The sequence below is a fragment of the Falco peregrinus genome, chromosome W, assembly GCF_023634155.1.
Source record: "Falco peregrinus isolate bFalPer1 chromosome W, bFalPer1.pri, whole genome shotgun sequence".
Taxonomy (NCBI): Eukaryota; Metazoa; Chordata; class Aves; order Falconiformes; family Falconidae; genus Falco; species Falco peregrinus.
This window is the reverse complement of record NC_073743.1, coordinates 23993879-24065967: the sequence shown is the minus strand read 5'-3', so window position 1 is coordinate 24065967 and position 72089 is coordinate 23993879. Positions and strand designations below refer to the sequence as shown.

General features: G+C 43.2%; 2 pseudogenes; one reads left to right on the top strand and one right to left on the bottom strand.

Moving 5' to 3' along the window:
- Positions 1–12606: 12606 nt before the first annotated feature.
- LOC129782553 (spindle and kinetochore-associated protein 1-like) lies at positions 12607–38037 on the bottom strand (annotated as a pseudogene).
- A 1736-nt stretch (positions 38038–39773) lies between these two features.
- LOC129783064 (cilia- and flagella-associated protein 53-like) lies at positions 39774–50888 on the top strand (annotated as a pseudogene).
- Positions 50889–72089: the final 21201 nt, after the last annotated feature.

Sequence of the window (72089 nt, the reverse complement as noted above, 5' to 3'; positions counted from 1 at the left end):
AGCTGAGGCATCATCCAGCCCTTTGTGTTTTAGATCTAACATCTTGGGAATATTTCAATGTGAGAAGTAACCAATACCAAGTGCACAGCAAGAGAATTATTATTTTTTCCCTCCAAGACTGGCCATTTCCCTGCATTGTTGTTCTAATTGTAAACAGCACTTTTAAGCTTGAAAAGGTGTTCTGGAAGTGCTGCAAACTGTCCAGCCTCTCAGATCCCATGACGTGCTGAAGCTGGGCAGTATTTAGCTGAGTTAGCCTTTTAATAGCTGGGTCAACTTGAATTTACAGCTCAACCCCAAACAACACTCCAAAGTTCACAATGCGAAGGAGTCAAGGAGCAGATGCTGACAACAACCTCCCTGCAGAGAAGGCTCCTGGCCCAACACAGTTTGGCTGGGAGCAGCGTATGAATGTTGCATGGGGACCACATTTGAGATAATGCCCAAGGTAGTTTGGGAAATCAGCTTTTAATTAATACTACCATGCCTTTTCTAGAGGCTCTTAGCTGGGAGTTCAGCAGGGCAAGGTTGACAGTGGTGCAGAGCTGTTGCCTTCCACGAAAAGCTGAGAAGATGCAAAATACCCCACACATCTGATGTGCTTCTGACAGCAGCACAGCTGTTTGGAGAAAAACAGCTTGTAAGATGCTCATTTAGCCCAATATTGCTTAAACATGCCCTCTGATGGCACCCACATCATCACACACCAGTTGCAATGCTCCAGGTTTCAGCATCGGCCCGCGGGCAGCCCAAAGACAGGATGTGGGAAGCAATGCTGCAGCTTGCTGGCATGTGGCAGCCGGCAGCACCGCGACCTGACAACACAGGCTCTGGGTCATTTTCCATGGGAAAATTTGGCTGCCAATGAGGTGCTAATGATGGCAGAACTGTGAGCTTGCTTGTCCCTGCCAGCTGGGTCTCCTCTGGCCATATGGTGCTGGACCAGTCTGGCAAGCCCTGGCTGTCACTGGAGGTGTCCAGACAGGGCTTGAGCCCCAAAACCAGGCACAGTACATGGGGCAGGGCAGGAGAGCCGGAGGTCCCCAGCTGTCCCCATTGCCTCCTTCCTCCCAGGTCCCTGCAGCTGGATTTTGCCAGAGTTTTTGTCCAAAAGGGACAGGGAGGCAGCTGCTCGCTCCCTCTGCACGTGTCTCCCTGCCGCCTTCTCCCAGTGGGCTCCAGCCACTGCTTTTGTGCCTGGAATTAGCCAGCAAGCCTTGTGTCCTCACTGACCAGGGGGCCATCCTGGGAATGCCACTGCTGTGTGGGACACTGGCAATTGCCACTGGGGACTGTTTCTCCCATCCTCTCCCTTCTTAGGTGGCTGCAGACAAAGATTGCACTGTTCCAGGGTGGAAAGCAGAGCTTAGGGCTCTACCCCTCAGCCTGCGGCTGCCATGTCCATGTTTTTCCTCTTGGTGGTCTCCAAGAAAAGGCAAGGACTATGTGGTTACACCGGAACATCTCTTTGTGACACACACTGTGGCTCATCACCAGGAAAGGGTCTGGATCAGCCAGGGCTGCTGGAGGAAGGAAGCATCAGCCCCAGCTCACATGGCCATGCAGAGCCCTGAAGGCTTTTCCAGTGCAGGCCTGACCTCCCTGGTCCTCCCAAGCCTGCAAGATGGAGAAGATGTTTCCAGCTGAAGAACAAAACCAGAATAACCAGCTGGGCCACCAGTGTCAACCGGTGCCTTCAGACTGAAGACTCCAGCTGCCAGACAGCTTCTATGGAAGCAAGTGGAGCCTGGGCAGGGTCGCAGCAGCAGACAATGCTCAACCTCTGCCAGGTCAGAGGCAAAAACTGCTCTGGGCTGAGTCACGGTGGCCCCAAGGAGGATTCATGTGGCTCCCTTGTACAGTAATTCCCTAACAGATGGCTGGGTAGAAAAAAACCCAACATCCTCCTCTATCAGTGCTGGGTGAAAAAACAACAGTATTACTTATTGTAAAAAATGAGACAATTTTCTAGGGTGATTTCTCTTCTGCAAGGCATGGGGCAAAGCACAGCGGCATGCATGCAGCTTCTCACACCCGGACTCTATCCCAGCTCCAGAAGCAACTCTGGAAGTCCCTCTTGCATTGACCAGCCCTGCTCCTCACACCCACCCAGAGGGCTTTATTCCCCCAGCTGCCTTTTTGCGATGGCTGGTGTGAGCTCAGAGGCCAGGAGTTGGTCTCACTCAAACCCAAGGAAGCTCTGGATCAGCTGCCCCATGCCTCATCTTGGGATGGTCAAGGTGGCCCCAGCTCCATCCACACATCCAGAGGTGCACCTCAGCGGGCTTCTGCAGCCCCACCAGCCCCTAAGCAAAGCACAGCCTTTTTTTGCACAGTATGGACTGAAAACTCCCATCTGAATGACATTCATTGCCGGCATGTGGAGTCAGGCAGCTCACCCTAACACCTGCCTTCCACCCAAGAGCCGGTTGGCATCACCAAGATGTTTTCTGGAAACCTGCTCTGTTGTGGCACAGACATGGGCTGGGGAGGGAGGGCAGGACAGCACAGAAACGGTGATGCTTAAGGTCATGCTACAACAGACTTTCAGACAGGACAACCTGCAGAAGACACAGAAGATGCTGAGCTTCAAACCAATGCTAAGCACTGACCACCAGTGTCAATGACAAGGCATGAGGAGGAGGAAAGTACTGCAAGATTTCAGGGGAGACCTCTAAGATACATGCAACAGATTAATCTGTAATTTGATATTTTCAGCCAGGGAAATTTCATCTCATCATCTGAGGAACTCCACGACCCATTTGTATATTGTTTGTGTGTTTGTGGGTTCTGTACTCCCACCTAACAGCCGAGACAAAAGCTTGGCCGTAGCAAAAGAGAAGAAAAGGCTACAAACACTCCCATGGCAAAGATGACTTGACCAGGCTGAGGAACCGTCATTAATCAGGCTAATTCAGGCTAGTGAGCTGTTCAAGTGATATTAGGCCTGGCAAGAACAGCCAGAGCAAAATAATGAAGGCTTTAGAAGAATGAAGAAATACAGGGCAGGTTTCTGATCGCTGATCGCTGCTGTACACACACATACAGAGCCAGAAAACCAGAGGGGCTGAGGGCCTGGAAGCCCAGGACATGCTTTGGAGTCAGAGCATGGAGGATGTGGAAGCCACACCAAGCAATCGTTAGAGATTTGCTTGCCTGCATCTGAGTTCAGAAAATAGGAATAAGTTACGATTCACCATCTCTGAAGCACCTTTGCAAGAAAACCCTCTGCAGCCCCACTGCCACCACCACCCGGGTCCCCTTCCAGGCATCATCCCCCAGACGGGGATGCAGAGAGGAACCAGTGTTTCAGCCTGTTCCCTTGCTGCTTCTGGGGTGAGAAAACGTTTGGTAGAGCTTTTGTATCACCTCAACCAGGGTTAGGTGACAGAGGGTAAAACCAAGAGAAAGCAAAGGATAACAGGTGCTGCTCAAGCCATCATATGGTCCCTCTGTCACCTCCCTCTGTGCTTTGTGCCTCGGAGGGATATTTTGTAGAGCTGGAAAAAATAGGAAATATCTTCCCCAGCCACCAAGGGAAGATAACTGTGTGGACTCCTCATCCTTCACGCAAGGCAGCCCGCCTCCTCCCCACGCTACTGAAAAGCCAGGACTTCAGCTTTCACTGAATGAAAATATCCCAACTGAAGGCAGATGAAGGGAAATATTGAAACCAGCATCAAAAAAGCTGCGCTACCCTCGCAGCAGTGGCAAGGTGAGCAAAGTCTTCAAAAACCTGTATTTTAAACTTGATCTGCTCCAAAAATTGGCTCTACAAAGCCGCACAGCTTTGCAATCCCCACCACCTCTGCACCATCTGCTTCCAGCTTTAAATAAAAGGATGTTTTGCTGTGCTTTCTGATGCTTCTGATACTGTTTAGAAGAGCATCTCTCCTACACTCTCTCTTTCCAGGTGAGCTTTCCAAGGTTAATAAATAATATGGTTACAGGGCTGAAAAAAACCACACAAGGGAGCAAATCTGAAGCATGGGTCAGAGAAACAGGGACACACAATGCTTCCTGTGGGGAAGGACTCCTGCAGCAGCATCTGCATGGGATTTGGAGGCAGGGAGACACAGAGATGGTGAAGTTTCCCATTTGTTCCCTGTTTTCCATTTCTTCCCGGCTTCTGGGCACAGTCACCTCAAAACTGCAGCCAACCATAACCAGAAGTGTCCAAATACAGAGAAAAACCCAGAATCACAGAAAATGCACATCCCATGTACTCAGACAAAGACCAAAATTAAAAGATGCCAACCACTGCTAACCAAACTATGCTGGTGGAAGTGCTACTTTCAGCCTGGTGTCCATCACTGTGAGTTGAGCCTGTAATGTTTGGCCCTACAAATAGTGTCACCAAATCCCATGGAGCAAAGGGGGAAGCGGAATCCTGCCAACATCTGGCAGCAGCATCCCTGGCTGAGGAGATGCAGGGACAGGGAAGGAGAGTGGGACTGGCTCAGAGAAGAGGGTGAAACATGAGGCCAGAGCTTGCACCAAGCAGCCTCCAAGTCCAGGTACAAGGACAAGAGGTTTTTCTCAGCTGTGGCTGGATTTAAGCTGGATATTGGGAGAGATTTCTTTCTGTTAAGTCAGAAAGATCCAGACTTCCCAAGTCAAATAAGCAAAGTGAAGCCAAGTGGGTTTAACATGGAGCTGGGCAAGTCAACAAGCAAAAAGCATTGCTCCTTGGAAAGGGATTTGCAAGGTGAAAGCTTGGGGGAGCACAGGGAAATGGCAGCCAGAAACGAAGCACTTTGTGCTGTGATCTTAACTGTCAGCTGGCAGTGTGGCCTTGGGAACTACTTTAACACCCTGGCAACTCATCTCCTTTTTGTACATAGGGATAATAATACTAACCCATGCTAAGGAACCACTCCAGACATTAACATTAAGACATAATCACACGAGAAGCCCTCCTGGTCTGCATTGCAGCACAAAATATTAATAACTTCAAGACATTTGTGACAGTGCTGAGTATCTCTGAGAGCTCAGCCCATCCCAAAGCAGGAAGAAACCCAGAAGCACATCACTGCAGGTGATGGAGCAGCCAAAGTACCTCAAAACTTCTAAAACCCCTCCAGGAGGGAGGGACAAGCAGCCGTGGGGCCAGGCAAGGGTGGAAGACCCCAAGCCAGGCACCCACCAGCACAGAGCCATCCCTTCAATACTCATACTTTATTAATAAAGCAGGGGTCCCACCACACAGGCTCGGTTGCTCCTCGCATTGTGAGGCTCTTTAAATTTTAATTGGTGAGCATATACATTCATACCCAACTAGCTCCTGCCTGAGAGATGTTGCCATGGCATTTCCCAGCCCCAAAGCACTGGCGTTCCGCTGCCAGATTATTCACACCCGGCACTGCCAAGGGAGAGTCAAGGGTTCATAGCTGGCATGCACCAGCACAGGGAAAAATGGACCGTTTTTACGTTCATTGGGTTTTAAAGAATTCATGAAATTGCTGCTGTTCTGCCTAATTACCTACTTCATTATCAGCAGGGGAAAGGAATGCTGAAACTCCAGCAATTTCCATATTTCCCCGTTGCTGGGAGGGGAGAAGCGAGGAGCTTGGTGGGGTTGGTTCACCAGGAGAGCCCCAGCACCAGGTTTGGGATGCACCCTGCAATGAGACCCTACAGCAACTCAGCTGCAGGATCAGCATTTCCGCAACTGCTCATATATATATATGCATATATTTCCTATACAGCTTCCTCCTGGGAGCCACCTGTGCACGGGGTCCTAGGGCTGTTTCCTGGCAGGGAGCAATCCTGAATCTTTCTCTCCTTAAGCAACCAAGTGACAACCAGAAGGAAATGCTGCAAAGAATAAAAACAAAAATCAACATATTTCCAGCTTTTAACAGTCAGCACATTATTTAATTAAAACTCTATTAAGATCAGCGTGATTTCTCAGAGGGAAAACATATTTAAATTACTTTGGTGGCTGATGCTCACTGCAGTTATTGTAAGGCAGGGAGATGGCTCTGCCCCAGACACCCACTGCACCCAAGAGTGATGAGAGGAGGAGGATTTTTTATGATAATTCCCCGTGCAGTTAGGTTACAGGGCCACCTTCACTTTTTTGGGTCTTCCCAGGAGGCAGCACAGGCAGATAATTTACAGCCTATTTATTCAGACATGCTTAAATGAGGAGCCTTTGCACCTCGTGGAAGCATTTTGGTGTTTTAAAAGCCTTCTGACTTCTAGGATATTGCAGGAATACATTACTGGGCATTGCTGAAGAGCTAGAAAATGTAATTTTGATTTAAGCTCATATGGAGGCAAATAACTGCATCATCTAGAAGAGCATTTTTCCTTACAAGGCACCTGGAGCTCTGACCAGATAGAGGACACTGTCCCAAATTATGGATTCATTTGAAGGTGAACCTGGTTTATGCACAGCAGGTGTCATCAGGTGTGGAATGTGGGCAAAGTATTATTTCAAAATCAGAAGCTCACATGGCAGCATCAGGGAACAAAGGGTCCCATTAGTATTTTAATTGGATTTATTTCCTTACTTTTCTGCAAGGGTGCAGAATCAGGCCGTCAGACCTTCGATCCGGGCTGCCAAGACGACTGACACAACCACGCTCTTTCCAGATGGAAGCAGACAAGAGACTAGCAATAAACCCACTCTTAATTAAACATTTGTCTTGCAATTACATACTTCTGAGTAATTATCACCATCAAGAAAAACACCAACTGGATTACACAAAGAGACAGACGGTAAAGGTTAACTGGTCATCTTCTCCCTTTGCAATTATTCCTGAGATCTTGCAGAGGGAAGGGCAGGACATCCGGAGAGCTGCTACCACTACAAGGGAGGATACGAGCTCATTCAAGGAAGAATTAACCTGAACTAGCAGATTTTTCAATTACAGGACTGAGAGGACTGATGATGATTTCTTCCAGGCCTTGGTCCAGGCTCAGTACAACAACATGGCCAACAGCCTCAGTGGTTGTGTGCCATCCCTCCGTAGCACCTTCCTATGTTTTATCGTCCTCGGGCTCCATGAGGGTAAACCCGAACCCACTGTTAAGGACCCACAGATCACTGCAAGGTTTGGGGCTCTGCAAACACCGAGGCTGGAAATCCCCAGGGGTGGCTTCAGGTTATTCTTCTCGTCCCTCCTCCCACCCCATCCCACCTATCCCCACAGCAGGGTCAGCAAAACAGCTTCTCCAAACACAACGTTGCCTTCCCTTGAATCATCTCTTTTTACATTAAGTGACCCCAATTCCTTTATCTTCCCTTACATCAATCCTTTTTAGCCATCCGCACTTCCATCTTTTGGCTTCTCTTTAATTTGTTCTAAGACGCAACCAGGACCTCGCAGAGAAAGGATTCAAGCTGGGTCCCCACCCGTAATTAGCAGGTTGACTAACTGCTTTCTGTTTCTAATGCAGAGTTCCCATTTGGTAAACCCAGATTTTATATATATTTATTGGCTTACTTGGCAATAGCCACACGAACTGATTCCTACTTTAATCTGTGCTCCACTGTGATTATCAGGTCTCCTATGACATACTGCTACTGGCCAGCTCCTTCCAGACTGCCCTGGTTTCTCCTCCCCATGGATCTCTCTGATTGGCATCATCCCAGGACATGGCACAAGAAAGTGAGGCAGCGTTAGATGCACGAGCTAGGGAAGCAGGGTTGTCTGCAACTTGGGTTTTAACAAAATTCACCAACCCAGCACACTTTGAACTCCTGGATAATTTATTGTATTCAGCTGTAACTAAGAAGGAAGATGCCCAGAGATGAGGCCTCTCCAGACAAGACCAAGGTGAGATCTAAGCAACGAGAAACTGGACAGAGATTTCACACCCGTATGCTCCCATAGCAAGTATCACACAATCGCAGTAACTCTGCAAGTCTTCCTGACATCCCTGCACAGCTCAGGGCAGAGGTGCTGTGTGTGAAAAATATAGGCATGATTCACGTCAAAATAGAATATGGCGTGATAAGTGTAATTGTTGTACCCTGTGTGAATCTAAAATAATTTGTGACCACTATAACCTGTATCACAATTGTAATGAATGGGCGCATGTAAACAATGTAACCACTTCTTAGAAACTCCGCCTAGAGCTGAGGCAATCGCTACTTAGAAAGTGCACCAAAGAAAGTGCACCAAAGAGACAAAGACCCTGAGATTCTCAAAAGTGCGCCAAAGAAGACCCAATAGGAGGAGAAGGTATACCCTACTAACACAGATGACCCAATGGAGGAAGAGCAGGACGATTATCCAGCGAGAAGAGATTGGTCAAGATGCTGGTATAAAAGACACTGTTTTCAGAACTCTGTGTGATTGTGGTGGAGCTAAGGGAGGCTTTCCGCTCACCCAGCGCTGTTTTTGCTTATTGTTTCTCAGCCTAAATTGATTGAACCCAAATAAAATTGTTTTCATTTATAACATGCGGCACCGCTAAAAGCATCACATAAAAAGCCAAACTATTAAAACAAATGGGAAAATGTGGATTATGAAAAGCAAACATTTGAATAAATCTCAGACACGACAACTGACTTTCAGTCACGCTTATTTGCGGCCGTCTCCCTCAAATGAACCATCCAGAAGCAAGTTGCAGGCCTCTTCCCTGCTCCGAAGGAATCATTTTTCTACTTTGAAAACAAAGGCTGCACAAAAAAGCAACCTGAGTTTGTTCCCAAAGGTTAATCTGATTTGCTGAGCCACAGCTGAATTATTAATGATTAGCGCTGTGGTTTCTATTGAGGTACAAGCAGACAGGTAGCAACCATTAAACCAACAAATCTTTTAAGCCAGCACAGCTCACATCTATGAAGAAGCTCGTCCAACTCCCAGCCTGCTTGGACCACAGGGAAATTTAATTATTTAGGTTTCTCAGCTGCCACATAAATATCAAACATAAAGCATTAGTTCATAATTGAAATGCCGCTGCTCAGCACATGGCAAGAGAAGCTGCATCAGCAGGCATGAGTGAGGTGAGGCTGGCCAGTGCCAAGAGATACGTGGGAACAGGGACTGAGCTTCTTCCCTGAACAAATTCCCACTGCAATCGGTGGGGGAAGAACAGAAAAAAAAAAAAAAAAAAAAGGCAAACTTCAGAATGGATCAATCCAGAAGGTTTTTACTGAGCATGACACGGCTTTAATATATTGCCAAGAGAGTCCAAACAGCTTGACTCCACAAAGTGATGTAAAGGCCTGGACTTATCATCACTTATTAATCTCACATTGATTAAATAAGAAACACTACTGAACTGGAATAGAAAGAATTTCAAAGCCATTGTGTTGCTGTTCACTGCTCTGATATTCCACTAGTTCATTCGCAATCAGAAAATCCATGAAGAATTGAGGAAATGGGAAAACCAGTTTTCCTAGTGCAATTCTCCTCACGAGGAAGCAGAGGCTACGACCTAACACATCGAAATACAAATACACTTAATTGGTTTCGATCAGGGCTTTCCAAAGTACTTGCTTTTCTTCAGCTTTGAAAGCAACACATGTAGGAATAAACTTGTTCCATGTTTCTGTCTGTACATGTAAAATGCATAGAGTGCTTCTGCCTGTAAACCCCAGCATATTTAAAGTAGTTCCATTTAAACAAGTTTTTCTGCATTTTAATTGCATCCCAATTCCCAGGAAATTCCGTGTGACACAAGTTAGATTAAAAAAATATAAACCAAACCATTTCATAAGAAAGCACCACTTAGTCTTTGTACTTCACCATGGAAGATGGTAAGCCTAATTATGAGGATATTAAGCTTTGTAGCTGCTTAAATACATATTCTCCTGGTTATCACATACATGGGTTCCAAATTTCATGCAACATGCTTTAAGGGGTTTCATTCAGTAAGAATCAAGCACTCAAGGGGAAAACCCACCAACCTATAAATGTAAAACTGGATTACAAATAATGATTTAAATCAAGGTTTCCTGCTTTTCCATGCTGATCCTCAGCACAGGAGTTCCCTTTAGATAGCTGTATGGTTTTATAGCTTGTTTGAAACACAAAACTGTTCCACTCCTCTGATGAGGGCAAGCTCATACACATGCTTGCTTGTATGGGGCAGGGGAAGGTGAGCAGACACTCTTCTGTCAAAGTCCTCAATATCAATTATCTTCTTTATCCAGCATTCCTTTACACAGTTATTTACTGTTCAGTATTAACTCCCTATAAGTGACGATCTAGCATGAATGACACAAATGACACAAAATGACACAAAATGCTCGTTTGTGGGCACGTGCTCTCACAGATGGAAATTGCTGCCTCCTGAAATAACACACAGCTAAACACTGAACTAAATACTCATGGGTAAAAGTGCTTTGAGCATTGATTTCAACAAATAATTATTTCCATTAGTGCCTCTTCAAAGAGGAGTTAAGGAGAACAAAAAATACTTTTCTTAACCAACAAAACAGCAAAGCAACAGGAACAAAGAGCATTTGAAAAAGCAACTTTGTTTTGTCTCAACTTTTTAGATCGTGTGTGTATTTCCTGTCCTCCAAACCCCACCGCCATGCACAGGGCAATAGGATTCAGCATCAAGGCCCAATTTAACAGACATTTCTTTCCGCCTCTGCCCAAGACATTTACCACATCATATCAGATTATCGCAAACATTAAGTCCTATGTTTTGTCTAGATGAGCCTGAGGAGGTAACTTTGCTCATCAAATACTATTCATCAACCGCTTCTCCTGTTCCTTACAGCTCCCGATACATGCAAGGGGTAGAGAGCAACGGGCATGAAAGCACAAACTGAGCCACGTCCTGAGAACAGATTAAGGCTGTGGGAAGACCACGATTCCTTTTTCTTATATCAGGTAATTAAATTGCGTTACCTCAGTTTTATTTCCTTGTTATCAGAGGCTGAACTATCAGAGAAGCTGACATTTGGAAGAGCACAAGTTAGCACTAGAAAGCTGCAAGTTATCTGTATTTTGGAGGAGTATTACATTAAACCATCTGGCAGGACTGTCAGAAGCACCGGTATCTGCTGCTATTGCCAACTGCAGGCTGATGAAAGATACAGGGAGCACTACCCAGAGAAAAATAAGTAAACATAGCGCAGGAGAGAGTAATCTTCTGAAGCAACTCTGGGAGATGGACATTTTGTTCCTGAAACACTCTGGAAACACCAAAAACTCATTCAAGAGAGGAGACAGGAACCCACTGAGCACCTGTGACACCAGGGCATTACGTTGCTTTGGCTTGCAAGTCAGTGGGAACTTTTTGAGGAAGAAAGGTGGAAGGGTACAGTAAGTGACCACAACCCATGGCAAAACATTCTCATGAGAAGTAAAAGAAAACCCATAATGTGAGGAGAGGAGATTAAAACACTGAGCGCATTTGTGAGAATCTGCCCGAGGGAAAATAGTTTCAAAAATTAAAAACTCCATAGTAACAGACTGAAAGCTGTTAACCAACATCTAATTTATCACAAACTTCAATCCCTACAACAAAACATTAAAAGGAATTACAGGCAGGAGGAAAAAAAAAATCCATGCAGCAGCCATGCTTACCCAGACCAAAACAAGTACTAAGAAAAACCACAACGAAACAAAGAAACCCCCACACCATAGTGATGATATCAGAAAAGAAAAAACTTTTTACAAAACTACCAGGACTTGGCTGTGAATAGCCAAAACCAAAGTTATGTTATACTCTATCAGGTTTTGGTTTTTAGTATTTTGTAGAAGACAATCTCTTGGATGCCAGCCTAACCTAAGTGTAAAACCCCCACCTTGCTGGCAACAAGCAGCCATTGGGTCATGGTGAACACAAGCATACTGCATGCTGGCACAAGCACTGCTTGGCCATTTTAGAAGCAGAGGTTAGGCTTTGGCTACAGTTTGCAATTACACCAGCTGTCAGAGGACATGGGTGCTGCGAGCTTGCCTGATTTCTGTTGCTCTTGCTCTACTCCAGCCTTCCAATCTGCTAGTGCAGGTTCTGTGCCCGGCCAGAAGGTCCCGCAGAGCTGCTGCAGCTGCGTGCTTGCTGTCCCTAGTGCTACGCAGCTAACCACAGGGCTTTGATAATCCAAAGACCTGCTCATTTGAACAGCGAGGAATCAAACATTTTGAGAACAGCAAATTTTAAACAATCATTAAGAAAGGGACTCTTCTCTTTCCCTGATTATAATAATAACTGAAACATTAAACACCTGCCCCTTGGTCTCATTTTCCCATCAGTAAGTTCCTTTTTAAGCCTGCCATAACTATCCTGTATACATAGACCTCTTCTTACAGCAAAGTGTTTACTTGGACATGGTTCTTCTGAGCCCATTTGAGGCTCTTTTTGCTTCTTCCCCACACTTTTAAAGCTAAAACCATGTAATCACAAAATAAATTGCAGAGGAAGAAAAGTCAACATGCTGCAAATACTGAAACAGCCCCATGTCCAACAGACGGACCTCCCTGTAGGGGCACGTATGCAACGGGAGCTCCTCCTGGTGCAGGCTGGAGACCTGACGAGTCAGATGATCTGGGAGAGCAGAAGGAAACAGAAGTTGGGCTGCCAGACAGTCTGGAACAAGCCACCTGGAACTGTCAAAACCAAAAATGAAATAAAAGGCAAGCCAGTGCAACTGCTTTATGAGATTTCTTTTTATTAAACAGAAGGTTGCAAGTCCTGAATCTTGAAAGACTCTTAAAGAGTACATGAAGCTGGGCAAAACAAAAGAAACCAAACCAACAACAAAAAAAAGGACCTGATGATCCATGGACCCAAACCTCTACACTTTATTTAATATAAAATAAGCTTTGCAAAAACCCAGATGGACTCGACTGCCACTTATAGAAACTGGTTTTGCACATCCTTCTGCGCTGTGTGTTTATCTGAACATGAAATATATTGCAATACGATGCAGAGTGGAGACCTCAACATCCCAGAGCAGAAGACCAAAAAAAAACCCCAAAAAACAACCACACACAAAAATGGGAATCTAGGATTGTATAGCACTCACCATGATCTCTTTGCTGAGAAAGTTCAAAGTTCATTCAGGGTCTTTTGCTCATTAAATTGTCATCTTAATACTGACAGGGTACAAGAGGAGTTATTTCAGATTAGAAATTAGGACAGCAGCAGATACAGGCTCATGGAGGAAAAAGACTGTAGCTTTTCTTATCAAAACAGTTTTGATTACTTGCAGAGTTGATATTTATCACAGTAATCCTACTCTGGAACTTACTACACTAATAGGTCATTTGAAAGCAACCTTCTATAATAAAAACTGTGGCAAGTTTGACCAGTATTTTCAAAGTGAAAGTAACAGCTTCACTTACAAAATCCCACTGCTCTACTGTCTCAGTCTCACGGGTTGGTCTGAGGGAAAAATCTGGCTTCATGATGAAGTATGAAAACCACATGGTGAACAGAACTACCAATCATCAGTCTGGAAACGTTTAAACCACTTCAGATCTTCCTGTTCAAGTGATGCAGGAAACACCAAAACATACAATTAGGATAAGAACAAAAAGATTAAGAAAAGAAAATCTGGAAATTGGTTTGAGGGATTAAAAGAAAACAATCAAATGCTTCCTTTGAGTAGCTACAGAGCCTTAAGCACAGTCTCCATAAACACAAAGGAACATTATTAACATGCAGAGAATTTAACTTTCAAGTGCTGACCTGAAAATGTGATTAAAACCGCCTGTGACCACAGGTGCACCAATTGCCTATCTGGTTTGCATTTGTAATTTTCCAAAAGACAGTAGTTCCTCTCAAGTTTTCAAAACAAAACTCAAATACTTCAAAGCCATTTGATATCACCACTCCTAATTTAGGATAGATGCCTGAAAATCCCTTCTTGGTCCTCACTCCTGCCTTTTAGAAAATAAGAGAGCTGGATAGAAACACCCACACATAGAATCTCTACAGACAACAAAATCTCTCTGCATCTCAAAATACTTCTGCCTTCTGTATCCTGGGTAAGCAGGGTACGGAAAGCTCCTTAGCAGATGATGTAGCGTACAAGTCTTGCACCACGAGCTTCTTTCACTCTCTGGCAGTGGTGCAGGATATTGAGGATCCTATGGAAGCACTTATCCACTTTCAGTTGAGTAAACTCTTTGATATCAGCCTCCACGATAAAAAATTAACCTGGAAAACAAATAATGACTTTGCTATAGAAATTATTATGTTGTAGGATACACTTAATATTTCACAAGTAACAATACGACCTCTTAACAATGCATACGCTGATGAAAAAAATACAATCAGCAGTAGGACAGCCTCACGCTACCTCAGGAACTTTGTTCTGCTTTCTAAATTTGTCATCAGAAAGAGGAATTACCAGCCTTCCCATTAAGTTCAACTACCCTGCATCATCCACAGGACCCATTCAGCGAGCTCCACCTGTTGTCAGCTGCGTCTACTAACATCTCTCAAACCATCCATGCTCCTCTATCCGGTTGTAAAGTCTGTAGTAGTCAAAAACGCCACCCAGGGCCAGGTACGAGATCTTCCACAGATGTGCAAGAAGATGTGCTTAGTAGAAAGTCAATTAAAGCACACCTTGAAGAGCCTTGATGCCTAACAGTAAAATTTTCTTTGAGGCCTTGCCCATAGGTGCTCTGCTCTTAGTGACCTCCAAAGCACTGATGTGAGCAAAACCGAACAGATGCTCAGGGTCTGCCTAAAGACCATAACACAGCTTTACAAAGAAAGGCACAATGTTTCAGTGTTTCTATCATGGAACACAGCTGAGCAGCAGCATAATTTGCATCCCAAGTAATTGCTTTGCAATATCTGAAATGAGCTGTTGCCTGATGATGTCCTTTCAGCAGGCACTCAAGTTCTGGAATTGGCCCTTTGCAAATAGAAGGACAGAGCCCTGCATACATCAGAGCTATGCAACCCACCATCCCCTTGACTTCCATCAGATTTAAAAAAAAATAATTCTTCATTAATTAAGGAAATACAAGAAAAAGACTAACCACTTGGAACGGCATCCTCCCTGTGTCTCTAAGAAAATGGCATAGGAAGGTTCTGCATCAGAGCTGGCAGCCCATCCCTTCTTGTAGTTGATTAACTACTTCTAACAGGCAATTCTCATTATCAAGTGCTTGTAAGAAACCAAGGCCTTGACTGGAGTTAAAGCATTTAAAATGCCTGCAACAGAACCCCAAGAGAAAGTCCCCACAAGCTAACAGTAGACATGAGGAAGGCAGGCAGGAATTATTCTAAATACTGCATAGCTACATTCACTGTGATTTCACATTCAGTCTTTATACACTGCTCAGATAGGAGATAATTATAGATCTAGTAAAAAGACTGTAGATTTAATGCTTCCTGTAACATGGCATAAGGTTTTAACTATTGAATGATGAATGCTCTGCCACTTATCTAAAGAATGATATACCTATGTTTATCTAAAAGTTGGGAAACATCCAAAGACCCTTATTGTTGACATAAAGGATGTACTAATTGCTAATCCCTTGGATTTTTGTTATCTTTAAGAAGGCCATCTGGTCCTAAGTTCTTGTTGTCTATGCAACATGGAAAAGACAAGGACTTTAAATCATGGTCACTAGTTTAGCAAGGAACAGAGTCTGTGCAGAGACAAAGAGGTAAAAAGTTCAATGGAGGAAGACTCCCGATCTTCATCCTGAAGACCCCCAGATGACCACTCCTCAAGGATATTGCGCAGGTGCGAGATATGTGAATGAGTTCCCGGAATTGTAATGAATATGTAAACGATTTCCCGGAAAATTAATGAATAGACATGAGTAGCCTGTATAAAGAAGGGACTGAAAAGTCCCCCTAGGTGTGCATGACTTTGGTGGAGCGATTCCCCATGCACCCAGCGCTGCCGAATAAAGATATCCTCAGCTCACATATTGGTGACTGATTTTTTAAATCACTATGCATCTGCACAAAACCATAAGAAAGAAAGGCAATTATCTTTAAGGGGAAGAAGTCGAAGGAAATAACATATTCTTCTGTAGTATCATGCTTCCAAGTCTTATGTGCAAGAAGTCACAAGACCAGGGGTGTTCTAGCTTGGAAAAAGAGGATAGCATTCTACGTCCTTTTACCCTTAAAGTAAGGCAGAGGCAGCATCATCAACCAAGTTATTGGAAAGTCCTTCCTGTTTAACTAAGGAGAAAGTAGCTGATGCTAGCTGGAAAGCCGCAGCTGCCAGGAAAGCTTTTATTCATTAAACAGATACAATGGAGCTTTACACAGGCAAATCTGTGGTTTTCTGTAAACATCTCATCTTTAAATTTCACCTTATGAGTGATTTAACAGGACACACACTCCACTATGAAGGAGCATCCAAGGACATAATGGCCATTAGAACTAAGGTCCCAGAGTGCCACTTATAAGTGTAGTCTTCCCCAAAATATTGCGTAGCCAGAGCTGAAGAATTAAGAGATCAGTTTCTCACAGACTGGGCTGTTCTGAGAGCTGGTGACACAGATTCTAGTAGAATCTTCCAGAGACAGCAACTGTCAAAAGCTGGAGGTCTTCCCCTAGATGGGAACTATGCTGGAATCTCAACAGAGCTTTCAACACTGCCAATTCACATACAGATGAGAAGTGGAAAGTTTGTTTACTAGGAAAAGAAAAAAACAGCCTAACTGCTTAAAAATATAACTACAGTTGGATAGAGACCATTTGCAATTTCCAGTAACAGGGCGATACACCTGAATGGTGTTAGGAACTCAGGGATAATCTGCAAACCGATTTCGGTCTGTTATACCTGGGGGAGCACCAGAATATCCTTAACCTGTGCAGAATACCATATCTTCTTATATTTGCCCAGAATTCAGGACAGCAACATTCAGCATAGCAGGATCTTTTTTATGAAAAAACAGCGCTGGAAAAAGGGCAGTGGTTTGGTTGGAAGGAGTAGGTGCAGGCACTAAATAACTAGCTAAACTGAATCACCTTACCACCTGGAAGGTTACCCTGATAAACCCGGCAGCATCTTTTCTCATCTTGAAATCAGAGGAAGAGTTCAGCTGGCAATCAGCCCAGGCTGAGAAACTGTGGGAATCCTAAGCAGACACACACTCACAGTAGAAATTTAAGCAAACAAATCAATGATTACACAACCTCATCCTGAAAAATGCAATGGATAAAGACATTTAATCACTTTGAGCAGGCTAGATAAGAACTGTCTGACAGCCTGCGGGACCTTTTCTTTACTTTCTAGATGATTAGTCACAACAAACAAAAAAAAACCCCTACCACACATACACACACACACTCTCTCTCTCTCAGATGCTGAATGTCCTAGTTTCCTAATCAAGCTTTCCAACATAAACAAGAAAATCAAGACTGTCTCTCAGGTACTTTAAGAAATTAAAAGCCTCAATTTTTCAGACTTTAAAAAAATAATACTTTCTGGTAGAAAATTATCTCTGACTAGTTGTAGCTTTCTCAAGCTGCTAGAATGGCTCCTTCATTGCAGCCAAGGCTGCCATGGATCACAGTGCAGTCTAAGCAGCATTCCAGGCCTAGGAGGGCCCTTACAGTGTTTAGTCTCTCCTCTGTAGCCACAGGTTCCAAGTCCTTACTATCATCCTGAGGACAGGAACAGCTAAACCAAAAAAGAAACTTTAAGTTAAAAATGAAGAAGCAAGTCTTTTAAGAAATCCTAGGTTAATATAAACCACTGTAAGACTGAAGCAAAACTTGTCTAGAGAAAAACCAAACTATCAGAGCTCAAATCAGAAGTCAGTTATGTGAAGTATTCTGGCTGCATGTCTTTAATATGCTAAAGTCCTTCACAACACTGACTTTCATATCACACGTTTACCCCACAGGTTTCAAAACAGTGCCAGACACGTCCATTGTATCAGAATTGCTTCCCTACAGAACAGCTGCGTTTAGAATCTAGAGTTAGTGATGTTATCACCGCAATATAATATTGAGAGAGTCTTGATCAGCAGCAACAAATCCAAAGGAAGGAAGAAAAAGTCATAATTTGTCATAAGGTGATTTCTGAGTACCCAGTGAATGCTCAGGACAGAACGTTCTTGCATTCTGTTCAGGGCAAAAATTGAGAGGCCAAGGTGTCAGAAAATGTCTCTTTCTGTGAGACAGAAGAAAGTTTGCTCCACATTTTACATCCGAACTTGGAAACATGTGGGTATTCTAAGGACATTGCCAAGCTTGACATGTGCAATACACCCCTCCAGGTATAATTACATACTTGTTCTCAAAAGGAAAGGAATGTCAAAAAGGAGATTTTAGTATTAGAGATTTACTGTGCCACATATCTTTGGAAAAATTAAGCTGTAAGTACAACTTGCTTTTAAATTGAGAGAAAGACATTTTGGTGCATTTTTGCTCCCTCTATGCTTTTAAGAGGAGAAAGCTTCTTAAATTATCAGACAGCCCTGTCTCTTCCACAAACCCACTGCAGCATGACCGATTACCCTAATTTCCCAACTTCAGAACAAATTTTTAATAGCTCATGTCCTTTCTAGCTTAAAAACTGAAACCACAATTTATAGTTTGGTTATCAAACTAGGAGTTTCCAGAACTTATGGCGATTCCAAATTAAATCTTTGTGCACTCACAAGTTTTTGGTACAACAGACCATGAAAGTGACATGTCTTCAGGGAAAACATAAAAAGTATCCAAATCAGTTATGAGAAAACTGTTCAGTCAAAACAATAACCCTTGTTGCTACACTGTATGACTTTATCCAGAAGAAGTGACTGGATCTTATACTGACTACGCAGTTATGTATAGTAAGAAAACATTAAGATATACATAAGATATATTCCTTAAGGCCTAGAATCTGATCTGGAAATTAATTTTATTTTATTTCTCTTCTCCTCCCCTTATATCAAAGGACAACCAGAACTTTCATTGCTCCAGACCGTCAAAATGTTGCTCATCCCCAATAGTGGATAGGAATTCTTTGGGGCCAAATGCAATTTAGACTGTGGCACCCTGTGCTGGGAAGGGAGGGAAAGCCCTGCTAAGTCTAAAGATTATTATTTTTTTTTCCTGTTCTCTGCCTGAGAATAAGCAATAGCAGGTTTTCTAAAATTTTTCAGGACTGACAGTTTTAAACACTCCCACAGGTTAGACCATTCCACCAACTACCAGAATGCCTGGATAGACTATTTTCTGAGAAAAAGATGCTGTAAGTTACACTACAACATGAAAAGCATGTTCTGTCATTAGTTCATCATTCAGTATTTTCTCCAGTATTTTTATACTTGTGCTGCAATATCCAAGTGTTATGAGCTTGGTACTAACAAAGGGGGGGGGGGGGGAAATACCTTTTGTATCCTTTGTTTCTTCTTCCAGGAACCTATGGTAGAGACTTCTGACTGCTGCATTCATAGATTTCAAAGGCTGATGCAAGATCTTGTACTTGCCCGCCACAGCCTTCTTCATCTCTTGAACAATTGCATTAATCTGATCATATGTTAAACGACCTTTCATATACCTACAAATAGAAATAAAAATCAGTAACCAGAAAGTCACAAAGTTCTGTGTTTATTTTTCTTTCATCAGCCTTAACTGAACATGCTATTCCTAGTTAGAGGCAGTTTCTTCTGCTTTGTGTTAATGAATAAGCGTTCTCGTTAATTTTGTTCATTTCCTTGACTGTATTAATAATCTTGAAGGTAAAAAAGCCATGATAAAACCTAAACCAGAAAGAAGAAACATTAGAAAGCTAAGTTAACAAGTAAAAAATATTCAGTGCTTAAGCTCTAAGGAGCCTTCCAAAATGGAATAAAGGTTGCTTTTATAGCATACCACTTAAACCACAAACACAGAAAAAACAAGCAACTTTGCAACAAACATAGCATGAGCCAAAACTGAAATTAAATGTTTCTGCTTAAGAGGGCAATTTGGTTCATGTGATAACCATAAATAACCTGTGTTTGATCTTACAGCCATTCCTTTGTGTTTTTTTTTAAGAAATACCAGTTCTGTGTTGGTTTTTACATGTTATAATGCAGCCTACTGAGCTACACAGACACAGTTCTGCACTACCAACATCCGCTTCTGAACTTCCAGAGCATTTCATAAAACTAGTACTAAAATAATAAGATCTGCTGATAATAGCCTAGAGGTACAGGAAGCACAGAAGATAAAAACAAAGTGATGTGGAAATATTAGAACACTCGAATACTTGCAATAAGACTATTCAGTATTTATAGATGTAAAGGCACGCATTCAAGGAAAAGAAAACATGCTACAAACTGAGAAGCCATTATTTAAAAATGAAATCTGAAACTCATATGCCAAGCAGTAAGCTAAATACAAAATAAAACCCCATAAAACACTTCTGTAAAAGCCAGAGCAACCTCACAACTTGAATTATCCTATGATCTCTGCTCAGCTTCTACAACAAACCAAACGTGGCTGTTTGTGTTTGGTTTGGTATGTTTGCAGATGTGTGGCATTGAGAAAAATGTTATAATTTATTTTAAGAATGAGTGAGGTTCTTTAGGTCAGTGCATCAGGCAGCTAAAAGCTGTAGGACAGTACGACTGAAAAGATCAATGAACAGGAAATTCTTCCCTCATTTTAATCTTAATGGAAAAACTCAATCTTTGTAAAACACACAAAGAATTTAAAGTACAAGTAGCTAATCGATAACAAATTCAATATTCCAAACCAGAATGCGGGTAGGCATTCTACAATTGCCAACTAAAAGCTAAGTGTTTGCTGTAGATTTTAATAATAGCCAGTCCCTGCTGGGGAGACAGGTCTGCACTGGGTGCATAAAACCTCCTGAATTCAAAGTAGTTGCTCTAATTTCAGACTGAATTGCAACTAAGTTATTTGCAGCTGTTTTTCAACTTTATTGATACTTTGATTAATCCAGACTTAAAGTCGGAGGTGCAGCTATTTTTGTAAAAATACTCTTTGCACACATAACATCTTTTCAAATAAAAGCAGCATTACCACCCCTGAAATGCAGCCGCACTCAGCATAAACAAGTAACACAGCCCATAACCACAGAAGGGCTTTGCCTGTATACATTAACTGCTATTTATTGCTCTATTTGCGTCCCTTAGCCTAGTTATAAAGTCACAGGGGAACAGGCAGAACTATAAAGATTAAGGCCAAAGGTATAAAATACCTGTATTTATGTTCATATGCTCCCACTATCAATAGACACACAGTGAATATACTTAATAAAGCCAAGAGAACACCTCAGCTCACCCTGGAGCAGGAACAAAGAAGCAGGATTTGGGTGCCTAAACCTAAGAACTGAGTGCTCTTTGAGAGGCCCTCAGGCATCTAAGATGCTCACACAGGGCCAGAAAATGTGCTGGGGTTCACAGAAAATTCAGTAACTAAAGATCTAGCAGCACACACTAAAGCACCTGCAATGGCACCAGACAGTTCTGCTTAGGCGACTGAAACACACCATTAGCAGCCAGGCAGCCAAGCGGTTTTCTGGTTTCGCCAACTGTACCAACTCAATGTTCAGTGACAAGAGTGGGAGTGGGAGCACACGGTAAGCATGGAGACACCGGTGTCACAGACACTTAAATGCAGGCGCCTTAATCCGAAACTAATTTGTCAAGAGCAACTGGATTTTTTCTTTTGTGCTTAACTAAGGGTCATAAAAACTCCAGCTGTTCCAGTCTTTTCATGTTTCTATCCAGCCGTGGCTAGCAAACCCATAAATGCTAACATTTATTTCAGTCCATACCTACACTAACACAAAAATACATGTTGAGAAGTTCTAAATTCATCCATTTAATTTATATTTAGAATAATTTTAAGATCTGCTTCACTACACCAAAAGCAAAAAACATTCAGAACTTTTTTTTCATTTTAAAACAAGTGACCCAATTTATTTTTTTAATCTACAGAAGCCTTTTTCAAAACATTTTTTTCCCATAGGTATGAAAACCAAAGCACAGTGCTGTGTTCTTCAAAGAAAAGAATATCAATATATCACATATATACCACCTGAAAAGATATAAATCTCCTAATGGCCAGCCCCTGCTCCCTCAAAAACACTTAGGCTAAAAGAAACATATATGCCATCTTCTGAGACTTGAGAGTTATAATGAATGTGCAGATTCTAAAATATCTTAAGCAGTAAGAATTTCAGACACAGAATAAAGCAAGCATTTTCCTCTGCCTTGAATTCAATGTTAACTGAGAAATCTACTGTGCAATTTCCTTTCTCTTCCCCCAAAAAGTGCCTTTCTGCAGCAGATGTGAAGGGTAAGATAATCTGCAAGTTTCTTACTGTGAGGAAGTATTTCATTTGCGCCTTAACACAGCATGTACCTTTGTTAAATACCTGCTGAACAGTTCTAAAACTATGAAGTCACTGAAGACTGTATAAGCCTTTCAGTGCCCTAATGATGTTTGAGGTAGATTCTCCTTCGCGTTCAGCGCAAAGCAGGTGAAAACCACCTAGATTTTTCAGTTGCAGTCTACCACAGCTGTGGGAAGGGAGAGAGGAATGAGACTCTTGGCAGATGCAAAACCCACGTGTCCTGGTTTTGGCTGGGACAGAGTTAATTTTCTTCTTAGCTGCTGCGGTGCTGTGTTTTGGATTTGGTGTGAGAACAATGTTGATAGCACACTGATGTTTTTAGTTGTTGCTGGGTAATGTTTATACTAAGTCAAGGACTTTCAGTTCCTCAGGCCTTGCCAGCAAAAATGCTGGAGGGGTACAAGAAATTGGGAGGGGACACAGCCAGGACAGCTGACCTGTACTAGCCAAAGGGATATTCCATACCATAGGACATCATGCTCAGTATATAAACTGGGTGGAGTTGGCCAGGGCCCACTGATTGCTGCTCAGGGTCTAGCTGGGCATTAGTCAGTGTGTGGTGAGCAACTGTATTGTACATCACTTGGGCTTTTCCTTTGTGTTTTTTGGTTGATTGATTTTGGGTTTTTTCCCTTTGGGTTTTATTCCTCTCTCTTTCTCTCTCCTTTTGATTGCAATTGTTGTTGTTATTATTATTATTAATAAATTTTATTTTATTTCAATTAGTAAGTCATTCTTATCTCAGCCCACAAGATTTACCTTTTTCCCTGATCCTCCACCCCATGCCACTAGGGGAGGTGGAGGGAGCGAGCAAGCGGTAGGTAGGTGCTGGACGGGGTTAAACTAGACCACCATGATACCCAGCTGGTATGGGATTTAGACACATATGTGATACATATGCACAGTTGTACTTTATTAAGACCCTCAGACAGGTTTAGCATAGGCACAGTCCCGTACTACTAGCACAGCTGTGCAGCTCTGGGACCAGAGCTGCGTAAAAATGCACTAGTATCCCTTCTTACTACTGCCAGCAGGTATAAAAGAGATCCCACATCAGAACCAATGCTGACTTGGGGAACCGGGATATGAATCTAACTCTCATTGTTCTAAAAGAATATGTTAGGTGTGCGAAAATTTGGGTCACAAACATTTACTGCTTAGATTTGATTAAACAGTATAGGAAATTGCAAGCTTGGCAGACTCCCCCAGTCTTGTATTATAACCCTGCAAGGCAACAAGAAAAAACCTAGTAGATTAATAATCTATTTAAATTCATGTAAATCTTCCCCCACAGAACAAACATGCTTTTTCCGTCTGAATAAAAAAATATTCCTATAGCTCCACAAGCACACTCCAAGATGCAACCTTTCTATAAACCAGCAACGCAGAGAACAGTATCCATATGGCCTCTGTCTCCATCCTCCCCACCCACAAACAGCAGTGGAAAACCTTCCACTTCCAAGGATAATGAAACACTTCCTTTACACTTCATTACATGGAAGATCATAACTTTAACTGCAAGTTAAAACAACATTTGGCTGGAATGGTCTATGTCTACATTTCTTGCCATAGCAGAGATAAAGATCAAAAATTCCTATGCCCCAAAATTTACCTTTCCAAAATTTTATCAGGAGAGAAGTACCTAAGGAAATAAATCCCCCAAATACTAGAGATGATCTTCAGAATAAAAATACTGGGTACATGCACTTTTAAGAAGTAACCAAAAGAGTCCTTTAGCATTAGCTCAACATTCAGGCTCCTTTGTTTTTTGGGCTGATGTGGATAACTGGCTAGCTGAAAAGGGTCACATAGACATAGTCCAGCTGGCTGGACAAAAATGCACATCGCTCTCAGCTTATCTGAAGTAAAGCAAAATACACTGTCTTTGGCTGTCCTTGTTACACAATAACAGGAAGATTGCGGTGGGAAAAGAATGTTGCAGGTGGGAACAGAAAACTACAGAAGAGAAACTAGGGGCGGGCTTGGTATTTAGGCAACTAACAATAATGAGCTTAACTTTTGTAATATGTATGAGCTAATTATAACAAGGCATAAAAGGTGACTGTAAGGGACAATAAACGAAGTCTGCTGATCACTCATATTGAGTGACTGTGTCTTCCCTCCGTCGCGACAAATGGCGCCCGAACAGGGACCCTAGAGAGGGCTGAACCTGCGAGCCACGGTTCGACGGCGATTCGGGTACCGGTCCTGAAAGCAGCGCAGGAGGCGGAAGGGCACAGTCCCCGCGCCCGGGAGCACCTACAGAGGGTCCCGCCGGCCACGCGTCGCCGAAGTCTCGCAAAGGCTGCAACAGCGCTGACGAAGGTATGGGGAGACAAGCGACGTACGATTCGCTCATATGCTTTTTAGAAAAGCGGAGCGTTCGGGACATAGATTGTAACAAGGCATTACCCGGGTTATTAGCGTATGGGATAGCATCAGGGACCCCCGCGGCAGCGGCGAGCGGCGGCGCGCAGCCCGGCAGGCCCCTTCCCGGCCGCGGTTTCTCTCCGAGGCGGCACCCCCCCACACACCCCCCCTCCGATCGGCGCCATGGCGATGCAAGCGGCCAAGCGAGCTGACATCTGGCTGCCCCCAGAGGTCAATCGGATCCTTTATATTCGGAACCTGCCGTATAAAATCACAGCGGAGGAAATGTATGATATTTTTGGGAAATACGGACCTATTCGACGAATCAGAGTTGGAAACACTCCTGAAACAAGAGGAACAGCTTAAGCTCCTCAAGGAAAAATACGGAATTCATTACAAACCCACCAAAAAAAGTGCTTCAGATGTCCCCTACAAGAAATGGGTTTCTGCCTTGAACTAGCAAACATCTCTGTGCTTAAAGAGAAGCCTTTTTGCCTTGATGGAGATAATTTATGCTGTATTCTGTATTTATGATGTATTCTGAATGTGGAAATTGGTTGGGACTAGGAGGCTGGCTTAAAGGCATTTTGCAAATGGGATTATTATTTTTGATCATTATTGTAATAATAGTTTTTTGATCAAAACCAGCCAAAATTATTTGTAAGCATTAGGCATATCTGAAGAGAATGCCTTTATTTGAATCAGCAGTTAAGGTGTAGTTTAGTCTGATGCTGTGGTTTTATCTGCTTCTGGTGAATTTTTGAAGTGATGAAATCAGAGATACAAGGTATACTAAGAGTTATGAGGTAATAAGGTAATAATCTAAGTAAGGGTGCTGTCTTTTATATCTACAAGTGCAATATGCTTTTATGTAGCAGAGAGAAACTTTAACAATAATGTTGCTTGAGCGAGATGTGCATGTGACAACTTGGGAAAAGGGATATCACAACTGGAGTGCAACAGTGTTTCTACGTCTGGCAGAGTGAAATCTTTCAAGACCTGAGTTTAGACAGTCTAAAATAAATTGTTAGTATTCAGAAAACCCATCTTAAGCCTCTTTTGCTTACATAGTGTTATGGAAGTCAACTGCTATTGTAGAGAATTAATGATTTTTTAATACATATTAACAAATACTACTATTTTAACTTGAGGCAGTTGAGTGAGAAATACTCACGTGTAGCATTTGAGGGAATGTCGGCATAAATCGCACTTACAGTAAGACTGCATTTTTAATTACTGTACTCGTTAAGATTCGATGATGCCATAAGGCTAAGGCCTTTTATCACAGATCGGTTCTGAACTAAAAGGTGTGTGCACATGTAGATATGCACATTTTTGTTATTTTCCTTAACTGGCTACAAAATAATATAATTAGGTTGGGGACTAGATCTTGGGAATTTGTCTATTATACTTCTGTTTGTTAAGGAAAGTGCATAACATACAGCACCCATGTAGGTGTAAGAAACTATGGACTAGGGTATTGTTTATTAAGATTTATGTTAAGCCCAATGTAAAGATTAGGCAACAAAAGATAAGATAACCGCCAGGTGTCCAGGATGCCGCTTGTGCATATGAATGAAGGGTCAACACCTCCACTACTTCATGAACAGGAAAGTAAAAAAAAGGTATAAAAAGGGACTGTTTGAACTGCTCAGGACGGCAGTTGGCGGAGCGCAGACTCCCCTGTCGTCCAGCACTGTTTTTGCTCATATTCTACTTGCTATAATTAATAAAAATTTTAATTGGATTATGATCTATTGTGGTCTCAATTTATAACATAGGCTTGGCTTGTGGCACAGTTGTCAAATTTAGCATAGACATTCAGACAGATTCTTGTGTGTATCACCTACAAGCCATTATGGCTTAGTGTGTAAATCTGTATGTAACTATTGAAAAATCCCCTTATGAATGTATATAGCTTAGAACTAATTTTTTTCCCCTTTGCTAATTCTTTGATATCAATGAGGTATTCTTCAGAAAATGTATGGACTGGTCGGTTGCCTAAGGGCAGTTGTTATTTGGACAGAAAATTGTTAATGGTCAGGGATTTTCCACTAAAATATTTACAAATATTCCTAGTCAAACATCAGTTTGGTTTCTTTTTGGGTTTTGAGCTTGCATTAGTCCATGTTCAGAACTTTAAAATTACCTTTGAATTTTTTTAACTTTTTATATCACTGGAACAGAAAGAGCATCTAAATTAAAGCTTCAAGCTGCAGCGAATGAAGAGACAGGACGCAGCTTGATGCAAGCAAATGTCAATTTATTGTACAGAAGCACGAGTTTATATACACTTTCAGAAGCTGCGCGTTTTAAACAGATTGGTTCTTGAAGCTAAGCATTGCATACTAGGCAATCCCTGATTGGTGGTTAACTACCAGCAATTAACAGCAAGGTGTTACCTTTCCTTGGCGCCATCCGTCTCCCACTCCCCTGTGCTCTGCAAACACGCCTCATCATGTTAATTGTTGTCTAGACAAGCTCGAGCACATTCCCCTCAGCTAACTGATTGCCATGCGTGGTCCTAGTTTCCAGCCCGCTCCTGCATCTCCCCCTTCCTGTTGCACAAAAGAACCCCTGAAACCGAGCAAAAACAAGGCACACGTAACAGAACAAATAAACCAACTAAGACATATTATCAATGTCAAAATAACCCACTGTCTTTGTTCCGTACAATTTTACAATTTCCCCTTTTTGTTTTTGAACAGCTAGTACCAGGTTTGCCATGTTCTGCAGGGCCCTTGCAAACATGACAGCAACCAAGGCAATAGCAAACAAACAATACTGCCAATTGAGTGAATGGATGCCAAAAAGGCTGACATTTTCTCAGATTTTGATAACATGTTGCTGCAATGGGGCGCCTAAAATCCACGCAGCACATACCATCAAAATCCTCACAGCCATGTCCCTGAACCAACAACAAAAAGCAGTGGCAATTTTGACCCACATTCTTCACTGCCTACCAAACAAGGTGATTTAACTCTTTAATGCTTACCCTGCTGTTACTCTGGATAAGAGAAGAACCGCTGCGACACGTTCCCATCATAGCCTCCTACTACATTAGCATCTACAGAAAGACAATTATCGACATTCAAAGTGTAAACAATATCAGCTTCTTTTGGATTAACATTATACATAGATGGAAGGGCACACCAAACAAGAACTGGTTCAGTCAAAAAGTTCGAAACATCGCATGCCTTCTCTGAACATACCTCTGGGGTCATTCCCATCATTCCCTCTCTTTTTTTATGCAAAGAGAAACACTTTTACCATAACAGAGAAGCCCCTATTTACATCTGAGCCAGGACGCAAACCGCAGCTGTGTGCGCCACCAGGCTCAGGGCAGAAATCATTCATGTAGTTACATAGCTATATATCTCTACAAGCGTGCAGACACCTATTAAACACTAGATAACCATGTTTATCTTTCCTAGTCTCCTTCACAATACCCAGCTGTTCTCTCATCTCTTGTTAGGTCAAATATTCTCCAGCTTCCTCTCCTATCTCTCTCTTCAGACATTCTCTATCCTCCTCTTTTTTGCTTGTTAATTGCGACAAGGCAAAGGTTGTGTGTAGCTGGGTGACCATGACCTGATTTATGTTACAATCAACTAAACACTGAATACAGGAAAAAAAGGTATGGGAGACATAAGGCAAACATCAATAAGGTGGTTAAAGATAATTATAATAAAACCTGTAATACTTTTGAGTCATGGCCCAAAGTTTCCCAGCCGTGAGAAGAGACCAAAGGCATCCCGCCCCTGGCTCTGTTGCAGATCTTTGTTTTAAAGCTTTTAAGTTTTGTATACTTTTGTAAATTAATTCACAGTGGTCACTCAGATTCACGTAACACATCCTATCAAAGTCTTCACACTTGTGTCCCTGTGCTAATAATAAAAATCAATAGCAACTCGGTTCTGTAGCAACATATGATGGACAGAATCAACATCTGTTAATAAGCCAGAAAAAAAATAGTATTTGTAGTATTACTTTGTTTAGCAAGCTAGCAGCCTAATTTACTAAGCAAGTTAAGAGCGTGTACTATTCTTACAGAAGAGATTAGAGAAGCAAAAATGTGTTATGCTGCATTCCAGAACTCAGCCTGAGAATTACAGTCTGCTGTGAGTTCTGCGTTACAATCATTTGACACATGTTGGGGTTGCGATTGTGAAAGTTGCCCGTTTACAATTTTCATTGGCATTATCACAGCTAGTTGTTTTAAAAGCAACCCTTGAGCTTCCTGATGTTCGACTTGTTGCAAAATATTCTGAAGCCAATCAATAGTTAGTATTAAAGTTAGTGACTCTCTAGGACCCTGCAAGACTGTAGCAAGACTCCCGCATCCTGACTGCCTTAATAGCCATCTCATTCATTTGCAAACAGTTGTCCCTGGGATACCTTGCCTGAGTCATAGAATCGGCACAGTTAATTGCTCCAGCTAACTGCTCATAGTTAACAGCAATTCCCCGATTAAGGTTTTCAGTCAAGGCCACTACACATAGCTCACAAAAATCAGATAACCACATCATATACTGTATCAGTTAGTACCATACAAAGCAATAACTTCCAATCATGCAGTGTGAGTGTATAAGGCTCTGCCATCACTTCAAGAAGGGACATAGCAAATGTATTATGAATCCTCCCTTCCCGCACTGCTTTGCTTAACCCTTTAACAGCCTCGTATTGCACAGGCTGCCACTCTGCAGGTTGATTTGTCTGACAAAATACTGAACATGCCATAGCGACTCCCAAAACCCATCACTGAAGTGTTTCCCACTTGCATTCCTGCCACCAATCCCTCAGACCCCCTTTCACCCTCCCCAAAAATACAATCAATGCATCCAGAGAGACGAGGGGGTGGGGGAAAGGTCTAGCTCCTTTTCCAGATCTATAGGACCTGGATCAAAAGGTTTATCAGTGTCAATGGAATCATTGTCCGAGTTGTCCTGTTCCCGTGCTTGGTCCTGTGTTATTAGGGTCGCTGCAATCAGTGACAGAAGCTTTGGGGGCAGAGGAGGTGTGGACAGAATCGCCATCACTGACTGTGTCTTGAGAAGAGTCGCGCTGTCGGTGGAATTTACAGCTTCCTCTGGTTTAGCACCGATAGTAGAATTAGTCCACACTTGGCAACGAGGAGTCAGAATTTGCCACCAAGATGTTAAATGCATTCCCGACACGGAGTTCCCAATTGTATGATGCTGCCGCGGAGGGCTGCTGTATGTACACACTTTCATTCTTTCAAAGTCTCTAAAGTTTCTTGGCTGCTCACCTGTCTCGATGAATACAGGTGTTATCCTCGGGGTTTAGGTTGTCCGCCTGGTCCAGACAGCAAGACGATCGTTCAGCCAAGCCGTCTCCTCCGGAACGCAGCCCTCTTCCATGAGCTGTCTTTTTTCCGTCCTTATTCTTCCAAGGCTTCGGAACACCACCATAGGGGTCACCATTTGAGGAGACTGAGGCACGGACTCCCAGATCTGACTAGAAGACCCTTCATGAGTCCATATACGTCTCTTTCTGGGGACAAAGCCTGATTCCCCGTTACGGATTTCCCACAGCTCACCTCTCAACTCCGGAGGGATTTCTGGCCGGCTCCTGCTTCCTTTCAGCAGATCATTCAAAGTTCTGTGGGATTCGCTGCATGTTGCTCAGATAGGCGATTCGAGAGCCCTTCACGTTAGATCCTTAAACGTATCACGTCGGGGTCACCAATTTGCGGCGAATGAAGAGACGGGACGCAGCTTGATGCAAGCAAATGTCAATTTATTGTACAGAAGCACGCGTTTTTATACACTTTCAGAAGCTGCGTGTTTTAAACTAATTGGTTCTTGAAGCTAAGCATTGCATACTAGGCAATCCCTGATTGGTGGTTAACTACCAGCAATTAACCACAAGGTGTTACCTTTCCTTGGCGCCATCCTTGGCGCCATCCATCTCCCACTCCCCTGTGCTCTGCAAACATGCCCCATCATGTTAATTGTTGTCTAGACAAGCTCGAGCACATTCCCCTCAGCTAACTGATTGCCATGCGTGGTCCTAGTTTCCAGCCCGCTCCTGCATCAAGCTAACTTTATTTTTCAAGTATTTCAGGAATTATACTTCTGAACTGAGATTTTATAAGTTGGCTGTGTATTTTCCTGTGTTAAAACGCTGTTATTGAAAATGGTCAACCAGGCCTATGTCGCCCAAAATAAAAACGGGGGAATTGTGGATAACTGGCTAGCTGAAAAGGGTCACATAGACATAGTCCAGCTGGCTGGGCAAAAACGCACATCGCTCTCAGCTTATCTGAAGTAGAGCAAAAGTTACACAATAACAGGAAGATTGCGGTGGGAAAAGAATGTTGCAGGTGGGAACAGATAACTACAGAAGAGAAACTAGGGGTGGGCTTGGTATTTAGGCAACTAACCAATAATGAGCTTAACTTTTGTAATATGTATGAGCTAATTATAACAAGGCATAAAAGGTGACTGTAAGGGACAATAAACAAAGTCTGCTGATCACTCATATTGAGTGACTGTGTCTTCCCTCTGTCGGGACAGGCTGAGCAATTCGGTGGAAGAAAACGGACACTGCTCACCTGAAAATTGTGAAAGCTATAGTAAAGATGATTTGAAAGCCTCAAGTAAAACACGGACTCAAAAAAAAATCTTATTGAAACAAGTGTTGCCAGGGAACACACTGAATCTAGAGTCTTGATAACAATTTAGCCTTAAAGAGAATTTCCTCCTTTTTGCAGAAATGTTTGTCCTTGTCCCCAAAATGCCATTTAAGAAAAGTTATCCCTATATGACAGACTTCAGATGAAGGTATCTATTAATCAGGACCTGATGGTAGGGGGAAAAGACCCATGGCTTTCTATTCCAGAAATTTGGATATTTCAGCTGGAGGCATTTTTTGATTTTAACAAGCCTGATTTCTTTTCCTGTCTCAAGACTGGTAAGTCAAGACCTTAAGTTTTCAGAAACTAATAGTTGGGTCAAATAAAAACAGTGTTTATCATTATATTGACTTGGCAGTGCTGAGTTAACGGTTGGACTTGATGATCTTAAAGGTCTTTTTCAACCTAATTGATTCCATATTTATTTTTCCTTTTAAGTATAACCAACCATACCTTTCATCTTAGGAGATGATGGCTCTTTTTTAAAAAAATGTCAGTTCTTAAAACAAGAAGAGAACCCATCCATTAGCTAATGTATTTCTGTCCATACAATTAAAATGACTTTTGAGATAAGAGCTTTGGGTTTTCACCAATTAGTTCTGATCTTCCCAACATATACATAAAGAAGAACTTAATTAGCTCTATTAATTTAACTTTCTGGTTTGCCAGTATTGCATATAAAATATTTGAAGTTATTATGCTTCATCCTGTGGAACATTTAAAATTTCAAAACATCTCTGTTAGTCTCAATTCTGCAAGAGCACACTTTCCCAAACCTACATTTGCCACCCAAATTGGCATAACAGGGTCTAAGAAAAGCCACTTACTTACGCAGGAACACTTTCAAATTCTTCCACAGTGATTAAGGGTGCTTTTTTAATAAGTCTTGGATCTTTTGTAGGTTTCTTTGCATGTTCGGGTTCTACAACTTTTGTTTGTTCTTCACATTTCACAGTTAGCCCAGTGATGCTGTAAAAAGAATGAATATGAAGCGCATAAATAGCAGATAAGTAGTAAGAATACCATTATATTATCAAGTCTGCTTACTCACAGACCTAAGTTCCTACCCATCTGCTAGGCTGGATGAACACAATTCATGATCTTTCCTGAAAGAAAAATAAAGAAAGCCTACTCCATTTCAAATTGCATACTTTAGCTGAATTCATTTCAGCTCTTCATTTCTCTGCTGCAGAGACTGCTAGCAGGTGAATTGGATGCAGTCCAAATGCAGCACAGAGCAGTTAAGAATTCAATGTACCATTACACTTCACAGAACATGAGACCTTGCTTTTTATCAGATGAACCACAGCATGGAGCTGCACCTAACAGGCAGATTTTAAATACTTCACAGCTCTTTGAAGCAAGTTCAAATCTTGGGAAGCCTGACTCATCCATTCATTTTTTGAAGCAAAGAAATTGAACACCATCCAGCAGGCTGGGATTTTTTATTTTTTTTTTTTTTATTTTTTTAGGCTAGAACCCAAAAGCTGAAGAATTTCCTGCTTTGAGTGATTATTAAAGCATTATTTTTTTAAAATCACCCTTCCTCCACCCTCCAGCTCAGAGCCTCAAACCCCGAGTTATTTGCCAGCCACCCAACTAGCTGCTCTCCTACTCATTGGTAGGAGGACAGCAAAGAGGATGCATTTGGACCAAACCCGCTGTCAGCTGAATACAAGGACATTATTGGGCTGAGATGTGCAACAGAAATAACTAAAGCAGAACCGAGCTGACCTGTCACAAAGAACTGATCCCCTGCTTTGATCTAATCTTCCCACAAGGAGACATCTTTGTCTGACAGTCATTGATCGGCACAGCAGTGACCCATCTGTTGACCCACTGTGCCATGCTGCAACACAGAGCCCTTCTGAAATCCAGGACACCAACAGTTAAGCTAATTCAGATGTAAACATCTGAAAAAACAAGGTGAGGCCCCATTCAAAACTAATCCTGGCACCCCGGAGCTAGCACTAGTGGCAGGGAATGTCAGCAAAGAGAAGGGAAAGGGAAGGGTGGGAACTTTTGGAGGCAGGTTTGGAATAGAAGGATAAACACAGCGACCAAGGGAGGTGAGTTCACATCTTAAAACTTCACTCCTCCCATACACTCCAGTCTCCTGCCATCCTCCTCACTGCAACAAACTTCTTATCTTTTCTAGATGATTCCTCCCCACAAGGTACTTCTGCTTTAGGATCCCACCCACCACCTTGCCTCTATATTGCTGCTGTGAGATGGTACTTATGCAGTTCACTGCTGAGCTGGACCATGAAAACAAAGAACTGAAGTATTCAAAAATCTGGCTTTGGTGTGGTGAGAAACTGCTCTCTCAATAAACAACTGGAATACTTAAGATACATTGAACTTGCTTTTTATTTCAGTGATATTCCTCTGGTAAATAAGAACACAGGAGAGAAACAACAGCTAAAGCCATGAATTGTTTTATTTGTCTGTGTGGGCATTTTCATTCTGAGATTTGAAGGCCTGTCTCACCAGTCAGTGTTCAAGTGCTTGCTCTGCTTTCTTCATTACTTATCTCATGATAACGACTCAACAGACAATTAGTACTCAGCTCCCCAAGCATTTTGGGATGTAGAGGAACAGAAATGGAGAAGGTCAGTGGAGAAAGGCCTGAGGAAGAGGACTGAAGGACTGCTTACAGTGATACAGATGGATTCTGACCAATTACAGTCTATCTTGCACTCACTCAATCCTCCACTGTACCCACACAGTGAAAACCAAGAAGTGGCAACATGGGAAGAAAGGAAAGAGGGTGCTTTGACAAATAGCATTAACATATAATGTATTATCCCCAGGAAAAACTAACAACACAAACTGAGACTGACAGAACAGCAGTTGTAAGCTGGCAGAGCACAATCTGTAGAAAATTACTAGAAAAACTTGCTTAGTTTTACATATGTGGTTTTGTCTAGAAAGGGAAGGAACAACTAAAGTCGTTATCACAGTTAACTTCTTGATCAAAAGCAGGACAAGATTGGAAGGGAAACTGACATCCCAAAGAATCTTTTTGATATCAGAAGTGACGCAGTCACTAAACAAGCCTCATCTGCATCCAATTTCCAGGAGCTAAGGTAAACTTAAGACAAAGGGTTTTCCTAAATTAAGGAAGTTATAAAAGGCAGAACCCCAGTGACAATTTCTGAAGAACTTCCATTCTTTCACACACACAAAAAAACCCCAAGTTCTAAATTGAAAAAGAAATTGAAAAGGAATAAGACATCTCTGGACATGTTTTAGGAGGCTGTTTCCTAAACTAGAGGTTCATGTCTAAAGGGTTGCATTCAGAAAAAAGCTATTGCACAAGTCATCTCTTTACCAACTAAGACTAGTCCAAGTTTCCATACAAGCAGTACCTACACAGATCAGAACATTGCTACATGCTATCTAAAATTACAGTTCATTTTTTTCTTCCATACCGCAATTTTACTAGAATATGCCAGTAATGTTTTCAGCCTGAGGCTTGTCTGGCATTAGGAGCAAGACCAGGTAATGCTGATAGATTCAGGGCACATACTGGAAGCACTGAATTCAAATAGACTGATACATTGCCTTCTGGCAAGCTACAAAGGTAGAAACAAGTTTGGGGATCTTCAGATGTTATTCTAAAAGAGACACCCATCTGGCATACACCAACATCACTGAAAAATAAAAAGCAATTCTAACAGGCCCAAGAAAGAGTTGACCACTCTGAGAAACCTAGTCAGTTATGTCTTAGAAGCCTTCTGAATAATAGCTATTGTTTCACATACTTGTGTCTCATTCTCTCACTTGAACTACTTTATTCTGAACAGCTTCTCAGTGCAGCCCTCTCTCAAAGGCAGGTGGATGTCATTGCCAGCTAAAATAAATGGCAGGCTGCTGCAGGGAAATGAGAATAAAATTACCACAATCATAATTCAAATCTCCACAGACAGATGATTTAGAGGAATATTTTTTTAAAATTATATTTGGAAAGGCAATGTTGAACTTTAGTCCTAGTGACCCAGCACTTGGATCACTAACCTACCCTTCAGTCCTTAGGTACTGCAGCTATCAAATCAGCGTGCTTGCAATTCTAAAGCAAGGAATGTTCAGATTTATAGAAGAACAAGCTTTCTACTATATTGTCATATCTGCCACTGGGAACTTCCACCTGAACAACTTAATATTTTATAGGTTTTACCCAAGGGATTTGTTAGGGTGCTATCCCAAGCCTGGTAGTGAACAGTCAGGAGCAAACTCCAGAATCAATACATTTAACAACCTTGGCTCCCAGAAGTTCACAGTTAATATACACTAAAAGGAGTACATCTGTACTGTAATGCTGCAGCTGGACACTGCCAGGAGCAGCCTGCTATGTCCACACTCATGTACCACATACCAGCTCTAAGTCAGTTTAGGCAGATGGGGTGGAATGTTTTCACAGAGGTGCTATGCTTCACTTAGATCTCTCTCAGCTGACTTCTGGAGCTCCTGAAATTAATGTTAAGACTTCATCAGAAATCTGAAACTATTAGTGTCAAGCAAGTAAAATTAGTTTAGTATTAGGGCAATGCTAAAATATTTTCCACCTTGATTAAGAGGTGTTATTTTCTCTCGCTCCATCATCTTACCTCCCTACCCCCTAATTTCCCAAGAGCAACTAGTAAAAAGCTCAGAAAAACAAAGCTAAGAGTACCCTCAAAGTGTCAGAGAAAACTGAGTGGGTAAGAAGTACACCTTTAATAATATACCCCAGCAGGTCTGGGCAGGGGAATGGCAGTGGTGATGATAAGATACTACAGGAAACTCATCTACATTCCCCAAACAACACTTTCACAAAAGACTTAACACACAAGGCACTGCAAACACACAACTAGAACAGATAAATATTGTAATTAAAGAGTTTTCATAACTATTGCAAAGATGTAAAAATAGAACTGCCCTTTAGATCACAGTATCTATTATGACACAGTCATGCTTTCAATTTATAAACCTTGAAAAATAAAATTTTGACTGATCATCATGCTGGAGAGCTGCTTAATAAACTATCAGTAAGCCTGTTCTAAACCCCAGTTTCTCCTGTTAACCACATACATCCAAACGTATCACTAAGGATCTAGAAAAGATTAGTTACGTCTATGTCCTGCGATACTGTCTGTCTCTGAAGATAATCCTTCAGGGTACGGTTTGCCCTTTCAACAACTGCTTGCCCCGTTGGGGAGTGAGGAATCCCTTTAACGTGTTTAATTCCCCCAGTTGTCATAAACCTAGCGACTCGTTGACTACTATACGCTGGACAATTGTCTGTCTGTATTTCTACAGGTACTCCCACAACAGCAAAACAAGACATTAAGTGTCTCTCCACATGTAATGCCTTTTCACCGGTTTGTGCAATGGCCCATATAAAATGAGAATAGGTGTCAATTGTGACATGCACATACTTAAGCTTCCCAAAGTCAGGTACATGTGTTACATCCATTTGCCAAACCTGAAGTGCCTTCAGACCTTTTGGGTTAGTGCCCACCCCTAAACCAGGTCCATGATGACTACATTGAGGACAGGAGTGGACAATGCCCTTTGCATCTGCTATGAGTATTTGATACTGTCAATGTAAAGACTTTGCATTTTGATGAAACATCTCGTGGCTGTTATGAGCTTCTTCAAACTTATTTGTTGGAGGACTTATTGCGAGACAGCTGACTGCTTCATCAGCTCTAGCATTACCTTCGCCCAACCCAATGGTCCACTGATGACTTCTAATATGCATAATACAAAATTCATGTTTTCTCTGTCGAAGAGTGCTACGCAGTTGTATAAACATTTCACCAAGATGTTGATTCTTTGTCTCTCTCAACAAGGCATCTTCAATGCGCTGTACTACACCAACTACGTACAATGAGTCTGATACTATGTTTACAGGTGTATTGTTCCAGCTTCCCAATGCCCAACACACTGCTTTCAGTTCTAAGGTTTGAAGGTTGTCCCCTGGTTCACCGGTGATCACTTGTTTCTGCCACTGATTATCGGATTGCCAAACACACGCAGCCTTCTTCATCTTTTGTCCTGCATCTGTAAACACCGTTGGCCCTTCAACTGGTCTTTTTGAGCATAACGGTCTCGCAATCCACTGGTAATGTTCTAACATCTTCCAGAGAGGTCCTTTGGGCCGGTTGTTGTGTACAACACCTGTATAGCCCATCAAGGCTTCCTGTATGGCTGTTGAATGTCTCAGGAGCCACTCATAATCATCACCACGGACTGGAATACTGATATCTGCCGGTTCAGTCCCATCAATTTCAACAATCCTGTCTCTTCCTTTTCTCACCAAGGCCTCCACTGCTTCAGGACGACTTAAAATACGATGTCTGGGTTGCGATAGCAAAAACAGCCACTCAAAAACGATCGCCGTATTTTCCCCCTTTTTCTTTTGCCATTGCAAAATAAGGGCAAAAGGTGAAGTGGCAACATTACAAACCAAAAAGGATAACGGATGATTCGCCATTTGGTGACCACACCAGCCAGTCTGAATCTTGCGGGACACAACTTCTAGGGCAGCCCACTGTTCTGGTGAACAAGTTCGAGGACTGTTGGCTTTGGTGCCAACTTCCGGTTTGTCCGCTGTCTTATCTAAAAGCTCCGGCACTCTTGAACACGCAGGGGCTGACATACCCTTCATAAGACGAATATGCCCAACTCCAAAAAATGTAGCCGAGAGGGAAGGCTTAGGCGAATCACCCTTCTGCTCTACCGGCTTTTCTACCACATCTCCTCCCAATGCTTCTATAGCTGCTGCCGCTACTTTTTTTTCCACCTTCATAGTTTCCAGACTGTTAATTATAGACCGCCAGGTAGCTCCTAACGCTTTAGCTTCTCTTCCTTCTTTACCTCCCTCGATCGTAGTATCCCAGAGGCAATTTCCTACTTCATTCCGTAATACTAAACAATAACGCGGGCTCGGGAATCTTATCCTTTTTTCGTGCCCAGCGAACTAAGGTCTCCACTTCTGTCTCTTTAATGCCCTCCCCTCTCCCAAGGAGGATGCCAGTTAACAGATTAATTGCCGCGTCTAATTCCATCGCAGTCTTCTCAGAGCTCCCCCCTCTCACAGAAAGAATATCAGCGGGGAGCCCTGCCGCACTCGTCACGGTCTTCTGTAGTGCCCCCCCCATCTCTCAGAGAGGAAATCAGCGGGGAGCCCTGCCACAATTTACTTGATGCCGTCTTACCACCGGCGGGGGTGCAATCTGCAGCTCCACACCGAACTCTGGACTCCGCTTTTCGCCTTCCAGGTTCCACCCACCTCCGACCTCCAGCTCCCTAATCAGACAACTTCCCTTCGGGTCCGATGCACAGAGACTTCCGCATTTAAGCGAACAGCATTTAAGCTAAACTGCATTTAAGCAACTAAGTGGGTCCCTGTTTGGGTGCCAGACGAAGAGGGTCCCCCGTGGAGAGTCGGCCAAGTCATGACAATCACACCAATAAGGCTACATGGCGTGCTCACTTTATTAAACAAACAGGTCATATTTATAACTTAAACCAACCACTCACCCGACTTTACACACAGGTAATTGGATAAAAGTCTCTGGTCATGTGGGCGTCCGTGTCGCTGATCGGTGAGCATGCTGCAGGCGCCTGATCAGAGTGTGCCGATGAGAGTGTTAATTTTGCGTTTCCCAGGACTTGCTCTGCACCTGGCTTCTTGTTTGTGCACAGCTTGTTTTCTTTCTCACACTGCTTGTTCCCAGGACAATTTAACGTTGCTCTGCAGTTTTAACTAACAGGCCTGGGTTGTCCAACCTGGACAATAGCAACATATGTCCTTGGTCCTTTAAAAATCCCTCTACAGCAAATGAAGGAGATGGCTATTAAGGCAGTCCAGATGCGGGAGTCTTGCCACGGTCTTGCAGGGTCCTAAAGAGTCATATACTACCTGTATTGATTGGCTTCAGAATATTTTGCAACAAGTCGAGCATGAGGAAGGTCAAGGGTTGCTTTTAAAACAACTAGCTATGATAATGCCAATGAAAATTGTAAATGGGCAACTTTCACAATTGCAACCCTAACATGTGTCAAATGATTATAACGCAGAACTCACAGCAGACTGTAACTCTCAGGCTGAGTTCTGGAATGCAGCATAACACATATTTTTTTTTTTTTTTGCTTCTCTTATCTCTTCTGTAGAGTAGTACACACTCTTAACTTGCTTAATGATTAATAGGTGTCTGCACGCTTGTAGTGATATATAGCTATGTAACTGCATGAATGATTTCTGCCCTGAGCCTGGTGGTGCATGCAGCTGCGGTTTGTGTCTGGGCTCAGAGATGTAAATATGGGCTTCTCTGTTACAGTAAAGTGTCTCTGATTGCATATTAAAAAAAAAAAAGGGGGGGGGGGGGCATGAAGGGAATGACCGCAGAGGCACGATTAGAGAAAGCATGTTATGTTTTGAACTTTCTGAAAATCTCTGCCAACCATGCGGTGCCTCCCATTGTGCGACATTTTGTGTCAATTGGTGACAAGCAGCAAAAGCATGAAGGTGTCTTAGTACGCATGAAAGACCCTCGTACCAGGCATTGGTCGGGATCCCACAAATTGTTAACTTGGGGGAGAGGTTATGCTTGTGTTTCTACAGACAAAGGTCTGTGATGGATCCCTGCTCACTGTGTGCGGCCTGAGCTTAGCGTGCTGCCACCAGTCAACCCAACAACTAATGTGTGGCCTCCTTACTGAACCAGTCCTTCTTTGGTGTGCCCTTCTTGACTTGCAGACATTGTTGCAAAAAAATGAATGTATGTGGGGAATGAAGAATCTTACTGAAAGCCTTGATATTTGGGATAATTGGTTGCCTCTGTATAATGTTAACCCACAAGAAGTTGATATTGTTGGCACTTTGAATGTTGATAATTGTCTTTATGTAGATGCTAATGTAGTAGGAGGCTATGATGGGACCATGACACCCACATAAATCAACACGTGAACATGCTGATAAGCATAATGCGCTTAAACGCAATATAACTTTGGATGAAGCATGTAATGATGTAGTTGATTTATGGAACTGATGGGAACGTATTGCAGAGGTTCTTCTCTTATCCGGAGTAAAAACAGGGAAACCATTAAAAGTTAAATCACCTTGTTTGTTAGGCAGTCAAGAATGCGAGTCAAATTTGCCAGCATTACATACAAAACAAAGCAACTATTGGGTTTTTGTTGTTGGCTCAAGGACATGGCTGTGTGGATTTGGATGGTATGTGCTGTGTGGGTTTTAGGCGCCCCATTGCAGCAACATGTTATCAAAATCTGAGAAAATGTCAGCCTTTTTGGCATCCATTCACTCAATTGGCAGTATTGTTTGTTTGCTATTGCCTTGGTTGCTGTCATGTTTGCAAGGGCCCTGCAGAACATGGCAAACCTGGTACTAGCTGTTCAAAAACAAAAAGGGGGAACTGTAGAATTGTACAGAACAGAGACAGTGGGTTGTTTTGACATCGATAATGTGCAGTTTTGGCCTTGCTTTGATGATGTGCAGCTGAGATCCTGCAGCAAAGAGTTAAATAGCTTTAAGGGAGTATGAGAAGAAACTAGGATGAGACAGAAACAAAGGAGGAATGTGATCTCACCTCTAGAAGATAAGGAAACAGCATGAACAGTAGAGAATAGCCTATAGTGAACAGCGCTAAGGAAAGTGTATGAATTTGACTGATCACTCAAACTCTATTCATAAGCAGCTTGCTGAGTTGAGAAAAAATGTACAGGCCATAAAGACTGAGAACAGGTTAACGGACTGGCTACAGAGTTTAGGAAGTACTGGATGGTTAAAAGATTTGTTTCTGCACAGGATAATGGTATTAATTGCCATTGTAATCTTTTTAATGATATTGGGCTGTTGTTGCAGAATGGCTGTGTGATCATGGCCATGACTCCCTTAAAGATCTTTGTGAAACAAAGTTAGCGTAAGTTAGCTGAAGCAGGCCTTGCAGCTATGCTGAGGCATGCTGATAAGGAAGCTGAGAAAGACACTGACCTTGTGCCTAATGTTGTAAATAACTTTGAGGAATTCGCGTAGACAAGAGAGGAAAAAAAAATATGTAGCTAGCTATCCGCAGAAACTGCAAGTAGGAGGACGTATGAAAATGTAACCCTTTAGAGCTTAGCCAATCAGCAGATGACTTGTAGGCATAATTAACTGGAACTGTATATAAGACATAATTGCGCCGTAATAAATCGAAGCTTGCTTTATCACTCATATTGAGTTGGCTGCTTGCTTTCCCTCGCTCGTCAAAGTGGTGCCCGAGCAAGGGACCCCTAACCTTGTTCTTCACCGGACAGCGAGGACGGAGAAGCACTGGTAGCAGCGACCAGAGAGCAGAAGATCGGCTGATGCTGGCATCGTACCCGATCCGTGCTTGAGCCCAGGATAATTAAAGAAGGGGTTTGCCGTCCGTGAGCTGCTACCCAAGGGAAAAGGCTGCAACAAAGAGGACTTTAAGGAGTGCACAATGGAAAAAGAGGTAGCGCTAGCACTTTTACAATGCTTTATAGAAAAGCGGGGAGTAGGCCCTTTAAAAGATCTGGCCGGGTTAATTGCATTAGGTAAAGCAAAAGGATATTTTGCAGATCCTGAGTATATGTTTGAAGTAGAAGAATGGCGTAATTATGGGGATTGTTTATGGGATTTAGTAATAGATGATGATAAGGCAGCAAAAAAATTGATGAAATCATGGCATGAAGTTATTAATTGTATAAAAAGATATCAAGCAGAAAAGCGCCTTGCTGCAGCAGTAACAAGCCGACTTGCAAGCGCAGATCCTAATGCAGGAAAAATTATGCCATGTGAAAATTACATTCCAATACCCCCTTTATCACAAACAGTGCTCTCTGTACCACCTATAGAGCCCACTGTACCACCTATAGACCCTTCGTGTCCTCCGCCCCCCCCTCCGGCGAAGTAGCCTCGGGGGGGCCAGAGGGCGGGGACACATCTGACGAAAGTGCTGCTGAGGAAGAAAATAGCAGTGGGCAGTCAATACAAAATTAAAAAAAAAAAAAAAAAAAAAAGGAACAAAAAATACAGTAAACGAACTGGTGCGTTCTACGCACATTAATTGGCAAAAAATAGCACAAGAAGCAGCTGCTCAGGGAATATTTGATATTGCTGAGCAAGTCAACCCCCCACAAGCTTTCCCTGTAACGTATCAGATGAATGCCGCTAACCAAAGACAGGGAACCTGGGAGGCTTTGATTGGAAAATATTAAGTCAGTTACGTAGTACAGTGAATGAGTCAGGCCTCCACAGTGAGCCCACCAGATATACCTAACTTTATGAAAGGGCCGTTATTGTGCCAGTGTATTCTGGAGAATAGTAACAGTTACACCAAAGGCATTTTAGTAACCCTGCCCTTAGATTCTTCTGTAGAAACAATGCTAGAGCGAATGAGTTGGGTGCCAGTAGGTCAGCAAGCCTTGCTAGTGGAAGCAATCCAAGCAGTAGGGAGAGATTTAGTGCAAGCCCAAAGTCAGGCTTTTGCAGCGCTTGCGCCTCTGCGCCCCCCTGGGGCTACCGCGCCCCCAAAGCCAGCGACCACCACGCGCCGAGACTTCCCCTGCTATCGATGCGGGAAGCCAGGACATACCCATGACCGATGTCGACAACGTCAAGTGTGGTGCCAAAATTGTCAGCGAGGGACCCACAGCACCAACGTCTGTCGGCAGACGGGAAACGAGAAACCGAGCGCAAGGAGCCGCAGCGTGTCGACCCCAATCGTGACTCCTGTCACCTTCACGACACCCCCTCCAGGAGACATGACCAACTCTTATCGGCAGACACCGTGTTACAACCCGCCACCCGAAGGAGCCTCGGCCTGGACCTGGCAACAGCAGTAGATACAACATTAATTGACAACCGACCACAAAAAATCGCAACTCGTGTCCGAGGACCTCTGATAATTAATGGACAAAGTTATGGTGCTCTATTATTAGGGTGGTCTTCTGGTAGTTTGAAAGGGCTGTTGTAAAGTGTGTTGCTTATAGTAATAATTGTTATCATTGCACTCGTATGTTTAAGCTGTGCTCTCTCTTGTATTCAAAAATTATTTGAGCATGTAACTGGACCAGTTTTCCTTGTCCAAAAAGAAAAAGGGGGAAATGTTGCAGAATGGCTGTGTGATCATGGCCATGACTCCCTTAAAGATCTTTGTGAAACAAAGTTAGCGTAAGTTAGCTGAAGCAGGCCTTGCAGCTATGCTGAGGCATGCTGATAAGGAAGCTGAGAAAAACACTGGCCTTGTGCCTAATGTTGTAAATAACTTTGAGGAATTCGCGTAGACAAGAGAGGAAAAAAAAATATGTAGCTAGCTATCCGCAGAAACTGCAAGTAGGAGGACGTATGAAAATGTAACCCTTTAGAGCTTAGCCAATCAGCAGATGACTTGTAGGCATAATTAACTGGAACTGTATATAAGACATAATTGCGCCGTAATAAATCGAAGCTTGCTTTATCACTCATATTGAGTCGGCTGCTTGCTTTCCCTCGCTCGTCGCAGGCTGTGTGTGGAATTGCTTTATGAGAATGATGAACTGAATGATAAAAGGGGTCTGGATCGCTCAAAAACAAAAAGGGGGATTTGTAGGGTGGCTGGAAGACAACAGATGTATTATGAGCAATCCAGACCAAGTAACTGTTGTAATAGCAGGCCAAGCAGGCTGAAGCTGTAACAAGCTGCAGATGTTGTGAAGGACATATGCAAGGCCAAGGGAGACAAAGAAACTGTATTTGCAGAGAGATAAGAGAGTTGGACAGAAAGATGAGAAAAAGCAGGATGCCTGCACAAGGGGGGAGCAGCGTGTGGGCACCACACCGGGACCAATCATAGGGGAGGTGGAAGCATGTGAACGAGTAGTTTTAACCTATCACCTTGTACATAACAAAGTGTGCGTAGCGTGTGTATTTTTAGCTGGGGGTATAAATTGGTGTGGGTCTATTAATAGCACCTGTAGAGTATAAATTGCTGTGAGTCTATTAATAAAGTGGCACTAGCTTGATCACATTGGTCATATAAGTTGTGTCCGAGCCTTCTGCGTCAACACATATATACATTTTATATAAAATACACATTGTATGTATACATTGTGCATGTATATATAGCTGAGTTCAGGGTTTTTTTTTAACAAATGAAAATATAGGACTTTCTCTTCCGCTCACTAATGGCCAAACCTCCGTCAAATCAGGCTCTCTGTGATTCCTTAGGCTTCACAAGGAGTCAGTGTTAGACCAGGTATAGAATTTGGCACCCTAAGCCAAAATCCTTTGAGTAGTTCTGAGCTGGGAGCCTCCATCCCATCACACACCTCCAGACTTGCTTATTATTTGGAGACTTTTTAAACTTTTATGTTGCCTTTCAGAGAACAATGCGAGGAGCTTCATGTACATTGGATAACGAATCATCAGAAGGAATTGTGTGCAGACCAGCTGGCCCAGCTAGCTCTGGAGGAGGAACTGAAAAAGCAACAGAAGAAGAAGATGTTTCCAGAGCTTTGGAAAGAGGATAGGTTGGCTAAGGAAAAGCAAGAGGTGGTGAATATGCAGAAGTCAGCAGAAGAGAATCAGGAAATCCTGAATGTGCTCAGTGCCCAGGTAGCAGTGCTCAGTGCTCACAAAGAGGAGGCGAAGCAGCTGAAGGAGGAAGAGGCTCGATTGCTGGTAATTTCCATATAATTTGCAATTTGGCATTGTGTATAAGGCCCTCCTAATGATAGGTTTACTAGATATTTAGATTAATCCATACCTTATTTGTATCTTCACCGATTCCATTAGTATCTGAGACTGCCCTATTATGCTAAGCCTCTTTTCCAGAGCTGTGGCAAATGCATTCCTGTTTACAGAGGGAAATACATCTTTTGAAACTTCGCATTGTAAAGGATTTTGGCATTCAAGGCCTCTCAGAGCTTTTGTGGGAAATGGAAATGTTTTTAAGCTTTTGCCAGATATTTTTGCAGTTTTCTGATTTCCAGTTTCCTGTGGGATAGCTAGTCTTGTGTCCCAGCTGTAATGCATAACACTAGATCTCAGATCATGATATATATGTTTAATCATCACAGTAAGTGCACCCCAGAAGGGAAGGTGAGCCAGGAGCCAAAGGTGACAGCAAGGCAGGCGGGTATGCTGTCCTCTCCAACAAGAGTCCCACAATACCCGAAGGAATGGAGCAGAGCAGGTCTGCTGACAGTAACCAGGGTTGTCATCTAACAGTCCAAACTGCTCGGCAGGTCTGTAGCGATGAAATCCAAGATGAAGGCAGCAAGTCAAGTCAGCAGGTTTGAAGCAGGATCGAACTTAGGCACAGGGATAACTACAGCGTAGGTTACGCAGGCAGTGCCAAAGGCGAGAACCTGAGCTTAACTGCAGCTCCCAAGCGACTCCTCTCAGCCCTTTCTCATACTGCTCTTTCCCAGCTCACTGATCCAGGGGTGATGTCAGGGCTGGCTGTGAGCACAGGCAGCCAAGCCGCTGCAGAGAGGTTGCAGAGCCTGTTGGTACACTCAGGACCCTGACACATACATGAGGAGACATATTGATATGAAAAATCCCGACTGCTTATGCTCCAGCTGACTGAATTTCAGAATCTACTTTTTCTTTTTTTTTAAAAAAAAACAAATTAGCAAGCAGTGCCTAAGTTTTCTCACCTATCGGTGCTGGCTACTGTTGAGCATCACATCGCAGGAGGCATTTGGCTACCTTGTCCCAACTGTTTGGCTACTACCCTATTTTTTTCCTCAGCTCTCCCCAGTCTAGACTTGCTGTAGTGGTGCTGGCTTTTGAACCAGGCTTGCTAGTTCACAGTATTCTGTGTTGACTTTGTGAGTTATGGGAGACTAGTTCAGACTTGGTCTTTGTTTTACGGCTATTTACATGTAGTTGACTGATCACTCAGGGTACTCTGTCAGGCACTGGAAGCTGATGTTGGCAAGATATATAATTCACTACTTTTTAAAAATAATGACAGTAATGAATCTTAAAGCTTTGAAAATCCTGGCTGTAAAACAGTAGAGTCCTTATTTCAAGCTAGGCTGTAATGTTTCACTTATTTAAAAACATGCAGAATAATATTATTTTCTTGTAACAACTTTTAAGGCACTGTCAAACCTCCCAGGCAAAGATGACTTCTACGTAACTGGCCTTTTCAGAAAAAATGCTATTAGAATAGAAGACTTTGTAGCTTCCCCTGAAGACAGTTGCCTTGGGCACTGTCAAGAGGATACATTTCTGGTGAAGTGGATTAGTCTCTGAAAAAAAAGCCTTCTTCAAAGGGTCTGTAAAGGAGAGTTTCTGTGTTAAAAATGGGATGTAATCCGTTTTCAGCAGAAGAGAGATGTGACAGATGGTCCCATTACAAGTTTCTCAGTGTGGTGTTGGTAGCCTCTAACGATCAGGGGTCGCTAAGTTTCTCTGTGTGTAGTAATTTCTTCTGGTTGTTGCAATGGACACAGATTATGTTGTGAAGTGAAACTCGCACCTTTTCCATGATAGACTATATATGTGTATCAGGATATCTCAGGCTGGATGACAAAACAGACAGCAATTTTTGCATTAGCTACATTACCTACATAGCTGCCTTCCTCCCCCTCTGTCTTTTCTCTCCATTAAAAAATTGTGATTTATTGAGAAGGTAATTGAAATTGTGTTATTCTGGCTGTAGTCTCACAAATGTTAGATGGGTTTCTGCCACTGGACTTTGGTCCTGGCTTGAAGATGGATGGTTGTTAACAATTTCTTTGTACATTTACAATGTTGTGTTACCCCATCGTATAAACTTTCATAGAATAAGCACCATGGATCCCATCCTTGGCTACTCTCATACAACTTCACTGATGTCAGAATTCAGCCTGAGACATGTGCCAACTTGGCCAGTAGACTGCTGTTTCCACTTTCAGTCTTTACTGTTCAGAGTTTTTTGGATTACTTATTCTGTGGCTCAGATAATATAGGCTGAGTTTCAAAGCTGTTTTACCAGCTTCTGAAAGTGAATTTGACTATTCAGGCAGATAGCAAAGTCAGCTTTGGCTTTGAAATGCAGCAAGAATCAGAGAGTGCTTTATGTCCAGCATAACAATTTGTTCCTTAGGAAGTGCAGCTTGTACTTCCATATGGGAAAGATGAGACATGCTGTGTATGACAAACCTGCTGATGCATTTTAGAAGATTTACATTACAAAAGAGACATTTAATTTAAAAACAGGTTGACAAAAAACTGTGTACCTTCAAGACTGCTGAAGCATTTGTTTCTAAGACCTGTAGATAAGTTAATGATGGTTACATACTGTTTTATGACTATGTTTGAGTGCATTTGTACTTCTAAATGCAAATGCAGGATGTTCAGGAATTATGCTAAGTTACTTTATTGATGCTATTTTGGGTTTATTTTTTCAACTAAATAATCTTGAATACACATATACTTGTTTGATCTTGAATACACATTTGCTATTTTTCATTTGTTTTTTCTTAAGAACTCAGCGTTACTGTCCATTTTTCTGTTCTTTCCAATATGAAGTAGAATGGTTTGAAGCCATGGAAATTCAGTAACTGCCCATCAAAATATAAGGATCCAATTACTTACTTTGTGCAATCTCATGTCCAGTAGAGACGCAGTGCTCTGAACATCCAGAACAGATGCGGGACAGATAATATAAGCAGAAACAGGAGGAACACATGGCTCTGTTAGTGGTTATGGCTTTGCGTGAAGCCTTGGAGCACTGAGGGGCTGGAGCATGTCCAGAGCTGGGCAGGGGGCTGGGGAAGGGGCTGGAGCACAAGTCCTGTGGGGAGTGGCTGGGGGAACTGGGGAGGGTCAGCCTGGAGAGGAGGGGGCTGAGGGGAGACCTTCTGGCTCCCTACAACCCCCTGACAGAGGCTGGAGAGAGGGGGGTTTGGCTCTTCTCCCAGGGAACAAGCGACAGGAGAGAGGGAACGGCCTCACGTTGTGCCGGGGGAGGTTTAGGTTGGGAATGAGGGAAAATCCTGTCATGGAAAGGGTGGCCAAGGCCTGGCACAGGCTGCCCAGGGAGGTGGTGGAGTCACCAGCCCTGGAGGGATTTCAAAGACATGTAGATGTGGCGCTCAGGGCCATGGGTTAGCGGTGGGCTTGGTGGTGCTGGGTTAACGGTTGGGCTCGATGATCTCAAAGGTCTTTTCAAACGTAAGTGATTCTATATGTGCTGCAGTGATACTGATTTCTCTAAACAGATGACTGCCTGCTTGAAGTATTTGGAGAACACCAGGCATTCCAGTGTTTTGGTATTGAAGTGCATGTGATAATTAAAGAGAAAAATCCTGAGTTCTAATGAATGATATGCTAAAATGTTCATGCTTTCTAATGGATGATGCTAATTCTCTAATGTCAGCCAGAAAGGCTTTAAATATTTATCTTCGCTTTTCAGTGTTCCAATCAAACTAGTTCTAGCCATCACTTAGGTATGCAATGATTTTACAAACTGGTTATTTTTACCGTTGTAGGAAGAACAGCAGCAACTGCTTAAGATAGGAAATGAACGATGGAGAAACTACAGAAACAGAAGGAATGCAAGGATACATTGCTCAGTGCAGCACAAGACAAGAAGAATCATCTTAATGAAGAAAAACAAGGTGAACTTGCCCTAGAGTTGAAGATCCTAGAAAAATCTCTTCAGGAACCCCAGGAGGATGCTGAGGAAAAAACAAAAAGAAAAGTAAGCGCTAAAGGTGTTCATTGTGAAGTTGTGGGGCAGCACCTCATCTAGACTAATTTTGTGGCCCTTAGTGAACTTCACAGTATAAATGAGATCAGACACAAGCCCTTTTCTCTAAAGAAGTTGCTGCTTTTGTTGCATGGCCTGTTGCCTCTCCTCCTGCCAGCTCTCTGCTTCTCAGAAGCAACCCATTTTCTGTTAAAACCACAGTGAGTGCTAGACAAAAGAAGGGGGCTCTCAGGAAATGCTGGAATCTTGTCCCTCCGTGCTGATTTCATTGTGTATAAATCACCTGAGCTTTTTCATCCTTATACTGTATGGTTGTAATGGAGGTTAGAAAAATATTTTTTGTCATGGATCTGATTTATTAAATATTCATAACTGCAGAGGAAAGTAAATATTTAACTTCAAATTCATTAATACTAATAAATAGTTTTAAATATTTAATAGCTGTATATATAGATGCAAAAACTCACGTTAAGTATCTTGCAGATGCCATGAAATGATGGATGTGTGTCTCACTTGCTAAATTTAAAACAAATTGATTGTCCAACTTCAGGGTGAAAACAGGTCTCAGGGTAACTTTGAGACAGAGCAGGGAGCTGCATTCATTACTCTGCTCAAGGTATTTGGAAGCTCATGCAGTTTAGGGAAGTTGTATAAACTCACTGTTAGACCTTGGCACAAATTTAGAGGAGATGATATTTATTCTTATATTTATTGGATCCAAAGGCTTCTAATGCAGGCGATGGCGAGTAGCCTGCGATACCGAAAAATCGGAGACAGAACTCTCTAATACCCGGTTTGGAGTGTTAGAAGGCAGGCATGCTTTATTTTTGGTGCTGGATGCACGGGGGATAAGTTCTGACCAATGTGCATACCAACTTTGTTCACTGTTTGTCTTTATATGTCCAATCTATGCATATTAATGACATTTCTGAGAAACTATTAGCATATTCATTACAGTTCCAAGAACTACTTATCATATTTACACATTTACTATGCATGTGTGGTCTAATGGGTCAGGGGTCCTCTGGTGGTCGATTGGAACATCTTCATCCTCTTCATCATCTTCCTCTTCTTTTCATGACCTTCTCTTCTTCTGGCCCTGTTTCAGCACTCTTGACTCGTGTCTTGGTTTTGGATCGGTTCTTATCTACTTAGTAGCTAAGCTATACAATGCAGCATTCTACTAGTAGCTAAATTACATAATACAGCCTCGCACAGCTTGGCAATGTCATGGATACATTAGTTGCAATGCTTACAGTTAAGCACACCTGTAAAATTCCCCTGGTTATCACCTGGTTAGCTGTGAAAAGTTTGTAAACTCTGTGTTGTAGGCAGCTGAGCTGCTATGAGGGAAAGGGTCACTCTCTGTTTGTTCTGCTCTTACGCTGTTGTCTAGGCACTGCCAACTGGCCAGGAAGAAGATTCTGCACAGCTCTTTCCCATGACAGGGTTTGGAATGGAGCTCTAGGCTCCCAGTTCCCATGTTGGCCCCAGACTACCACTTCTCATCATGTTTTGAAAGGCTTTGTTGAACTAATTAACTCAGATCTGCAAATGTCTGTGTTTGCAGCAAGAGCTGTTGAAGGAGCAGCAGACTTACCTGGCACACCTAGCTCAACAGCTGGAGGAGGAGAAACAGTGAGAAAAGGAGGTGGACAAGCTCCTCGATGAAGAGTTGGCAAAGGTTTGGGCCAAGAAGGCTGAACAAATGTGATTAGAAAAGGAGGCTAGAAAGCAGCTACTGAAAGATGTCCTGAATACAAGACAACTGCAGTTTGAGAAGTGCAAGTAGTAACAGCTCGCTGTCTGTGCACCAAACTTACTGCGTGAATGCAAGCCGTGGCAAAGGCAGATAGGGTACGACACATGGCTTTTGGGAAGACCATCTGGCCCAGCATGCACAGGCTGTATGGTTGAGTGGACAACAATGCTACCGTCTCTGAATCTGCATCTGAAACTTTACTCCTACGGGCATTCCTTACGCTAATTTCCTATTGCTATTACCAGAGCAAAGCTTAGTAAAGTAAGGCTTGCATGAGGAATCAGTCATTATTATTAATTATTGTTATTAATAAGTTCTGAATATATTTTTTATTCAAGTGGATGAAAAACAAGCTGAGAATACACTTGTTTGTGTGCCTCTTCAGAAGCAACAAAACTCAGGCTTGCTGTTTAGGCTACTTGGCTTGAATTCACTTTGCTGTTCCTTGAAACTTAGCAGTGCTGTTACCTTCTGAAAGCGATTTTTTTGGGTTTTTTTGGTTTTTTTTGCAGTGCAGAGAAATGCAAAGGAGCAGCAAGAACTTGCTCAAGAGAGGAAGTTATTAGCTGAAGCAATCGCAGAACTCAAGCATATAGAAAAAGAAAGACATGCAAGGTATTTTTCTTTCATTTTGTTGCAGCTCAATCTTTTAAGCTTCTGGGTAGGCTAATTCTCATTTTCAGATAAGTCTTAAGAGCACTGGGTGGACTTTCTTCTTTTCAGAGAGCCTCTGCCACCATGCAGCCTCTCAGCTCTGAACTGCTCAATAGCAGCCCTATTATATTGCAATTGGTATTAAATCACTAATTCTGATCTCATTGTACAAATAATGATGTTTCATTATATATCCTTGTTTTGGGCTTTTGAGACCATCGTGCGACTTACATATATGTTATTAAATACACCCCCTCATATTCCAAGCTGTTATTATGAATGGCAGAGGTTTGGGGAGGAGGGTTAATGAAAGGTTAGTTTGTTACTTACCTAGGAGAACAAGTGTGTTCAGGCTTATTGCTGAACTCCACCCACACACATGCCCTAAACAATCGTATAGGCAGCCACCAAAACACCAGGCTGCTGTGTGTAACCCAGCTGCATGGGATTCTGCTTATCTCACAGCTGAGGGTGAGAATATAGTTATACGCAGTAGCTGAAATGTTCCTCTGGGTGTCATGCAAAGCTTAGGGCAAAGGGCCTTAGTTCACTTATTCCATTTCCCTTTTGTACTCCTGCCCTTGCTCCACACTTGTCTGTGGGAGGTAACCGGGTAGCTCATTCCAGAGCCAGTATCTGTTGTGTTCTCTGATGGCTGCGTTGGTAACAATCTCCTGGCTACGGCAGAAATCTCACCCTTCAGAAGGAAACATGCCGGGCTTCATTTTGGATATGCTTCACTCAGCAAAGGTGGTGTTCAGTGGTGTTGGTGTTTGTGGTTCAACGCGTTGCATTAGTGCACAAGTCTTGACTTGCTGGCATTTTAAGTGTCTGTGTGAGTCTGTGTGACTCCTGCTCTAGAAGTGCCTGAACACGTAGGTAGATTTCCACTGCTTCTCCAGAGGGTGGTCAAAGTAATATATGAGTCTCGAGGTAGAAGGAAGAATGATTACTTCTGACAGCCATTTCCCTAGATTATTAGTACAAAGCCGCAGCAGGAGCCTGCACCCTGCCTCCCCTGTTGGCAGTAACTTGTAATCTTCAGAATGAGGGAGTGGGGAGTGGAGATGGGGTCTAAGGCTGCAGCAGCAATGAGCATGAGCTGGGAAAGGACTCAGGCCTGACGCTCTCATTCTCTGTCCTCTCACTGCCACTGTGAGGGGCAGTGAAGCAGTGAAGGGCATGCTGATTGCAAGGAGTTGTTCTTACTCTTTTTTTTTTATTTTTTATTTTTTTTAAGCACTGATTTTGCAATCTGCTCTATCGGATACAACAGAATGCAATTAATTCTCTAAAGATTGTTTAGGTTAGCATGTAGCATTTGGTTAACAGAGTGGTAGTTATTCTTAACACCTAAAAGGAGTTTTGAATGGTTCTTTATTCTATGGTTGAATGCTAACAGATTAAATAATAATAAATAAAAAGTTGTTTATTTTTTTACCTACACTTCATAAATAATCTATTTGCATGCTGTTTCCAGAAAAGTAAAGGAAGCAAAAGAATACTAAGAACAACTCATGGCTCAAATTGCCTATTGACAACAGGCCCGTGATGCTGAGGAAGAAGAGAAGCAGCAAGAATATGAATTGGGTCTATCAGCAGAGAGAGCTTACCAAGAAAGGATACAGGACATTCTGTCAAGGCCTTGTGAGAAACTAGTGAACACCCATCCTTTGAGAAGAAAACTAACGTCTAACTCTCAATATCAGTTACTATGATATTTTAGCTCACTCAGTTGCCTTTAAAAACGTTTTCTAAGGATGTTTATAATTGACTCGAGTTAGTGCTTCTCCACTGTGACGCTCAAAATATTTAACTGGAAAATACAAGAATTATTATTTTAAAAGTTATTTTTTCCCATGGATTTTTTTGACAAAATGACTGGTCCAAATCAAAGCACTTAATCTTTTCATACAAGAATACTGTATGTTCTCTGCAGTATAACAGTGTATTATTATGACACGAACGATATGTAGGCTTTCTTTAAAATCTGGACAAAGAAAATTTGTAGAAGAGTTTCAGCAAACTTTTATTAAAATGCCTTTCCATCTGCAAATATTTGCAGAATTTTTTTTGCATTTAGACAAAAAGTACTTGGTGATTTATCTTAATCTTCCTTGTTAAAGGAAAAACAATGAATTCTTCTAATATGGCATGGGCAGTAAAGAGCTGATACTGCTTTGCATATATTCTGATAGCTGTTGAATGATCTGTGGAATATCAGAGTCTCAAAACTAGTCTGAGACCTCTGCTTGGACAGAATTAATTGTGCAGGACTGAAGCTATCATTTTCTTGCAAAAAGGGGTATTATTTATCATTTTGATGGCAACTCTGCTTCTTTGGATTGCCACTAATGCCACACTCTGAACACACAGAATGGGGCAGGTGGAGCACCAACATTTTACAATGGAGCAACACAAAAAATGGCCAAATGTTAACAAGAAGGTCTCAGAAGGGTTTTGCCAGTGGGGAGGAGGGACACCTCCTCAACAACCTCTTGGCTCCCCATATTACTGGTCAGATTGCCCTTTATGCAGGAGGAGCAGTGGGTGGCACAAGGAGGACAGGTGGGAGCAATTCAGCTTCTCCTCATAGCATTGCCCTCGACCAGCTCCCTGGTATGTATTTCATTAGTTTCTCCTCTGTCCTTTTCAGAGGAGGGAAGTGAAGAATCAATTTCTTTATGTCCTTTCTTGCTCACAGACTTTGTGGCATTTGGAAATGTTTTTTTTTTTAATCTTCTTTGTTGCATTTTCCCATTTGAGCCTTTGCTGCTGCTTATCTGCAGATGTTTCCCTCTCCTCCTTCAGCTTCCACCATCTTTCCTCCAGCCCCTGCTTTTCCACTCTTTTCCTCCAACTTCTATCCCTCACTAAGAAACCTCCTCCTACCATCTTTCTCCTCCCTCCCTTTCTTTTTTCTGTGTTTGGCTCCCTGTTGGCAAGTACCAGGACTCTTGTGTGTGTGAATATGAATGGGTGCACAGAGAAGCTGATACGTGGCCAAGATTGGAGGCCAGGAGCCTCAGCTCCCAGACCTCTTGGAGCAAATCAGGAATAAACTGCCTGCACAGTCACCTCATCTTGTTTTAAAGCAGAAAAGAAGTTGACAAATGCTTTTTGTCTGTGGAGAAAGCCCTACAGCTGTTTGCAAAAGGCCAGGTAGAGGTGTATTAATCTGAAACAGTATCAGTGATCTTAGCAGAGCAGCCCAGCTAATTATGGGTGTAAACGGTGGAAGAACCTGGCTCAGAGAAGTTGTCCTGCTGAGGGGCAAAGGAGTGTGGTGGGATTTTATCCTTGCTTACAGACAAAACTTCTCTGAGAGCCACTTTCTGAGATAGCAGATGAGGAGACAAGTTCACCACCTGCTACCATCCAGACAGGTGACTAGACAGAGCAGAGCCTCTTCATGTCTAGTTCCTTCAACTTGAATCCAAACAGGATCTGTCTCCTACAGACACAGAGAAAGGAAACATTCATCAATGTGAAAATGCTGCAAAGCAGGAGAGGTGGCTCGTTAGTCGGGATGTCTGGTCCTTGCACAGTGCTTTTCAGCAGCCGTCTCCAAAGCTGTACAGAGGACTTCAGAGCTGCTCCTCTTATTTTGCAAGTGGGAAAAGGCCATCCCAGATAATGGAAATAGTTTAATCAGTCTGGAGAGCTCTGGTAGTCATAGGTCTCTGCTCTCACTGCTGGGTCAAATTGGCAGAATGATTAAGAGCTTAATTTCCTGGTCTGCCACAGACTCCTGGTGTGGCCCTGTGCAAGCAATGCAGATTTTTCTTTACTACTGTGACCTGTCTTTGAAAAATGAACATAATAGCACATTCAGAATTTCAGGATTAATTAAAGCACGTTATTAAAGGCTGTGATACTGTCATTGGGTACACCCAATATGAGAGGCAAAAAATGCCACTTTGGTGAGCTAGGTGAATTTGAGCCATCCAGAACCATAATAAATCCTTCTTTAATAAAATAATAACTCAGACAAGGTGGTCAGAGCTACAAGCATTTATAAAGTGTCTGAGCTCCTGCTCCTGGAGGCAAAACTCCTCTGCAATGAACATGAAGTCTGCACAAAAATAAAAAGATCAGACTGGGAGAGGTTTGCCTTCAGCAGAAATTAATTCCCATGGGATAATGGGCAACCAAACTTGAAATCTGTGGTTGGTGAACACATTGTTGGGGCTGACCCCTTTGCTGCTGAGTGTTCTGTAGACCTCAGGTTGGCTGAGAAGAACAGTTAAGACTCATACCAGGCTGCTGAGTGGCTGGGTGGGTCAGCAGACTCCTCTTGCTGCCCCTAACAGTTGAATGAGCGACGTGGTAAGAATGATTTTGTGTATCAAGACTGAAGAATTTCCTTAATCCTATTGATGTCCATCTTCTTCCAGTTCCTTTAATGTCCTCACAGCAAACTGGGCAAATAGAGTGCTGAGTAGCATGTTTCAAAGTGTGGTTGTGCCTTTGCCTCCCTCCTACCAACTCTCATGTTAGATTTGTGACTTACAGAACCAGCAAAATGGATCTGAAACTGCAGCTTACAGGTCCTGAGAACCCCAGGAGTGTTAGCTACTACTCATATGTATGGTATTTTACACCAAGTGAGCAATCCTGGAGCCAAATTTCTACTAAATGGAGAGCACAGGGACACTGCTGGTAAGTGAAGCAGCCTGGTCCATAGCTAGGTGACCTCTCCCTGCACCAGGGCTGTGAGCAACCCAGAGATGAAACCACTGTCATTTAAAAAACAGGCAGTTACAGCCTCTTAACTTATACAGGTACTAGAGCTTTGAAAAATATTCTTTCCTTTGTTTTTTTTTTTTTTTTTAATTACATTTTGCACGTTGACAGAGGAAGAGTGGAGGTGTGGAGCATGTGGGTGACTTGCCTGTGGCAGGGCTGGGAGAATGCCAGTCCCTGATCGCATCATCCCAGACCCACTCTACTGTTTAAAACCTTGGTGCTTGCCAAGGCTATAAGACTTTTCTGCACCCACCTGTCTGCTCACAAGGGCTTTTATATTGAGGTTTTTGGCCATGCATGAGGCATTGAGCTGGGAAGCAGTTCCTGGTGCCCTGTGGTATGACGCTAGCTTAGTCTCTGCTCCCTGGAGCTGGGCTGCAGGCTCCCAGGGCTGTGGGAGCACCTTCAGGGCTGGAGGCTCACTGCAAAGCTACATCTAGCTTTGGATAGAACCAGTTTTATTTGCAGGAAAATCTATCTTTGTTAATTATTCATTGTTTTAAAACCTCAATTAATTTTATCATTATTTTAATACAGGTAGGAACACTTGCTGCAGAAACAGCCAGTGCAACCATGCCCAGGGTACAGTGACACTTACAGCCCCAGCCAGACCCAAAGATCATGCCCAGACACGTAGGATGTGGTGACTTCTGCACAACCCGGGAGGAAGGAAGTCTGGATTTGAGGTCTTTGGGATGCCTGTGCATGCAAAAATTCAGGACCTGGAGTTGTGTTTAGTAACAGTCAACTCTGTCCTAATGACATTTGGAGCTGTCTGAATTGATGTTCTGTATTTTTACATTACTTGCTACTGTGCCCTGCACAGGGGGTACCATATACAAGAGACATCCAGTGAAAGCACAAACCTTTCCCTGAAAACCTTAATGTACACACAGAGAGTTTAAAGTACTTTGAACTGTGCAAATATTGCCCCTAATTTTGAGGAATAAGGTTGACTCAGCTCTCATTTTACCCCTGGCCATGCACACTCTCAGCAAGAGATCCTCATGCAAAGTACTTCTGTGGAGGATTTTGGGATGGGGTTGTCAGTGTTAATGTACTGCTTGTGCATTGAAATTCAATGCTGTAACTGTAGTTTGGGGGTCAGGGGATTTCACTGCAGAAATGCTGGTTCTTCCTGCCCATCTGAATTCAACAGCAAACTGGCTCCTCTACCTAAACAAAACCCCAGAGCTGATGTGGAATGATGGGGTGCCTGTTGCAGAGCAGATAACTACACTCCTAACCTCCAGTGTCAGCACTGTTCTCACCTCACTGGGCCCTCCAGAGTCCCTTACCACTCTGTGCCATCACCTGTACATCTGTCTGTCTGTCCCTGGGGTATCCATATGTCATGGCAACACAAGGACAAGCCTGGAGGAACACATGCATCTCCCACACCTGTCCTGTACTTGCAAGGAAGCCACTGGCTCTGCTTAGAAGAGAAAAAAGTCGTGGTATTTGGTTCATTTTCACCTCTAAGTGCCTTTGACATGAATGCAAGAGGTGGTACTGTAAAATGCTATTTAAGAGCCAGTGCTCGTTAAATATGATCAACACAAGTTTTGATTCCCAAATGAAAAGAAGCTTCTCTGTCCTGAAGGAGACAATTTCCAGCAACTCAGCACTTAGGATACACTTCAGGAGAGGTCCTGGGAGAAGCAGGGGGCCTGGATGAGGAGAGGCTGGCTGGAAGAGGAGCCTGGAGAAGGAAGAATCCGGATGCAGCAGAGGCAATAAGCAGGGTGGTTTGGCCTGAAGATGATGGAGAAACAGCATGGACAGTAGATGAACTGTTGGAACCTTGTGGGGGATTGATGGCTGTGCTGGGGCAAGGTGTGGGAGCTACTTATTGAAGTCAGTCTGGGATGGGGTGGTAAAAGTCTTGTTGCAGCTTGATAGTTTTGATAGTGCTGTGACAGCTATGTTTGTTTCTAGCTTGCACAACTCTGTCAATACAGAAGTGTGTTAGAACCTGCTGTCCATTGGGGCTTTGTGGGTGTTCTTGTGGTCAGGCTAAATTCAAACTATGGTACTTAAAGCATTTTTAATCTTCAGATTGCTCTATGAACACTAATCCTCCAAGCATCCTGAAACAAGTAGGTTAAGTATGATTTTCATTGTGGAGAGACTTGTTTCATGATGCAGAGAATTAGTGTTGGATCTGGGATTAGAGCTGGCATGACCCCTGGTAATTAATTATTCACTGGGTTTGGCTCTGCCTTTGTTTGCTTCGGGTATTTTTCCCTCTCAGATGAGCCATGTTTTTAGTGCAGCTGGTTTTGCTCTTGCTGCTGAGAGGAAGATGAAGTTGTGCCATGGTTTGCTTAAGCTGCTGGTGCCAGTAATCTTTTTTTTTTTTTTTTTTTTTAAGAGATGACTATGAACACAAGTTCTGGGTCCCTTCTTGTGCTTTAGATTACTGCTTTAAAGAAAACTGACTTTGGAAAAAATCTGACTTTGATTTAGATCTGGAGAACATTTGGGATATATTTGTCTTCAAATACTCCTGCTTTCAGGCAGTGTTGGTGAAGGCTAGGGATCTTGGATGTATACATGTGTGCTGAGATGTCCCTGTTTCTTCCTGATAGATGGAGGGGTGGTGGGAATCATTGCTATCCTTGCGTTCAACCCCTTTGCTGTTGCTGTGACTTGACCATCCCCTTTTCTGTACTGAGGAGTTTCCAGGGATTTTCAGCCCTGACTTAATCGGGTAAATTAATGGGAAATAGTGTATTACAGTGACTAATGATGTTTCCAGGCTGAGAACCATGTATGGAAACACTGAGCAGTGTCTCACCTCTGATTTGTCTGATGCAACCAGAAGGGGGGCAGCTCTTAGTACAGTTGGAGAGCTGTGTCTACCTGGGTGGGCTTGAAGTTTGGACTTTATACACACCTTTCCTAGGCTGTTTGGAGGCACCTCCGAGGGTAGCAGTATTCTTTGCATTGCTGCAGATGAAGGATTGACTGCTTAAGCAAGCAGAGAAATAAATTTCCTCCATGTAAAGGCTGGTAATTAGCAGCTAGTCCTAATTAGCGCAGGTATGTGTTTGAAGTGTCCTTTCTCTTCATAGACAGCTGTCTTTATTGCCCCAGGCAGCACCTTTAGATGTTTTCTTAATAAGAAAAACTGTTATCTACTAGACTTTCATACTAAATAGACATGTTTTACACTGAGGGTGATGAGACACTGGCACAGGTTGCCCAGAGAGGTCCATGATGCCCCATCCAAGGCCAAGTTGGATGGGGCTCTGAGCAACCTGATCCAGTTGAAGATGTCCCTGCCCATGGCAGGGGGTTGGACTAGATGGTCTTTAAAGGTCCCTTCCAACCCAAACTACTCGATGGTTCTATGATTTTTTTTCACATATCATGAAAATTCCCATCACTGTCTTGTTTTGCTGGGCTGAGTGCCTTGCCCATCTCTTGCTGTGTGTGTGGCTAAAAGTGAGAATCTTGATGGGTATTGCTCATAATGTGACAAATGTCTGCAAAAAAAAGTCATTCACCTGCATAGTAGCTTTGAAGGTGCTCTTGCCCCTTGCATTGAAGAAATAAACTTGGGCTTCTGTGCTTTGATTTTTAAGCATCTCTGATGGATGGAGGCTGTAGTTCAGACTATGGTTTTGGTTTTCCAGGCTGTGGGTCATCTTGGAAAGCTGTTCTAAGTGAAGAAACGAAAGTACTGCAAACTTGTGGGGTGAAGGTTGGGGAATTGCATCTTTAAGTGCCTCCTACCTAGTTTTGAGCTGCAGCAGTGGCATGTGGTGGGAAAAGCGCTTTCAGCCATCATTGAAACCTAATCCCCATTGCACACCTTGCACTGCTGGATGAGTGTGAGCATGTTGTGTGCCAGCATGTGTGCGTCGTGAGGGCTGTTTGCCAAGGGGAGCAGAGCACTGATGGATGTTGCAGCAGCATGACAAGCCATGGTGGCAGCCCTGATGTGCACAGGGGCCATATAAACCCCAGGACTAGATGCGACGACATCCCTGTGCTGCAGCTGAACTGGTATTCACCCATAGCATTTCATTTCATCCAGGCTTTATTTCCATAACAACTTTATTCTGTGGTGATGCTGTCAAAATTAGCTATATTTCAAGCAGCCGTGTTGCATACTGCTCCTGCACAATGGTCAACCATTTCAGTATCTTTTATTCCATGCTGAATGCAAACAGGTCCTGCCTGGTTTTAACCTTTTTTGCTCACTGAGCAGACTGTTTGCTACCAACAGCTCCATGCGGTTCATCTATCTTTCCCTGCTGGCACCAGCAGCTGGTTAACTTGTACAGGGAAAGGGAAAGTCTCTGTAGCCTTTATTCCGGAAGTAGGAAACAAAATGTTTGAATGTGCATTTTCCACCAAAAAAAAACCAACAGAAGAGACATGTTACTGGAAATGCAGGAGCTTGAGTGGCCTTGTTGTCTTGCTTGGAAGACAGCAGCTTTTTTTATTTATTTTTTATTTATTTTGTTTTATTCTATTAACACAATAGAACTCCAGAAGTTTTCTTGTGCCATGGAGAACCTACCTGACCCATTTCATGTAGCAGCACATCAGCCATTAGGGCAAATTCTTGAGAAACTTTGTGAAAACGTGACCTGGCAGAGCAGCTGCAATAGCAGTAAGTGGTGCTGGCTGTGATTTATATCACTGGGTTCAGTGTCTTCTGGAGAATGATGGTACTTTTTAAAAGAGACAAGCCAGAGGGAGGTATAAACCACTCAAGATGCCAGATAAAAGGCAGTTTGTGATGGGACCTGAAACCTGCGGAGGCTGTGAGTCTGGAGAGCTCCTTGGATGGGCTCCTCCAGCCAGGCACACCCCAGTAGCTGATGTGGAGAAGTTATGAAAGAGGTCAACATTGGTAATGTGAGGTCTTAATTATGAATCTTAGATAGAAAAAAAGACAGGTTACAAGATATTACCTTGTAGCAGTGCTGACTGGATGCCAGGTAATGCTTAGTTCCTCTTTTTTGATCTCTGTTGGCTTTGTTCAACTGGAAAGTCTCTCCCAGGCTGGTGTAGTTTTCATTTTCTGGCTTAAAGAAAAAAGTGGTAGGGAAATGTTTTCTGAAATGTGCCACTTGGACAGTACCTGTCATGCTGAGAAGGGTAAGAAGCAATAATTGTCAAGTAACTTTTAGGCAAGTGTAGCTCTGAGCCAAGCTACCTTTGCATTTGGAGAGTTCCTTTTGCTGGGCCAGTGCTTGCTGGCAGAGGTCTTGGTTGTCACATCTTTATTCTGCTTTTCCCTCACCTCTGATGAAGGATAGTCTATTTATCTGTGCTTGCAGCCCATGCCAAAGCCTGCATCTGCCCCTTTCTGTATAGCCAACATGAGTTTTATGTGTTGCATCCTACTGATGGCCAGCATGGGATGTACACTGCTGGAGCTCAGCAAATGGTTGTCCATGAAGATGATCAAAGTGGAGGTGAAGCTTCTCAGCTACTGCAATCAGTGATAAACCATGATAAATCACTGCCATCATCTGTCCTGGGAACTGCTGCTACAGGCTTACCCAGCACATACTGCTGGTTTTGGTGCTTGGTCTTCCTTCCTTAGGAGTTGGCACTAGTTTTCCTCAGTTGGGTTCATGTGTCTGACTCGTACTACAAAGAGCTTTATCACCCCCCCATGGGAGTCCAAAGGTGTGAGGCTGGCACATTGACAGCCCTGTGCCGGGATCCTGCCAGTTGGCTGCTCCTGGGAGAGTCACAGTAGCTTTGCCAAGACATGCGGAGGGAATGAAGCTGCAACTTAGCAAGTTGTGGGTGAGATGTGCAGGCTGTCCCCACCTGGGATGAGTCACTGGCAATGCAGTCTCTGGGCTGTTGGCTTACTGGGTGAGGTTGTGCTTGGTCTGTGGCTGGTATTTCTGCATTAACTGCCTCAGAGCTGGAGTGGTTGGAGGTTCCTCTTGCCTTCCTGCTGGTTGATGCCCAGGATGGCAGTGGAACTGTCCTGGGGATGGATTAAGGTGTACTTTGTCAGTAGGTGCCTGAAAAATAAACAGAGCTGGAAATCAGTTTGCCAGTCCTCTCCTGCTGGAAGTGTTGCAAAATTGTGGTTTGCACCATAATGTTGCATGTTTAACTTGACTGAGGTTTTTTCCCCAAACCAATTATCTTGAGCCTAGAAAGAATTAAGACGTGCATGCTTGATAGTGGAGGAAAGTAATGGCATGATGTTGCAGCACACTTGTATTTTTGTTGAAAATGTGAAAGTGGTATATGGCAATCATTTAGTCTTCTCATCTCTTGCTGGTATAAACTTGAAGTGAGTATCTTAAATTGAAATGCATTTTTATGTTTTTTTCCTGATGTCAAGAAAAATGCTAGGTGTTAGTTTATTGTTGCACTCTTATATAGGATTTTGTGTGCTTGCATTCAGCTATGATTCATGAAAGCCAGGCAGTCTGGGAGGTTTAATTTGATCTTATTTAAAAACACACTCAATGTACTTACAGCTTACCCCAATAGCTCTGGTATTTTGGGAGCTTATATCAAGTCCTGCAGTGAAAACTCTCCTCTTCCCAAAGCCCACGGCCAAATTGCAGAGGTGCTGGGTTTGCCGTGTGCCAGTGATGCTCTGGGGAGTGCATCCCACTGCAGCAGAAGTACTTGCTCCCAGTGCTGTCAGATCCTTGCCTAGAGAGGTGTAGCTCTCCTGGAAATGAGCTCCTCTTACTGCCTTGGCCCTTCATCTGCCTTGTAGCTCAAGAACATTAAACTGAGAAACTATTAGGATGTATTTAGTGGGTACCATCTTGTGCACCTGTGGTGTGTTGCAGAATGGATGAAAGAGAACGGCCACGGTTCCATAGAAGGACTGTGTGATACAGCTTTTGACATAAGTCTGGAGTGAACCAAGCTAGGCCGCAGCGAGAAATTACCAGACTTGCTAGAAATGGAAAATTACCAGGCTTGCTAAAAATGGAAAATTACCAGGCTTGCTAATAAGGGAAGAGAGATAAGGTCATGCTGACCTTGTGCCTAATGCTGTAAATAACTTTGAGGAATTCGCGTAGACAAGAGAGGAAAAAAAAATATATGTAGTTAGCTATCCGCAGAAACCGCAAATAGGAGGACGTATGAAAGTGTAACCCTTTAGAGCTTAGCCAATCAGCAGATGACTAGTAGGCATAATTAACTGGAACTGTATATAAGACATAATCGCGCCGTAATAAATCGAAGCTTGCTTTATCACTCATATTGAGTCGGCTGCTTGCTTCCCCTCGCTCGTCAAAGTGGCGCCCAAACAAGGGACCCCTAACCTTGTTCTTCACCGGACAGCGAGGACGGAGAAGCACTGGTAGCAGCGACCAGAGAGCAGAAGATCGGCTGATGCTGGCATCGTACCCGATCCGTGCTTGAGCCCAGGATAATTAAAGAAGGGGTTTGCCGTCCGTGAGCTGCTACCCAAGGGAAAAGGCTGCAACAAAGAGGACTTTAAGGAGTGCACAATGGAAAAAGAGGTAGCGCTAGCACTTTTACAATGCTTTATAGAAAAGCGGGGAGTAGGCCCTTTAAAAGATCTGGCCGGGTTAATTGCATTAGGTAAAGCAAAAGGATATTTTGCAGATCCTGAGTATATGTTTGAAGTAGAAGAATGGCGTAATTATGGGGATTGTTTATGGGATTTAGTAATAGATGATGATAAGGCAGCAAAAAAATTGATGAAATCATGGCATGAAGTTATTAATTGTATAAAAAGATATCAAGCAGAAAAGCGCCTTGCTGCAGCAGTAACAAGCCGACTTGCAAGCGCAGATCCTAATGCAGGAAAAATTATGCCATGTGAAAATTACATTCCAATACCCCCTTTATCACAAACAGTGCTCTCTGTACCACCTATAGAGCCCACTGTACCACCTATAGACCCTTCGTGTCCTCCGCCCCCCCCTCCGGCGAAGTAGCCTCGGGGGGGCCAGAGGGCGGGGACACATCTGACGAAAGTGCTGCTGAGGAAGAAAATAGCAGTGGGCAGTCAATACAAAATTAAAAAAAAAAAAAAAAAAAAAGGAACAAAAAATACAGTAAACGAACTGGTGCGTTCTACGCACATTAATTGGCAAAAAATAGCACAAGAAGCAGCTGCTCAGGGTATATTTGATATTGCTGAGCAAGTCAACCCCCCACAAGCTTTCCCTGTAACGTATCAGATGAATGCCGCTAACCAAAGACAGGGAACCTGGGAGGCTTTGATTGGAAAATATTAAGTCAGTTACGTAGTACAGTGAATGAGTCAGGCCTCCACAGTGAGCCCATCAGATATACCTAACTTTATGAAAGGGCCGTTATTGTGCCAGTGTATTCTGGAGAATAGTAACAGTTACACCAAAGGCATTTTAGTAACCCTGCCCTTAGATTCTTCTGTAGAAACAATGCTAGAGCGAATGAGTTGGGTGCCAGTAGGTCAGCAAGCCTTGCTAGTGGAAGCAATCCAAGCAGTAGGGAGAGATTTAGTGCAAGCCCAAAGTCAGGCTTTTGCAGCGCTTGCGCCTCTGTGCCCCCCTGGGGCTACCGTGCCCCCGAAGCCAGCAACCACCAAGCGCCTAGACTTCCCCTGCTATCGATGCAGGAAGCCAGGACATACCCATGACCGATGTCGACAACGTCAAGTGTGGTGCCAAAATTGTCAGCGAGGGACCCACAGCACCAACGTCTGTCGGCAGACGGGAAATGAGAAACCGAGCGCAAGGAGCCGCAGCGTGTCGACCCCAATCGTGACTCCTGTCACCTTCATGACACCCCCTCCAGGAGACATGACCAACTCTTATCGGCAGACACCGTGTTACAACCCGCCACCCGAAGGAGCCTCGGCCTGGACCTGGCAACAGCAGTAGATACAACATTAATTGACAACCGACCACAAAAAATCGCAACTCGTGTCCGAGGACCTCTGATAATTAATGGACAAAGTTATGGTGCTCTATTATTAGGGTGGTCTTCTGGTAGTTTGAAAGGGCTGTTGTAAAGTGTGTTGCTTATAGTAATAATTGTTATCACTAGATTTATATGTTTAAGCTGTGCTCTCTCTTGTATTCGAAAATTATTTGAGCATGTAACTGGACCAGTTTTCCTTGTCCAAAAAGAAAAAGGGGGAATTGTTGCAGAATGGATGAAAGAGAACGGCCACGGTTCCATAGAAGGACTGTGTGATACAGCTTTTGACATAAGTCTGGAGTGAACCAGGCTAGGCCGCAGCGAGAAATTACCAGACTTGCTAGAAATGGAAAATTACCAGGCTTGCTAAAAATGGAAAATTACCAGGCTTGCTAATAAGGGAAGAGAGATAAGGTCATGCTGACCTTGTGCCTAATGCTGTAAATAACTTTGAGGAATTCGCGTAGACAAGAGAGGAAAAAAAAATATATGTAGTTAGCTATCCGCAGAAACTGCAAATAGGAGGACGTATGAAAGTGTAACCCTTTAGAGCTTAGCCAATCAGCAGATGACTAGTAGGCATAATTAACTGGAACTGTATATAAGACATAATCGCGCCGTAATAAATCGAAGCTTGCTTTATCACTCATATTGAGTCGGCTGCTTGCTTCCCCTCGCTCGTCAGTGGTGGGAAGGGCTGGGTATTTAATATAGCTGTGATTTGTGCAAGGGGTTTTTTGTGTATGAATGGTTAATTTTGCAAGTAGAAAAAGGTATTTGGATGAGTCTTGTGCTCTGTGTAAGGCTTAAAAGCTACATGAAGTGATGCACCCTCAACTTCCCCATGCAAGATACTGTGCCCTGGAGGTATGGAGTGGTCTGCCCTAGCTCTGATGGTATCAGCAGCCTGGAGAGGCAGAGCTGCTCTTGTGACCCAGCACCAGCCCAGGGATGGGGCAGTAGCATCTGCTTCCATCACGGCCAGAGGAGGGTTTACATCAGCCCCTCGGTGCCAGGATAATGCTTCCTGCTCCTGCAAAGCATTTTCATACATGCAGATAAAAAGGTCTGGTGTGCATTTGTTTGAATTTTGTTACCCTGGTGCTGGTACACCTGTATCTTTCTGTAAGCAAATTTGGTGTGTGCTTGGAGAGGGCAAGGCTGCCTGATACTTCTGTTAATAAGTGAGTCCTTCTTAAAAACTACTTTGTTTTGCAAAGCTTTAGGAGCTGAACAAACTAGATCTAGTGCTGTCTACCAGGAATTGCTTTTAAACTCTTTATTCTCTTTTTCTTACTCCTTGGTCCCAGAAGTACCTCTGTGCTTTGGAGCAGTGACTCAAGATTTGGAGATGAATAGATGGTGCAAGTCTGGTATCAGAGACATGCTTTGTATTATTGTTGTCAAAGTTTTAACCAGATGTTGGGGTATGTGTGACAATACTGATGTTCATTTAATTGCATAGCGAATAGTGCTTGATTTCACAATTTCAATATTTTTAATATATTTTGAGCATTAGAGGAACCTTTCTGGGTATCTATGTTTTAATAGCTCAGCAATATGCTATTCAAGTAAATTTTGCAACTAATTGACCTTTTTGTTGAGCAAAATCTCAAATGCCTGAGTGAAGACGTTGGAGGGGAAAATTAAGTATATAATATTAGAAGCTGATATTCAGCCAATGCCTGTTAATAGTTGTCCAGACAAATGTCAAGCAGCAGAGGTTTGTTTTTGCAGCATGTAAGCAGTGGACTTCCCAACGCTGGGCTATGTGCTCCGGGGGTGAAGAAAGCACCAGAGGTTCATCTCCCACTGTCTCTGCAAGCCCTTGGAGATGTTCAGTGTCCTTTAGATTTTAGCTGAGATGTGTCACAGTAGGGTGTTACTCACTGTTACTTTGGTAGAGTTCAGAATAAATCCACCATCCATAATGTAGGTGGCAACAAGGCAAGGGAGACAGACATATGAAGATGGAAGATTGTTGCATGATGCAAATGAACTGTTAACAAGAGAACAGATTAATTTACAGAAGATTTTATTTTCTGTCACGATAGGGATGAGAAGAACCAGTCCATCATAGTGAGTGGAGAGTCAGGTGCTGGAAAGACAGTCTCTGCCAAATATGCCATGTGCTTCTTTGCAACTGTCGGTGGTTCTGCCAGTGAGACCAACATTGAAGCCAAAGTCCTTGCATCAAGCCCAATTATGGAGGTAAAAGCTACGTCGTTTCCTTTTTCCTGCTTGCAGTGATCACTGTGTCTCTCCAGAAGTCACAAAAACAGTGAGAGCTGTAGGGGCTTGTGAGCCAGACCTGATTTGCAGCCTTACAGCAGCCCTGAGATGGAATGAAAATGTGGAAATACACTGGTAGCCTCCATTTAGCTCCACCCCAATTGCTCCTCTATTTGATGGTCTTAAAACTGAGCCTGTCCATCCCCAGCACGGCTCCAGGAGCTGGGCTTTGAGCGAGCTCCAGAGTGGAGAGCCCAGGTGGTGCTGCCGGCACCATTAGTGTTTTATCATCTTCCTTGTCCTTTCGCCACCACATGGTACCTCCTAATCTTCTGTAATTATACAGATATGAAATAGAAAAGAAAGGGATTAATCTGAGATATTTTAACAGTTTTATTTTTGTTAATTTTTTGTTGCTATCCATCATATGGGGGAATAACAAGTCCCATTATAGGGAGATCCCTGGTCTGAAGGAAAATTCCTTTTGTAAATATAAAAGAAAGGGAAAAAGCAGCTCTATTTCATTGCACTGTGAACAGATGGTGAAAATAAATTTTGGAGTGCCTAAATCCCATTTTTCCACTTTCCAAACAGATTTTGGAGTGCTTTCATTTGCACAATATCCAAGTCAGCATGAAGACAAGATTTGGGCTTTTCCAAAGTCTGTTAAGCATTTCAGACCTGTGTGACTAGCAGCGCTGCTGTAGCGGAGTGTAACATTGTCCTGTGCTTAATCTTAGGCTTGGCTTAACGTGCAGGGAGGCTTCCTCAGTGCCTTGTGGCCAAATTGTCCAGTAGACATGGAGGTGGTGGCTGATCCACGATGAAAACCCAGCCTGAGAGGCAGCATGCATGGTCTAGCGTTGGGCTGCCTGATGTGGGGTACAAACTGGAATGGTAAAAAAGTGATAGTGCAGATGAGCAGTAAGAAAAGCCATACAGGTGTACGGCTAGTAGAGAACAAGGGCACTTGATCTGCTGCAGTGTGGGCTTTACACTATTCTACTACTTTCCTCTCCCATCTCCTGTGCCTTTGTGAAATGTAGCTGCAATACCTGGGAACACTTAAAAGCATCCTAGGAAAAATTCATAGCGCACGCTATTTTTCTGTACGACCCCATAATTTTATTGCTCTAATTTTCTTGCCTGTGTTCAGTTCTGGATGTAATTTCCAAGTGCTGGGGCCAGGGAGCCTGCTTGTCTTTATTGGAAATTGATGAGAATGTTGCCCACACAAAAACCATGAAAGAGAACTGCCTGGTTTGCAAAAAACCCCGGAAGTTAAAGTGTGAAGATGGAGTAGAGCAGGTGTGTGTGTCATGAAAGAGTCCTTAGCACTGAGGTGCGCTGTGTTTGCATGGGGTGCATGTCCCTGCTGGGAGATGGGGCAGGTATCTTTGCTTTATAGACATGGAATTGAAGCACACAAGATGATGATATTCTGGATGATCAATTCGGCATGGAAGATACCTAGTTGCAGTGTTTATTGTAGCAGTTCGTGAACCTCTTTATTTTCTGGGGAATTGGCATTGGGCTCTGGGCAGAAATGAAGTGTGTGTGTGTGCTCTGCCTTGCTGCTTTTATGTATGGTCTGGGGTGCGTGCTGGAGGGTTGGAGGTGGGAATTGGGGACTGTGAGTCTGGAAGCACTGTAAGTGATGGGGAAGGGTGAGCTGCACTAAAGGGATAAATAAATGGCCTCTGGGGGAAGGAGGTGCATTAGCTAGCAGAGGAGTTGGGCTGGTGGTGGATGGATAGGGCAGGGAGCAGGCAGGGCTTGCTCTGGGTGTGATGCTTTGATAGAGAGGTGGAGCTGCCAAGGGGGCAAGCAGCAAAGAACAGCTTGGTATGTGCAACAACCTTGGTGTAGACAGTGCCATGCTGCACAGAGTAATTCCCTGGGGAGGTGGAGTGTCCACTACATGCAACTTGAGGTATTGGGTCCTACAATCAAAAGTTTTGGATGATGTCAATGAGATGTTGTAGGTAATACTGTGATTCTTGCGAAGTGTGCATGCTTGCTGTGTTCCCCAAGAACTGTGCTGTAGGTAGAGATGGTCTGCAAGGATAGACTGGGAAAGGCAGCCAGCCTCTGAGAGGTGACCAAGGGCTCTTTCCTGTACATGTCCATTCCCTTCCATCATTTCTCCTGTGCCTGCTTGAGGCTCATCATCTCAGGACAGGGGAATGGTGGTAGAAAATAAGGCTAGTGTAGCTATAAAGGATAATATTGTCTTTCTCTGGCCTCCTTGCATCACCACAGGTTGCTCCTCTGGCTGTTTGATGGTTTCCCACGTTTGCAGTGCTGCACCCCGATGTTTGCACGTGGGCTGGTTTCTTTCCTCTCCCTTCTGCCACTGTGTGGCAGCATTACCTGCCCATGAGGTGACAGGTAGGTGCTGGAGAGCCGCAGAGGGGCTCTGGCCCCATCACTAAATCCATGGACCAAAGCCCAAGCATCTGGAGACAGATTGCAGCTGGTTCCCTCCTTCTGGCAGGGCTTCATTACCCATGTCCCCTCCAGGAAAGCTGCCAGTGTTGACTGTGAGCAAAGGTGGGGGCATTCTAAAAGAGAAAACAGGAGTACTGTGGCTGTTGGGATGTAGATGATCCAGTTGCTGTACAGATTCTCATTGCTGTTTATATATGTTTTTCTTCCATAAAAATCCTGGAGACACCACGTTTTCAGTGAAGAGTCCTCCCCAAAGTCATGTTGTTGCTCAGCCTTCTGCACCTGGGAAGGGGTTTTCCTCAAATCCTTCCATGACTGTTTATATAATACTGATTACAGATTTAAATATTTTAATTTTTTTAAAAAAAACCTTTAAAATTAAACATTAAAGTTTGTTTTATGCAGGCAATTGGAAATGCTAAAACAACGAGGAATGACAACAGCGGTCGCTTTGGGAAATACATTCAGATTGGCTTTGATAAGAGATACCACATCATTGGTGCCAACATGAGGACATATCTGTTGGAAAAATCACGAGTTGTATTCCAGGTGAGGAATTGTGCTTTTTTCCTTCTTTTCTTTAATTTGGGTGCTGTACTCCAGGAATTTTGCGGTCAGGGTCTTCTCCATGGATAAATTACTTCAAAAGTAGCTTTTCTGGTGGACATGGCTTCCAGAGATCTTTCAGGCTGTTTTTTGCAGTTGTTCTTGATGATCCCAACCCAATGACCTCATTCTGGAGGAATATGTATCTGAGAGACTTGTTGGCCTCTGGTTGTTCTCTCCATCTGCCTGAGGCTGGAGCCCCGATGAGGGACTGCTGTTCCTGGCCTGGCTGCTCAGCCCAGATGGAAAGCTTTTCTCTGGGCAGCTGCTGAGATCTTCACTGAACCTCATAAAAAGCCAGGAAGAATAAATTGCAGGCAACAGTCTTCAGTTTTGAAGATGGAGGAGAGGCAGGAAAAGGGCTGAGGAGGCTGATGTCTCTTCTGCGGCATATCTTGGGGATTTCTTGTACATAGGGTCCGTAGGGCTCAGGACATGCTCTCCTGGTTTGTGCTTGAGATCTAGCTCAAAAGAACCTGCAAAAATTTTGTTCTTGCACAAAAAAAAAGCAAACAACCCAACTACAAAAATCCTAAAAACAAACAACGCTGGGAAGCCACAAGTATAGACCACTTCTTTTTACATTACTGTCGGTTTGCAGTGCAGTGCTTGCTAGCAAACTTAGCCCAGTTATCCCAGAGAGCGATAAGGCGTGGAAGGTATTATTTCCTTTGCAAGATGGGCAGTGTACATTGATCAGGGCAAAGCTTGTCACCTCTGTTCTCCCAGGTGGCTAGAGGTCCCAGTCATCTTGGTGGCACTGAGGGAGTCTTGATGGCGGGACACAGGGGATGGGGTCAGGGTGGCCTCAGGCTCATCTGGCACTGGGCTGAGGGTGGGAGCACTGCTGTAACTTCTTTGTGCTTCTGGTAACTGTTTTTTCCTATAGGCAGAGGATGAGCGCAACTACCACATCTTCTATCAACTTTGTGCCTCAGCAAGTCTTCCAGAATTCAAAGACCTTGGACTAAGTAAGTACTTCTACCTCCCTGTGCACCAGCAGCTGTTCCTAGCTGTGATGGCAACAGGAAATCTTGGTGGGGTTGGAAATGCAGGTCATTGATGAGGTCATGTGTGCCTGTTCAGTGGGAGGAGGTAAAAGGAGATGTGTTTGAAGGGCTGCTTCTCCCCAGTGGTGCACAGGTTTGCTTGTGCCATCTTTGGCAATGTGGCACCTTGGATGAGACACCAGCCCTCATCACCTCCATTGTGAACTGTTGCTGGAGGTTAGCCATGGTGGGAGAAGGGAAGAAACCTGTGTGTTTTGTAGAAGCTAACTGCAGTGAAACCATGTGTTGTGGTACGTGCCAGCTAATGCAGGGAGACCATGTGTTAATATTGTACGAAACTTACATAAAGATGTGTATTTTAAATCAAGTGTAAGTATGGTTGATCTGGCCAGAGTCTTGGCAGGAGCAGTTGTGTCCTTTGAATCAGTTGTTTTTTTCAGTGGCTAATTCCTGGGTTGTATCCAGAGTTGGGTTTTTTCACCAGGCTTTGCAGCTAATCTGTAAGACATCTGATTAAGAGGGTTTGTACTTGCAGCAGGGGATGCAGAGACGTTTTGTAATGAATTTCTTTATCTTCAATATCTGCTGTTGCTTAAAAGGAGAAGTAAGGCTTAAAACATGCTTTTTAAGCATTTAAAACAGTGAGCAATGCAGGTTGTGATCCCAATGCAGAGCATCTTGCCGCTGCAATCTCACAGAGGTTTCCATCATGGCTATAGAGGAGTGGCTGTTCAAGAGAGGCTTTCAGTGTGAGTAATTCTGGGCTTGTCTTAGATTTTTGGGT